Raw genomic sequence first — 72,089 nt, 5'->3', positions numbered from 1 at the left:
ATGGTCGCATCTGGCCCTGGACTTCGTCACTGGGTTGCCCGCTTCTGAGGGGAACACGGTCGTTCTGACTATCGTGGACAGATTCAGCAAGTTCGCCCACTTTGTGCCAATTGCCAAGCTTCCCTCTGCCTCGGAGACGTCCGAGATCCTGGTTAGGGAGGTTTTCAGGGTCCACGGTTTGCCCAGTGATATCGTTTCCGACCGTGGCCCTCAGTTTACCTCTGCTGTCTGGAAGTCCTTCTGTTTGGCCATTGGAGCTACAGTCAGTCTCACATCTGGTTTTCACCCCCCAATCCAATGGTCAGGCGGAGAGAGCCAACCAGAAGATGGAATCCACGCTACGCTGTCTGGTCTCTTCCAACCCCACCTCCTGGGTCTCAGTTGCCTTGGGTTGAGTATGCCCACAATACTCTCCCCTACATCTGCCACTGGGATGTCTCCCTTCCAGTGCCTGTATGGCTACCAACCTCCCCTGTTCCCTTCTCAGGAGAAGGAGCTCTCAGTGCCTTCTGTTCAGGCCCATATTCGTCGTTGCCACCGGACCTGGCATCGGGCCAGAAAGGCACTCCTTAGAGTTTCGGACCGGTATCAGCTCCAGGCGAATCATCGCCGGATCCCCGCTCCCACCTATACCATCGGAGATAGGGTTTGGTTGGCCACACGGGATCTTCCGTTACGGACTGAGTCTAGGAAGTTGTTACCGAAGTTCATTGGTCCGTTTGTGGTGGAGAAGGTGATCAATCCAGTGGCAGTTCGACTCAAACTACCGAGGACGCTCAGAGTCCATCCCACCTTTCATGTCTCCTGCCTCAAGCCTGTTTTCCTCAGTCCTCTGTTGCCTCCTCCGCCTCCCCCTCCTCCTCCTCGGATGATCGGAGGTGGTCCTGCCTACACGGTGCGACGCATCATGGATTCCAGACGGCGGGGCCGGGGTTTCCAGTATCTCGTGGACTGGGAGGGGTATGGTCCTGAAGAGAGGAGTTGGATTCCGCGGCGACAGATCCTAGATGCTGACCTCATCCGTGACTTCTACCGCCTCCATCCTGGCGCTCCGGGGAGTCCGCCCGGTGGCGTCTGGCCGGAGGGGGGTACTGTAACGATCCCGGCAGTCTGAGTCGGGTCCTGTCTGTGGACTAGTTTTTCTGTTCGTGATCTCCAGTTTCCCGAGGGTTCGGGAACGCTCCGGGGAGCTCTCTTGATTTCCGCACCTGCATCCCATCAGCAATCTGCACACCTGGTCCTGATCATCACCCTTCTTAGGCTCTGGCCTAACATCCATTCCCTGCCGGATCGTTAGCCATGAACAGTAGGTTTACCAGAGTATCAGTCTTAGAGCCTAGCGTTAGTTTTGTTGTTTTTGCACCTTGTTGGTTTGTTGCTTACTTACCCCCGTTTTGTTCCATCTGCAGTCACCCGTCCGGAACCTTCATCCAACCTCTGCCTGGTGGTCGGCGGCTGCCGACCCAGGATGGGATCAACCACTGCACCCCCAACAACTAATCAACGCCGCCCGCTCTGTTCCCTGGATTATTCAGCATCACTCTTGAATTTGTAATAAACACTCACCTTCGTTTCAACTTACCTTGTCCTGGTCTGCTTCTGGGTTCTGGCTTAGCAACTCGTGACAGTAACAATATTTGGAAAAAGTGAAGGGGTCAGAATATTTTCAGAATGTACTGTACGTATGTGTCATTAGGAGATCATTATTCTACAGTCCCCCAAAAGTGCAGGCAACAGGCATACCACACACACTGGTACACATTTTACCTACAGTGCCTTCAGAAAGTATTCATACTCCTTGACTTATTCCACATGTTGTGTTACAGCCTGAATAAAAAATTGATGAAATAAATAAAAACATCGCCTAATCTACACAGAATACCCCATAATGGCAAAGTGAAAACATGTTCAGAAATGTTTGCACATTTATTGAAAATGAAATACAGAAATATCTCATTTACATACAGTACCAGTCAAAGGTTTGGACACACCTACTCATTCAAGGTTTTTCTTTATTTTTACTATTTTATTTTATTTTATACAAAAAAAGTGTTAAACAAATAAAAATGTATTTTATATTTGAGATTCTTCAAAGTAGCCACTCTTTGCCTTGATGACAGCTTTGCACACTCTTGGCATTCACTCAACCAGCTTCACCTGGAACGCTTTTCCAACAGTCTTGAAGGAGTTCCCATATATGCTTAGCAATTGTTGGCTGCTTTTCCTTCACTCTGCCATCCGACTCATCCCAAACCATCTCAATTGGGTTGAGGTCGGGGGATTGTGGAGGCCAGGTCATCTGATGCTGCACTCCATCACTCTCCTTCTTGGTCAAATAGCCCTTACACAGCCTGGAGGTGAGTTGGGTCAAATGATAGTCCCACTAAGCCCAAACCAGATGGGATGGCGTATTGCTGCAGAATGCTGTGGTAGGGATGCTGGTTAAGTGTGCCTTGCATTCTAAGTAACTCTGGGTCTTCCTTTCCTGTGGTGGTCCTCATGAGAGCCAGTTTCATCATAGCGCTTGATGGTTTTTGTGACTGCACTTGAAGAAACTTTCAAAGTTCTTGAAATTTTCCGGATTGACTGACCTTCATGTCTTAAGGTAATGATGGACTGTTGTTTCTCTTTGTTTATTTGAGCTGTTCTTGGCATAATATGGACTTGGTCTTTTACCAAATAGGGCTATCTTCTCTATCCCATCCCTACCTTGTCACAACACAACTGATTGGCTCAAAATGAAGAAGGAAAGAAATTCCACAAATTAACTTTTAATAAGGCACACCTGTTAATTGCAATGCATTCCAGGTGACAACCTCATGAAGCTGGTTGAAAGAATGCCAAGAGTGTGCAAAGCTGTCATCAAGGCAAAGGGCGGCTATTTGAAGAATCTCAAATATAAAATATATTTTGATTTGTTTAACACATGATTACATGTGTAATTTCATATTTTTGATGTCTTCACTATTATTCTACAATGTAAAAAATTGTAAAATAAAGAAAAAACCTTGAATGAGTAGGTCTGTCCAAACTTTTGACTGGTAGTGTAAGTTTTCACTTCCCTTTGCTATGACAATTCAAATTGAGCTCAGGTGTATCCAATTTCGTTTGATCATCCTTGAGATGTCATTACAACTTGGAGTCCACCTGTGGCCAATTCAATTGTTTGGACATGATTTAGAAAGAAACACTTTTCTGACAAACTACTGAGTTCCTTTGCTGAGATGGGAGAACCTGCCAGAAGGATAACAGTCTCTACAGCGCTTCACCAATCTGGGCTTTATAGGAGAGTGGCCAAGTGGAAGCCACTCCTGAGAAAAAGTCACATGACAGCACGCCTGGAGTTTGCAAAAAGGCATGTGAACGACAGAGCATAACGCAAAAGATGATGTGGTCTGATGAGACAAAGAATGAACTCTTTGGCCTGAATGCAAATTGCTATGTCTGGAGAAAACCAGTCACAGCTCATCACATGTTGGTCCTCTGTAGCTCAGCTGGTAGAGCACGGCGCTTGTAACGCCAGGGTAGTGGGTTCGATCCCCGGGACCACCCATACACAAAAAATGTATGCATGCATGACTAAGTCGCTTTGGATAAAAGCGTCTGCTAAATGGCATTATAATTATAATAATCACCCGTCTAACACCATCCCTACCATGAAGCATAGTGCTGGCAGCATCATGCTATGGGGATGCTTTTCAGCGGCAGGGACTGGGAGACTGGTAATGGTAGAGGGAACAATGAATGGTGCCAAATACAGGCAAATCCTTGATGAGAACCTGCTTCAGAGTGCAAACAACCTTAAACTGGGGCAAAGATTTATGTTCCAACATGACAATGACCCCAAGCATACAGCCAAAGCAATGCTGGAATGGCTTCATAACAAGAATGTGAAAGTCCTTGAGTGGCCCTGCCAAGACCCAGACTAGAATTCCATTGAAAATCTGTGGAAATACTTAAATATTGCTGTTTCTCCATCTAACTTAAGAGCTTGAGAAAATTCGCAAGGAAGAATGGGAGAAACTTTCTGTATTTCATCATCAATACATTTAGCAATATTTTCTAAAACCTGTTTTCACTTTGTCATTATGGGGTAAATCCATTTAATCCATTTTGAATTCAGGCTGTAACAACACAATGTGGAATATGTCAAGCGGTATAAATACTTTCTGAGGGTACTGTAGGTCTTCTGTATTTATTCTGTCATTTGAATTATCCTTCATGTATGCCAACAGTGCTGTAGTTGGTACTTGGAGCTGAGGGAGAGAGGAAGCCATTGCGTGTCAGTGACAGGAAGGAACACACATTTTCCAGAAAGACACCCAGGAGACAGGCTACTGTATCCTACACAGGACTGTTTGTATTTGTATTTATTAAGGATCCCCATTAGCTGCTGTCAAGGCAGCAGCTACTCTTCCTGGGGTCCAGCAACATTAAGGCAGTTGCACTCTGGGTAAACGTCGCTCTCCACCTACTAGACCTTTAGGTCAGAAGGATAGCGAAACAGAGAGTGAGAGCGATACAGAGAGCGAGAGAGTGAGGAGAGAGATAGAGTAGCATCACATGCTATCCTCCTGACATCTCTGGCAGCAAGCTGTAGTGTGACCACACACACACACAGCTGGCAGTGTTATGGACCACACACTGGACACCTCGTGCTTCGATGAGATACCTGCACTTACAGGACTATGACTCAATGAGCCACCAAAACATACTCACACGGTCATAATCCCAATATAGTAGAGAGATAATCTCTCACACATCCACACACAGATATAGGCTCACTTTATCATTACTCATCGCAAATTAGTATACTGCTTCACAGACACGAACGTCCCCCATGACAAGTTTTGTAGACAAACGCATGTCCTAAAACTGTTCACACTGAGTGTTTGTCCTTCTGTTTGCTTTTTATGTGTGTGTTGGAGTGCACGCACACGCATACATGCTTTTCTCCATATGGATATCAAGCGTGCGTTTGTTGCATAATATGGCCTTTGGCCACGTTCCAGCTCGCATAATGAGAGACAAACACAGCAGACCAGATGATGTGCGACATTGTGGCTAAATTAGGAGGGACAAGTCGGTTTCTGCCTTGGGAGCTATGCCCCCCTACCCACTTATGACCATAAAAAAACAACTTTAAACCATATTCCATTGTCGTCTGGGAAACCCTGATGAACATTTTATATCAACGTTGCAGCAATTAACAAATCATTAAAGCTACGGGGCAAGAGAGCGTGACTCGATTCTTTACTCCTTTATTTCTTTAGCTAGATCTCGCACCACCAAATTACCTCATGGCGCCCTTCAAAGAAGTCAATATGTCTCCCCAAGTATTAATGGGCATGTTGTTGTGCTAGAAACGTTTGTTTTTAGTCGAGCACCGGACGTGTCATTCGAGTGAGTCGGACGTTCCCAAACTCAAGATATATACACTTCACTGCGAATGTGGTGCAGCTGCTGAAAGAGCTGCTCATCAAAGACTGGCTGGTGTAAAAGGCAGCTAGGAGATAGACAACACGCACCATCAATCAGGTTGCAGCAGTCGCTTCTCACCTTGTAACTTTTTCTATCAGCAAAATGTACCCATCTGCTGCAGTCAACCTTGCATCAACTGATGTATTTTTCCTGCTTATATTGCAGCTCTGGGGTGAAGCTAGGATCTTCTTCCCCTCCACCAATCCTAACCGTTACAGGGGGAAATGCAAAACTGACCCAAGATGTCTTGGGGCAACTTCACCCAATTGCATGGCATTGCAGGCCTACTCTAGTTTGATCCACCATCCTGACCGCTACACTCTTGTTTTGTTTCACTTCACCTCATCGTGAATCCATGTAGCGAAACACAATGTTCGCTCACAAGAGCAGGACGGTCGTACAAGGCTTACTCTGCACAGTGCAAGTTTAAAGAGGAAGCCGTGAAATTAGTCATTGACCTAAGGTCACATGGTAACCTATTCCAGCTGCCCGCAGGTACAAAATCCCATAACACCGCTTAGTCCATGATGGTGGAAGTTCCATGGTAACTTAAGTGTGCACTTGCAAGAGGTGATACCTGTTTTGCCATGGTTGCTATGGTTTTTCTTAAAGGCCCCCACCAGAGGGCAATGCCGCCCCTATATCGATGTAATTCCAGTCCTATAGCGCTAATTCTCGTTTAGGTTCCACCTCCGAAGAATGACGCAGGCTGCTAATATATGTTCACAAATTGGGGGTGGGAACATTGTGGTGATTTCCACGTAGAGTGGAGAAATAACAAGTAGGGCACTGACAGCTGTCAGTGTAGCTAGCTAGCATGCTAACCTTATCTAGCTAGCTAATGTAATCTGTTGTTGCTACACCGTATTCAAAAGATTAGCCAGCTGGGTATGGTTGGTTTTGGAGCTGGATTTCTCATAAGCATTTAGAGAAAACTTCGCCACAGATGGATAGGGGAAACAAGTAGGCATATCTTTAACTTTGCCATCGATTGTTACCTCCAAAGTTTTGGCATTTTCCATAAATTGTGGCCGTGAATCTGCCATAGAAATAGAAAGAATAAGATGAAGCTCTGGTAATATGGATAGCCGGACTATTGAACGGTTTGGACTAGAGACGTGTTTTTGTACAGTGTAATGGACATGGTGCAACCTTTGGTAGGCTGCTGGCAGGTTATTTGGCTGTGCTACAGCAATGCCAAGTCAACCCGTGCTCATGCCATGGTTCTCACAGCTAGGGGAAGTGAAATGGCTACAATGACTTTGTTCATGATTAATGCCGCAAATTATATATAACAACACCCGAGGGCATCGGACACAAAACGAAACACCAGTACAAATCTAACAGCACAAAATAGATCAACAAGATTTCTAGCTGCACCAATCAAAGCAAATCAAAGCAGTGGAGCGTGGTCAAAACCATTCATCTTGGGGCGACGAGGGGAGCGGGTTTCCAAAATGCAATCATATCACATGCAATTTTACCATTTATAAAATGGTCATCTGTTTTTTTTAAATACAGACTAGCTCAAATAAGTGAAATTTGACAAAATATCCAATGGATTAGGATCATTTGCTGGTACAAAAGTGGAGGTGCAAAAACATAAGTTTACACACACAATTTTATATTTGCTCCATGGTACAGGCGGCAAAGTGTAGGCTATTGCTCAGCCGCGACTCCCGAAAAGGAAGACCTTTGCATGTGTTTCTGATTAATAAACAATGCCATGCTGGTAGGTGGTAACATTAAAATAAAACCCAGTCCTGAAAAGAAACGTAGACTGAAAAGTATTAGCACATCATAACATAGGGGAAACACACAGCGTTGGCACAGAAAATATCAGAAGTTACCACTTAGGATTTTCCACTTCAACCCCAAATATATCATACTATGACTAAAACGATGACTTGACTTAAATCGTTGTGCAACATCATAGGTAAGCTATGGGCATCGTCTTTCTGCTGGAAAAAAGTGGTTTATTGTTTCTTGGTATAGTCTTCTGTATTAGTTATTGTTCTATCGTCATGCCCCTGTTGGAAAAAGGATATTTCACCTCAAGGTTTTTTTAATAAATAAAATGGTTTATTTATTGGCGCCCCAGGGTGCAGCCGGTAGGGGTTTGGGGTAGGTTAGGAGGCTCACGTTAATAAAACATCCGCTTCCCAGTCTTCTATTGTCGTACTGACGTTCCTCAATTGTTGGGAAACGGGCGACACAGGCCACTTCACTGATGAATAAGTAACCACGTCTTTTAACTGGTCTGAAGTTTTGGTTCGGCTTGAAGGCTCAGCGTTTTTCAGGGAAAACACACACACACACACACACAAAGGGTGTAGGAGCCTGGGGGACAGGTCTCCCCCCCAATGTTAGAAGTAGGTAAAATGGTCCCCCCCAAAAAAATAAATGAACAATCTGCAAGACTTATTTTGAAAAACAAGTCGTCAGAATCGTTGAGGGACTTTTATTTTGAAAAGGCCTCCGCTGCTGGAACTTGAGTCACTTCCCCCGCCCACATGACTGTTTGTTATCACTCTTGGTTGTTACAAGTACAAGCACTGTGCAGCACCACCATCATTACTCACCACACCAGGTAAAGTAATTGTTGTTGGCAATAGAGATTGAATAGGGAGTGAAAATTCATTCCTGTCCCATCTTGTCCTGTCATTTTTTTCCTGTACTGTCCTGATCCCGGAACAATTCTATAACTCCGGAACGTTCCTGTCTCTTCCCGATAAAAATCACTCCTGTCCCATGCTCATTTTTGCGCACAGAAATATGTAGGCTATTGTGTTTGTATAGAAAATAATTTCAGTAATGCGACTGTGATATGTGGTTGTCTTACATATTTTAGTTAAATGCACTGACTGTAGTCCTACATTTTCTGTGGATAAGAGCGTATTATAAGTTACTTAAATGTAGATCGATTAAGCCTGGAGGATGAGGACAGAGACCCCAGCAGGATGGTCTGCTCAGCACCAGCATAAAATTGTACCCTACTGCTGAGCACTGCGCACAAATGAACATTTAAAACATATTAACATTTACAACATGAACATAAAAAAATTATAACCTGAGCGGCAGTACTGCATAAATCGATCTATTTTTATTTCACTCTTCACCTCAGATGGCATGGGTTCATTTAAATACGCAAACAATTGGGCTTAATGGTAAAGTTGTTGGGAGTAGAGCAGCTATGCTGCTTTAGGCTGCTTGTCCCACTCTCGGGTTGGTAGCCTATTTGATTAATTTTTTTTACAAGATGTGTACTGGGTTCCTTCATTGTCAAAGACAACTACATCAAATTTAGTAAAAACATCGGTCTTTCCTTGGCTCTAATGTCAATTCTAGTGATGGGTCATTGGCTGCAACAAGACATCAGTTAGCCTACTGACGTATGTTGGCATCCGAGGTAGCCTGGTGACTGGCTACAACTGGAGCGAGGCGTGAGATTGAGCAGATAGAAGGGGGGGAAATGACTTTTTGTTTTTATATATATAGTTTTTTATTAAATAAAATATATTAGGCCTAGCTTACATAGTTGTTGTTTTTATTAAATGCTCCACACATTACATATTTCTGCCCAAAAAACTCAGTTTATTACTATTCCTATACTGCCCGTTCCTGTGGACTGTTGATCCTGTCCCGAACATGACTCTCATTCCTGACAGAATCCCACAGGACCCGCAGGAGTCCTGTTCCCGTCTCAACTTTGAGTTGGCAACAACAAAGTAAGTTTAAGTAAAATGTATGAATGTGAATAAACATTGATATGTTATAACAAATGTGAGCAACTATAAGCTTTCTCCTGGCAAGTAAGGTTCTTAGCAACTGTCTGCATGCCACCCACCTTTTGCCCTCAGAACAGCCTCAATTCGTAGGGGCATGGACTCTACAAGGTGTCAAAAGCGTTCCACAGGGATGCTGGCCCATGTTGACTCCAATGCTTCCCACAGTTATGTCAAGTTGGCTGGATGTCCTTTGGGTGGTGGACCATTCTTTATACACACGGGAAACTGTTGAGTGTGAAAAACACAGCAGTGTTGTAGTTCTTGACACAAACCGTTGCGCCTGGCACCTACTACAATACCCCATTCAGAGAATATTGAAACAATGCTGCAAATGTCGGAGAGACATACAGCAAGGTTTATACAAATCGCCGCTGTTGAAAACTAAATATTAGTCTTAAAGAAATGTGAGAAAATGTCTAGATGCTCTTTATTGTGGAGAACAAGTTTATAAATTGCCTGGCTGGGCTGATGAGACAGTGGATTGCGCAGTCAGATGGAACAGAGTAAATAAGCATTTTAACGTCATAGATTTAGCCGGTGGAAACTTGTGGAATAGACACCGGCTGGAATACAGTGCATTTGGAAAGTATTCAGACCCCTTGACCTTTTCCACGTTTTGTTACGTTACAGACTTATTCTAAAATGGATTAAATAAAAAAATTCCATAATCTACACACAATACCCCATAACGGCAAAGTAAAAAAACATTTTTTTGACATTTTTGCAAATGTATTAAAAATACAAAAATACAAATACCTTATTTACATAAGTATTCAGACCCTTTGCGATGAGACTCAAAATTGAGCTCAGGTGCCTCCTGTTTCCATTGATCACCCTTGAGATGTGTCTACAACTTGATTGGAGTCCACCTGTATGTTAAGTTGAAAATATTACGTGAAGTTTCAAACCATACAGTATGTAGAGCAGCAGTAGTAACAACCTGACAATGGGGAAGTGAGACAAATACCAGGAAATTAATCATACAATAGCTGAGAAAGTGTACAAAATGGTTGTTTAATTGAACATATCCACATTAACAGTCACACTGGTATTCAGTACAGTATGAATGGCCATGGCCCTAAAACTGATTGGACTGTACCAGATTAAGTGCCCCTCTACAAGGCACCCCTAAACCATGTAAATTAGCCCATTTGTAAATTAAGATTTGTATGTATCCTTTTCTTAAAAGTCACCCGAAATGAGCATTTAAAACCAGTTTTTCAACAACAAAAATCTGGGGGCATACTCCCGGTCCCCTATAGCAAAATGTGTCACCCCCAATATCAGAGTCGCTCCTACGCCCCTGGCACACACACACAGGCGTACAGAGGCACACAGTCAGAGACACATGCGCGCATGCACACAATCTAGACGGCTGGTCAGTTTGAAGGCTGTCCGGAGAGACAGGTTGACAATACCAGAATCAATGTTTAAACTGTTTCCTAATCAAGTCCTGAATATATTGGCGGTATTATATCAATGTTTAACAACAATCTGATCAAGTCAACAATGGGGAGGACAATCATCTTAGCCGGCTCATATTCCAGCGGCTGTATCATGCATTATTCATTATTTATAATTATTTCATTCATGGAAGGAGTCACCACTGTACATTTAAAAAAACATGACAGGGAAAACTATGCTCAGCTTAGCTAACATTATCCTCAGGTACTTCAGCTGAACAATTCTTTTTCAAAATGAAGAGCTTATTATGCAAAAAAATTATCTCAGAAAACACAAATTAACTGAATTGTAAGGTTAATTTATGAATACATTTTCTCGAGTTTAAGTTGTTGAGAGTAGGGAATGAATTGACCCAAGGTCTAGTCCAACGTTTCCCAAACTGTCCTCAGGACCTCAAGGGGTGCACGTTTGAGTTTTTTGCCCTAACACTACACAGCTGATTCAAATTATCAAAGCTTGATGATTAGTTGATTATTTGAGTTTGGGAAACCCTGGTCTAGACAGTAAAACTTCAAAGTTCTTTAATAGTGTTCCTTTGTGTTAGTCTGTGCACCATTAAGCACAATAGTAGGGTCTTATGTGACGCGACAAACAATTGACGCTATGCGAGAATTCTACAAATAAAACTGCAGTAAACAATTCAGTTTTCACTAAATGTCAAAATACATAATAAATCATTTGAAAACATGAATGTGGCAGTTGTTAACCATGTCTAAAAATCCCAATACTGTACGTTATATTTACGCAATATGAGTCCAAATGTAAAGCAAGTGCCGTGCTAAGAACATTAAATTATTTTAGTGAAACCCGCAAAACCGATGTGTTCATATTTCCTCTTGGTGGAAGGTATTCCTCTACCTACTAGAGTAAGATCGATGTAACATTGTATTGCCAAAAGTATGGGAAAGTCCTGAAATATAAGGTGAAACGTTTATTTTCGGCTCTGTCGTTGAATTTTTTAATCAGACTCACAAAAAACCTAGCAGGTTACAAAGTAGAGCATCGTAGCTTCGTTTTGATGTATGGGTTGTCAGGGATTGGTCTAAATTCACATTCCTACACCCTCATTTCCATGACGAGTGCTAGCTTGCTAGCTGTGTGGGAGTGCTTGACGCCGTTCGCTGAGGCAACGAGCGAGAGCACCGCTGTGCGGCATTGGCTGTATTGTGCCAAAGGCGATTTTTGTGATTGATGGTTTTATTCTTTCAAGTAAAAACTACAAGAATTCAGTGGCTAAAGCCCTACAATCGATAAAAACATAGCTAACTACCAGTGAATTGCAGGAAGCTCACTCAGTCTATTCTGAGCCTATGCTAATTATTTGCTGGAAACGGTGGAGTTTATCCTCCCATCACCAGAGTAACTCATCAACACCAAAAATAACATTACAATGTAACCCAACTCAGGTTACCTTAGAAGTATGCTACGTTATTAGAATAGTAGCCTTCTGTGTTACAGTTCAGACTTAGTGAGAAGTGTGTGTCTGTGTTAGGCTATGTGTGATATGGTGTGTGTTTGTGTGTGTGCTGTGTGAGGATGCTGAGAACTGTGTGTGTGTGTGTGTGTGTGTGGGTGGGGGGGGTGCAGTGTGTGTGCATGCAGGTGGCACAGGCACACGGTTGGGCATATTATTTGGCACTTTAGGCCTAATACAACATAACTGTGATATATACAGCCTAACAGTTACTAATTGGTAAATAGTAACCCTGCTTTTTGTTCATGATTATGTAATCCCAATTATATGTACTCTGTTACCACCCCTGGTGTGTGTGCGTGTGTTTGTTGGTGTGTGTCCGTGCACAGGCTGCACCTTACTAAGTGTAAACTCCCAGTTTTGCATAAAACATCAATATATGTTAACAATATGACCACCTTACTTTAAACTAATGGTTTAATATGCTGTATTTTCTTTGTTTCTACAGACTAATTAGCATATGAACTATCTAATTTGCATACAGTAGTATATTTTTTTAAATTCTAATTTCATAGAGCATGAAGATTTGTTAATAATATGACCACACTACTTTAAATTATTGATCTTAAATTACTGTAATTGTGCATGCTACCTTGCATATTAAGTGCCTCATTTGCACAATATATCATTTTCATTCCATAAATACAATTATAATTGAATTATCTCTGTGTTCTACATCAACCCTGAGAATTCCATAACAATATGACTACCCTGTCTTGAGATATATTTAGTTGGACAAAAAGTGTTGAATTTAAGAATCCAGACAGTTGATTTGGTGCCTTATGGACTAGGGATTAACATTGACCTGTCCGCAACCTTTTTGACCTTTTCTCAGCAATGGTCCTATCCTCATGAAATAAAGTGTTCGGTGATCCTGATAAGTTTGTCTATTACATGGAATACAAAGTATAACACCAAAACCATCGTTTCATTTTGTCCCCTAACAATAGGGAATCCCTTTTGGATGATAGCTTTCTAATTGATAAATTGCCTTGATGCATTGCCACAAATTAGACACAGTTTAGTACACAAAAGCTCAGTAAATATAATAATCAGTTAAATGCACAGAGGATAACTGTAAGTCGCTCTGGATAAGAGCGTCTGCTAAATGACTAAAATGTAAATGTAAATGAAACAAACCCTTTCCTCTTACCGGATTTCTCCCCCTCTTACTCTGCACTACATGCAGTAAATCCACCCATGGGGCATGATTTTATGACTAGGACCACCCACCCCCCAAGGCCAGGGTTATTGTCAAGGTTACCACTGGAACTTGCATGTGCAGTTTGCACGCAAGCAAGGGGTTGGGGACATGGAGGGCTGACACACACACACAGGCCTTCGTGCCTTTTGACAGAGAAAAGCAACAGAGTGCGGCAGAGGAGATTGTAGCACCTAAAAACAGCACTTCCTGTCTCAGTCTTTCACATCAACTTTGACTAGGGAGGGAAAGAACTGAGACCATAGGCAAAACTTGGACGACCGACCAACTCCACCACAAAATGACACCTAGAGCCCAAAACACACCATAATTCAGACTCTACCCTTCTTCCAAGTCAAGACTGTAGGATCTACAACTCATGGGACATCAATATTCACAGTCAAACTTGCTCAAAGCAATACATTGAAAGCCAAAGCCCAAAGACTATGTGAGGTGCTCTGATAAAAACTACTAAGTGTGAATTTTAGCATGCTCACTAAAGGAATTCAATGAGGTGTGGACTGACATGAGAATGATACTACCCAGACATTACACAAACACGCACAAACATTTTGAAAACAGTTCCCCTCCCCTTGTCTGGTTCTCTGTGCCCTGATGTGGGCAGGCTGTGGGTTAGGGGCAGGGCTTGGCAGGGGCATGCTGGTTGTCCAACTGCTGCCAACTAGATCCTTGCCAGCGTTGTCAGTAAATAATGCCACTTATGCCAGTATGTGTGGCAAGCCAAAAAACAGACGGACCAACTGCTGTATGATACCAACACCTGACCATCCTGACACCTAGCTTGGTGTGTGACGTGTTTGTGTGTGTGTGTGTGTGTGTGTGAGTGAATGACAAACAATTATAGGCAGCTATGAAGGTCATGCAAAGTTGTTAATTTAATTTACAGATCATACAATTCTAGGTCTAAATAAAGCCATAACACACAAAACGAACCTTCATGTGACTGACCAAACAGTCACCCATATTCCCTAGACTGTGTATAGAGAAAACAGTGGGAACACAAAAGCCTACTTCACCTGTCTTTGTTCTCTCTATCTAAACATGCAACACAAAATGATGTTCTACCACTTTTTGTAAAGTCCTGTGTTTGTTCTCTTTGGAGGCCAGGGACAGGTTTCCCAATAGCGATGGAACTTAGGTTTACGTGTGTTTTAACGATGCATCTTTCCTACAACGGCCGAAAATGTAACATGTGTTTCCCAAAACACCACGCAGAGAAAACAGACTAAGTGCGTCGTTGGAGCATGTGTCGATACTGAAAGAAAGGCATCGCTGCTCTCAGATCAGCTTTCTCAATTCACATCTTACCTTAACATTAAAATTATTTCACAATACTGACGATGGATCAGCTCCTAGAACGATATTACCACCTACGGATGCAAATATTGAGGTGGCTTATTCTAATGCTTACCCAATAAAAATGTACTAAATCACTGATTTTGTACATCATTGCGCACGTTAGGCTGCACATCATGAAATACACTTAGTGTAAAAAACATTAGGAACAGCTGCTCTTTCCATGACATAGATTGACCAGGTGAAAGCTATTATTCCTTATTGATGTCACCTGTTAAATCCACTTCGATCAGTGTAGATGAAGGGGAGGAGACTGGTTAAAGAAGGATTTTTAAGCCTTGAGACAATTGAGACATGGATTGTGTAGGTGTGCCATTCAGAGGGCGAATAAGAAAGACAAAGGATTTAAGTGCCTTTGAACGGGGTATGGTGGTAGGTGCCAGGCGCACCGGTTTGTGTCAAGAACTGCAACGCTGCTGTGTTTTTCACGCTCAACAGTTTCCCGTGTGTATCAAGAATGGTCCACCTCCCTTTTCATTCAGTTTCTCCCTTTTTCTCCAAAGGACTTGGACTCTGTGTGGGACCTCTAAAGGCAGTGGGGGACTATAAGTGTCTCCTGAGATCTGCCCTTATGCATCCCACTGGAACGGGGGCGAGAAAGAGGAGAGGAGGAGAGAGAATGAAGGGTCATTCCAGATTTCCATCGCTCTCGGAATCACCCCTCCTCGTCTGTGTGTGCACTTAAGAGTGGACAAAGGCAAGTGTACACTTGATAGCGGTATGGATAATGCCACAGTGCACACATTATACATGTACTACAGCTTGGAAAATGACACCAACCTTGATAAGACCAGTCTCTGTTTCCTAAAACATTGACTTTGGAGACCAAATTAGATTAGGCTAAACAAAACCACAGCAAAAGCTCAATCAAAAGCGAAACAGAGCATGGGACTGCAAGGATGTCTACCAGGCAGCAAACAATTGTTGTGTGTGTGTGTGTGCTACTTGAGGACATGACCGGGCATGTGAGCCTGAGCCCCGGTAGTCTTCGAGTTTGTGTGTGTGAGCTGGACATGAGTCACCAAGAAATTACTGTATGAGCTGTCTGCCCTCTGTGTGTGTGTGTGTGTGTGCGTGCATGTGTGTGGCCTGGAGTGGTTTGAGTGAGCGAGAAAGTGTGTATCTTAAGTATATTGTGTGTGTGTGTGTGTGTGTGTGTGTGTGTGTGTGTGTGTGGTGGCCCAGCAGTGACAAACCAACTTTCACATCTCCCAAGAGTTATCGTGCTCCAGGGAATTCCGTGAGCCAAGTCGCATCAGACAGAAAGCCACTGAGGAACTAAACAAGGAATTGGTGTTTGAAAAAGAAAAGAAAACAAAAGATTCTCCAGAATTGTCTGGGAAAAGATGTCTGTTCATAAGATCTACCTAACTAGTTTTATAAAGAGAGAAGCCCTTGTCTTCATCTTGAGTCATTCGACCACTTTCCCATTACCTAATTTGTTGACTCACGCTCTCCTGTGAGATCGATCTACCAATTGATTCATGCATTTGTTTATCAATAATAATTTCTTATTCAATCCCTTCATTCCTGGGGAACATTGACCTATCGGACACTGTTGATATTAAATTGGCATCTGCCGAGTGGCAAGGTTTAGTGCAGTGTTATTCAGCCAGCTCACATAGATTGAAACAGCCCTCAGCCCCCATTGGAATAAATGTATCAAACAAGCTTCTGTAATCACGTTTAGCTGTTTGCTTGACTGAATTAATTTGCCCGAGTGCTGGCTCAGAGGGGCACGTCAAGTAATACTGACACACACACACACACACACACACACACACACAGCAGAGCAATCTCTCCCCGTTTCGCTCCCGAGTTAATTGCCATCAGTCTGGGAGTCAATATCAGACACACACACTCCAGTCAACCGCACATGACAGTAGAGGATGCAAAAGCCAGAAACAAAGCCTTCAACAGAAAACCGTGGTAATGATGATGATGATGATGATGATGACGCTGAGGAGAGAAAGAGGATGATGTCTTGGCAGAAAAGGGGGGGTTACAGAGGGGAGTCGCAGTTACTCATCAATTAAGTCAGAATAGGAGGTATGTTATCAGTCTTAATAAGCTACAGTGCACACACCCCTTCCCCACTCCTTGAATTCCCTGGTAATCATAAAGTTGTTGGGGAATATATGTCATTATTGTGATATGATGCAGTGAATTTGATGGAGTTGATTGATTTCAGAATACAGCTTTCTTCACATTAGTCTATGCTTTACTCTATGTGCCTAATGTATCCTCTCTGTAGCACAACCTAAACATAGCCATCAGGAAAGTGTAAAGACCCCAGGATAAATTGTCTAATTGTTATATTTGGACTGCTATTATTATATACTTTTTTAGGGGGTGGATGAGCTTCAACATTGCAAATAGATACACACATATATACAGTGGGGAGAACAAGTATTTGATACACTGCCGATTTTGCAGGTTTTCCTACTTACAAAGCATGTAGAGGTCTGTAATTTTTATCATAGGTACACTTCAACTGTGAGAGACGGAATCTAAAACAAAAATCCAGAAAATCACATTGTATGATTTTAAAGTAATTAATTTGCATTTTATTGCATGACATAAGTATTTGATCATCTACCAACCAGTAATAATTCCAGCTCTCACAGACCTGTTAGTTTTTCTTGAAGAAGCCCTCCTGTTCTCCACTCATTACCTGTATTAACTGCACCTGTTTGAACTCGTTACCTGTATAAAAGACACCTGTCCACACACTCAATCAAACAGACTCCAACCTCTCCACAATGGCCAAGACCAGAGAGCTGTGTAAGGACATCAGGGATAAAAGTGTAGACCTGCACAAGGCTGGGATGGGCTACAGGACAATAGGCAAGCAGCTTGGTGTGAAGGCAACAACTGTTGGCACAATTATTAGAAAATTGAAGAAGTTCAAGATGACGGTCAATCACCCTCGGTCTGGGGCTCCATGCAAGATCTCACCTCGTGGGGCATCAATGATCATGAGGAAGGTGAGGGATCAGCCCAGAACTACACGGCAGGACCTGGTCAATGACCTGAAGAGAGCTGGGACCACAGTCTCAAAGAAAACCATTAGTAACAAACTATGCCGTCATGGATTAAAATCCTGCAGCGCACGCAAGGTCCCCCTGCTCAAGCCAGCGCATGTCCCGTCTGAAGTTTGCCAATGACCATCTGGATGATCCAGAGGAGGAATGGGAGAAGGTCATGTTGTCTGATGAGACAAAAATAGAGCTTTTTGGTCTAAACTCCACTCGCCGTGTTTGGAGGAAGAAGGATGAGTACAACCCCAAGAACACCATCCCAACTGTGAAGCATGGAGTTGGAAACATCATTCTTTGGGGATGATTCCAGGTGACTACCTCATGAAGTTGGTTGAGAGAATGCAAAGAGTGTGCAAAGCTGTCATCAAGGCAAAGGGTGGCTACTTTGAAGAATCTCAAATATAAAATATTTTGATTTGTTTAACACTTTTTGGGTTACTACATGATTCCATATGTGTTATTTCATAGTTTTGATGTCTTCACTATTATTCTGCAATGTAGAAAATAGTAACAATAAAGAAAAACCCTTGAATGAGTAGGTGTGTCCAAACTTTTGACTGGTACTGTATTTATAAAATAAATATGGGGGATTGGAAATTTGAGTCTACATATAGATTTTAAAACATATATATTTTCCTCTATTCTTTTCCCCTAACCCTACCACCCCTCCCCTAAATGGAGTAAACTAATGGACAACAACACTTAGGCTTCTACTTCCAACTTATACATAACAGTGCGTTTGGAAAGTATTCAGACACCTTCCCTTTTTCCACATTTTGTTACGTTACAGCCTTATTCTAAAATGGATTAAATAAATAGATGTCCTCAATCTACACACAATACCCCATAATGACAAAGTGAAAACAGTTCAAATTTTAGCACATTTATTAGAAATAAAAAAACAGATACCTTATTTACATAATTATTCAGTGCCTTTGCTATGAGCCTTAAATTGAGCTCAGGTGCATCCTGTTTCCATTGATCATCCTTGAGATGTTTTTAAAACTTGGAGTCCACCTGAGCTAAATTCAAAAAGACACACACTTGTTTATATAAGGTCCCACAGTTGACAGTGCATGTCAGATCAAAAACCAAGCCATGAGGTCGAAGAAATTGTCTGTAGAGCTCTGAGACAGGATTGGGTCGAGGCACAGATCTGGGGAAGGGTACCAAAACATTTCTGCAGCATTCAAGGTCCCCAAGAACACAGTGGCCTCCATCATTCTTAAATGGAAGAAGTTTGGAACCACCAAGACTCTTCCTAGAGCTGGCCGCCTGGCCAAACTGAGCAATCGGGGGAGAAGGGCCTTGGTCAGGGAGGTGACCAACAACCCGATGGTCACTCTGACAGAGCTCCAGAGTTCCTCTGTGGAGATGGGAGAACCTTCCAGAAGGACAACCATCTCTGCAGCAGTCCACCATCAGGCCTTTATGGTAAAGTGGCCAGAGGGAAGCCACTCCTCAGTAAAAGGCACATGACAGCCCACATGGAGTTTGCCAAAAGGCACCTAAAGGACTCTCAGACCATGATGAACAAGATTCTCTGGTCTGATGAAACCAAGATTGAACTCGTTGGTCTGAATGCCAAGCGTCATGTCTGGAGGAAACCTGGTACCATCCCTACGGTGAAGCATGGTGGTGGCAGTATCATGCTGTGGGGAGGTTTTTCAACAGCAGGGACTGGGAGACTAGTCAGGTTCGAGGAAAAGATGAATGGAGAAAAGTACAGAGAGTTCCTTGATGAAAACCTGCTCCAGAGTGCTCAGGACCTCAGACTGGGGTGAAGGTTCACATTCCAACAGGACAACGACCCTAAGCACACAGCCAAGACAACGCAGGAGTGGCTTTGGGACAAGTCTCTGAATGTCCTTGAGTGGCCCAACCAGAGCCCGGACTTGAACCCGATCAAACATCTCTGGAGAGACGTGAAAATAGCTGTGCAGCGAAAGGTGCTTCAATAAAGTACTGAGTAAAGGGTCTGAATACTTATGTAAATGTGATATGTACGTTTTTTATTTGTAATACATTTTGCAATGGGGTATTGTGTGTTGATTGATGAGGGGGGGAAAAAACAATTTTATCAATTTTAGATTAAGGCTGTAACGTAACAAAATGTGGACAAAGTGAAGGGGTCTGAATACTTTCCAAATGCATTGTAACTCACCACACCTTTCCAATCACAAAAACACACACCCCATCTTCCATCACAACCACACTCCCCCCACATATACACCCACACATACCCACATACTGTGACTTCTATGTCTTCTGTTTGCTGTGTGTTTATCTACCATGTTGACTCCTACCTAATTTCGGACTTTTGAGTACTTGTGTTCCAGTACCTTATATTATTTCAATAATTGTCCTTCTACTACTGTCTTTTATCTATTTATGAATACTATAAATAGAGAGTCGAATACTAATTATTTTTACAACATTCCCTATTTTGAATGGTATAGTGTATTTGTAGTAGTATTTGATTGTTTTCCTATTTCTATTATAATCCCTACCATGGATAGTATTGGGTGTTCCATTATTCGACTCCTCTATGGGAACTTTGCATTATTTAGAATAGCCATGGAGTAGTCTTGGAACAGTCAATGTACAGTTTATCGACTATGAGAGCTACACGTTTCCCTTTTAATCTATTCACTTTGAAGAGTGGGTACAGAACTTTGCACCGTTCTGCAATTTCCTTCGGGAACTGATAATTAATGCCTATTTTCATGCCAACGAGTCTTGCCCAGGCTTTAAAAAATTCTTTATCCTTAAAGAATGCAAAATTTGGCACTCGTATCGCTGTCCTCTCTGTCCGAAACGAAACGTGTTGGAGTTCGATCGACAGTATCACCTGGGATCTGTAGTGCTTTAACCAGGAAATCTTTTCTTGCATAGATCTAGTCTGTATTTCAAGTAAGGCTTCTCTCAGAAACATGTTTTCTTTTTTAAGTTCTTTAATGTCCGTTTCAATAGTATTGACTGTACCTTTTAGCTTGTTTGTTTCTTTCTCCATTGTCGCGGCTTTTTCGTCACTCATCTCGAGGCCTTGAACTCCTCTATATCTTTACTGACTAGTTCAAGTATGCCAAATTTATCATTTATCGACTTTAGCAAGTCGATTTCTACACTTACCGTTCCAGGTGGTGAAAAGCATAAATCATCTGTGTCAGTCGAGGAGTCTCGTTTTCTTTTGGGAATTGGTTCTCCATGCTTACTCTCCAACATGTTTTGGTGTTGACTGTGTTGGTTGTTTAATTTCTCTAGCCTTAAAATGTGTTTTGTTATCCAGATTGAATGTTATTGCCCACAAGTATATGAGTATGTGAAGTGAAGTGCTAATATTTAGTCAGATTTACAGATACAGTGGGGGAAAAAAGTATTTAGTCAGCCACAAATTGTGCAAGTTCCCCCTACTTAAAAAGATGAGAGAGGCCTGTAATTTTCATCATAGGTACACGTCAACTATGACAGACAAAATGAGAAAAACAAATCCAGAAAATCACATTGTAGGATTTTTTATGAATTTATTTGCAAATTATGGTGGAAAATAAGTATTTGGTCAACAACAAAAGTTTCTCAATACTTTGTTATATACCCTTTGTTGGCAATGACACAGGTCAAACGTTTTCTGTATGTCTTCACACACTGTTGCTGGTATTTTGGCCCATTCCTCCATGCAGATCTCCTCTAGAGCAGTGATGTTTTGGGGCTGTTGCTGGGCAACACGGACTTTCAACTCCCTCCAAAGATTTTCTATGGGGTTGAGATCTGGAGACTGGCTAGGCCACTCCAGGACCTTGAAATGCTTCTTACGAAGCCACTCCTTCGTTGCCCGGGCGGTGTGTTTGGGATCATTGTCATGCTGAAAGACCCAGCCACGTTTCATCTTCAATGCCCTTGCTGATGGAAGGAGGTTTTCACTCAAAATCTCACGATACATGGCCCCATTCATTCTTTCCTTTACACGGATCAGTCGTCCTGGTCCCTTTGCAGAAAAACAGCCCCAAAGCATGATGTTTCCACTCCCATGCTTCACAGTAGGTATGGTGTTCTTTGGATGCAACTCAGCATTCTTTGTCCTCCAAACACGACGAGTTGAGTTTTTACCAAAAAGTTCTATTTTGGTTTCATCTGACCATATGACATTCTCCCAATCCTCTTCTGGATCATCCAAATGCATTCTAGCAAACTTCAGACGGGCATGGACATGTACTGGCTTAAGCAGGGGGACACATCTGGCACTGCAGGATTTGAGTCCCTGGCGGCGTAGTGTGTTACTGATGGTAGGCTTTGTTACTTTGGTCCCAGCTCTCTGCAGGTCATTCACTAGGTCCCCCCGTGTGGTTCTGGGATTTTTGCTCACCGTTCTTGTGATCATTTTGACCCCACGGGGTGAGATCTTGCGTGGAGCCCCAGATCGAGGGAGATTATCAGTGGTCTTGTATGTCTTCCATTTCCTAATAATTGCTCCCACAGTTGATTTCTTAAAACCAAGCTGCATACCTATTGCAGATTCAGTCTTCCCAGCCTGGTGCAGGTCTACAATTTTGTTTCTGGTGTCCTTTGACAGCTCTTTGGTCTTGGCCATAGTGGAGTTTGGAGTGTGACTGTTTGAGGTTGTGGACATGTGTCTATTATACTAATAACAAGTTCAAACAGGTGCCATTAATACAGGTAACGAGTGGAGGACAGAGGAGCCTCTTAAAGAAGAAGTTACAGGTCTGTGAGAGCCAGAAATCTTGCTTGTTTGTAGGTGACCAAATACTTATTTTCCACCATAATTTGCAAATAAATTCATAAAAAATCCTACAATGTGATTTTCTGGATTTTTTTTCTCAATTTGTCTGTCATAGTTGACGTGTACCTATGATGAAAATTACAGGCCTCTCTCATCTTTTTAAGTGGGAGAACTTGCACAATTGGTGGCTGACTAAATAATTTCTTCCCCACTGTACAATATGTTTGGTTATGGAAAATATATTTAAAAGAGGTTTAGATGGTACAATGATTCTCTACACAATGACTGCTTGTTTTGTGACATAAACTGAAATTAGGCGAACCAGGAGATGGCGGAGCGATTTCTGCATAGTGCATCTTTAATCTTCATGTGCAGGGTCCTAACAGAATGAACAAATGACGACGCATCCAAAGCTCAGGGGCACACTGCACAAACCCAACACAGTGAAGGTGCACTTCCATTGTGGTGCTAATTGTTTGTACAGTGGCTTGCGAAAGTATTCACCCCCCTTGGCATTTTTCCTATTTTGTTGCCTTACAACCTGAAATTCAAATGGATTTTTGGGGGGTTTGTATCATTTGATTTACACAACATGCCTACCACTTTGAAACAAACAAGAAATAAGACAAAAAAACAGAAAACTTCAGCATGCATAACTATTCATCCCCCCAAAGTCAATACTTTGTAGAACCACATTTTGTAGCAATTACAGCTTAAAGTCTCTTGGGGTATGTCTCTATAAGCTTGGCACATCTAGCCACTGGGATTTTTGCCCATTCTTCAAGGCAAAACTGCTCCAGCTCCTTCAAGTTGGATGGGTTCCGCTGGTGTACAGCAATCTTTAAGTCATACAACAGATTCTCAATTGGATTGAGGTCTGGGCTTTGACTAGGCCATTCCAAGACATTTAAATGTTTCCCCTTAAACCACTTGAGTGTTGCTTTAGCAGTATGCTTAGGGTCATTGTCCTGCTGGAAGGTGAACCTCCGTCCCAGTCTCAAATCTCTGGAAGACTGAAACAGGTTTCCCTCAAGAATTTCCCTGTAATTCTTACCAGTTTCCCAGTCCCTGCCGATTAAAAACATCCCCACAGCATGATGCTGCCACCACCATGCTTCACTCTTTGGTATCTTTGTTGCCTCTCTGATTAATACCCTCCTTGCCTGGTCCGTGAGTTTTGGTGGGCGGCCCTCTCTTGGCAGGTTTGTTATGGTGCCATATTCTTTAAATTTTTTAATAATGGATTTAATGGTGCTCCGTGGGATGTTCAAAGTTTCTGATATTTATTTATAATCCAACCCTGATCTGTACTTCTCCACAACTTTGTCCCTGACCTAATTGGAGAGCTCCTTGGTCTTCATGGTGCCGCTTGCTTGGTGGTGCCCCTTGCTTAGTGGTGTTGCAGACTCTGGGGCCTTTCAGAACAGGTGTATATATACTGAGATCATGTGACACTTAGATTGCACACAGGGGGACTTTATTTACTAATTATGTGACTTCTGAAGGTAATTGGTTAAACCAGATATTATTTAGGGGTTTCATAGCAAAGGGGGTGAATACACATGCACGCACCACTTTTCCATTATTTATTTTTTATAATTTTTTTCAACAAGTAATTTTTTTCATTTCACTTCACCAATTTGGACTATTTTGTGTATGTCCATTACATGAAATCCAAATAAAAATCAATTTAAATTACAGGTTGTAATGCAACAAAATAGGAAATACGCCAAGGGGGATGAATACTTTTGCAAGGCACTGTATTGGCTCCTGAGAATAATGGTCTGCAGCTTTTCAAGGGGTCGATACCATCTGTGTGAAACCAACTAGAAATAGGCATGAGTCATGACCCTATCAAGTTTCTATCAAATGTCCAGGGAATTTGGCAGCTGCTCATAATAGGGAAAAACGGCTGAATTTCAGATCTACCATAGTAATCGATTGGGAATGTTTCCTCGTGACATTTTTGTAAGATTTGTTTAATCATTAATCATGACATCATGCATTGGAGTTCCCAACAACATTGTGAGAGGCAGTGGCTTTCAAGTTCCTCTTTACATGTATAGAGACTTAATCAAGTGACTTCTGTGCAGAATTGGGTGACTAATTACCACTATAGAGGAATATATCAATAGTTCTGATTTTGTTTGTGATATCCTCTGAGTGTTTATGCAACACTTGGCATGGACCAAAGGGGAGTGCAATGCTTCCAACACTATTGGGGCTCGATGAAAGACCTGTGTGTGAACTGTCAATACATACTGTATACCAGACAGCACTTTGAGGGACTCTGGCTGCGTTTACACAGGCAGCCCAATTCTGATCTTTTGCCCAATTATTGGCAAAAGATACGATCGGTCAAAATACCAATTAGTGGCAAATGATCAGAATTGGGCTGATAGCCTGTATAAACAGTAGCCTATCAGCCTAGGAACAGGCAAGTCTGCTTGCCCAACAACTTCAAAACACACAAAACAAAGCTCCATAAATGTTTAAACCAAGTGGAAAAGATCCATCCATTGCCTACATACAAAATGCACTGGCACCTGAAGCTTGAGGTTACATTTTTGCAAGTTCCTCACAAACATTGTATCAGAATTCACTATCTACAGCTACTTTGTTTCAATATTGCTGCCTGAGATGCGCACTTTGAGCAATCATCTGATTCATAATGTCAACACTATGTCCATACAATGGAAAGGATATCACAATTACTCTGCCCGCGCAGGCTGAGGAATATAAAAACGCATGTCTTGGGGGCCTTTAAAATGATGTATTTATCAACATAATCTGTTCAATGTAGGCAAAGGTTGCAAGGAAAACGCATGACAAAGGTAGAGGGGTCTGACACTGGTGCCACCCGGTGAAAACGTTAGACTATTCCTCATGGTCGATGGATAACAGGAAATTGAAATATCATACACCAACACCAGCTGTTTATTTCCAAACACAGTTACACGATATCAGACCGATATTGTGTAGTTCGTCTCCAATAGCAGACGAAATCTATCAAATCGCCTAAACACGCCCCCGCCTCGTGGTGTGATATAGCGGCTACTTTACCTTTGGAATTGCTGAATGCAGTGTACCAGGAGAGCGAAATGAGTCCGCATAGACCGAACAATACGACCGTTAGGAAGGTGCCATTTCGGAGCCTCATCTCCGGATCCCCGGGCTCATGTCCGAACCGGGAGTGCGGGGTATCTGGGCTCTCTCAGCTCGTTTGCGGAACTTCCAGTAGAGAAATGCCTCTTCACTCCTGGCAGTCAGAGCCGAGGCTGGGTTTGTTATTGCGCGGCGATCTGCTCTCGGGTTGACTACTCATTTGCACAAGCAGGGAGGGGTTGCCAGAAAAGTGTGTGTGGGGGGGGGTATTTTTTCTCTCTCGCCTATCCTCGAGTCAGTGCGGACGTAGTGGTTAAGAGGCATGCCATGTAGTGTTGCGACTCTGCTAGTGGGCGTTGGGAAATGTGTGAGGCAGCAGCTCCAGGTTGACTTTCATATCCCAGTCTTCATATTCATACTTCATATCATGAATCTTCATATTTCGCTCATGAATTGAATGTCATATGTGCCGAGGTAGCCTACAACTGCTTCTCCATATTCGGGGGGGGGGGGGCAAGAGGCCAAAATGTAATAGCCTTATCAACACACTTCGCTGACAAATGAGATATAGTGCTTTAAAGCTGCAATAACTTTTTGGGCGACCCGACCAAATTCACATAACAAATTCTATATAATGTGTTATAGATAGACGCTCTTATCTATAGCGACTTACAGTTAGTGAGTACAAACATTTTTATATATATATATATATATACTGGTCCCCCGTGGGAATCGAACCCACAACCCTGGCGTTGCAAGCGCCATGCTCTACCAACTGAGCTACACGTGCAGTATTTCTGTGCTTCCGTTCTTAAGTTTAGTTTTTGTGTCTTTTACTGTTGCACACCAGCTTCAAACACCTGATATTACAATATCTTTGGTTATAGAACATATATTTTACAGCGGTTTAGATGGTACAATGATTCTCTACGCTATACTTCCTTGTTTTGTTCCAAACTGATATTAGGAAATGGTGGAGCGATTTCTGCAGTGCATCTTTAAATTTAATTTGACTTCTGCTATAACATGGAAAGCAAAACAGGTGCCCAAATCCATATGAGTTATTTAGCCTACCTAGAACATTAGGCCCATAATAACAATCAAATCAGTTAAATGGGATTCTAACTACCACTTCCATTTTAGGCCCAGCAGGAGCAGTGCATCTCTCTCCCCACCTGACTGGAACACACCTGTTTTATAGGCTACACAAATTAGCAGTAGGGGCTGTAACACTGAGCTAGATGCTGGATGTTACATCCAGTATAGCATCCGGCTCAGAGTTACATCCAGCATCCGGCTCAGAGTTACATCCAGCATCCAGCTCAGCTGAGTAGCATCCAGCTAAGAGTTACATACCACATCCAGCTCAGCTGAGTAGCATCCAGCTCAGAGTTACATCCAGCATTCGGCTCAGAGTTACATCCCGCATCCGGCTCAGAGTTACATCCAGCATCCGGCTCTGAGTTACATCCAGCATCCAGCTCAGCTGAGTAACATCCAGCTCAGAGTTGTATCCGGCTCAGAGTTACATCCAGCATCCGGCTCAGAGTTACATCCAGCACAGAGTTACATCCAGCATCAGGCTCAGATTACATCCGGCTCAGAGTTACATCCAGCATCCGGATCAGAGTTACATCCAGCATCAGGCTCAGAGTTACATCCAGCATCTGGCTCAGAGTTCCATCCAGCATCCGGCTTAGCGTTACATCCAGCATCCAGCTGGAACCACCGGCATCCAGCTGTAACTCTGAGCTGGATGTAACACTTCAACATAAGAGTCCCTCGATTTATCATACCAAAATAAAACTCCTGCAATTTCCAATTTCAAAATAAAAGTCCCTCCATTTGTCATGCTAAAATAAGTTCTGCTATTTCCATTTCAAAATAAGAATCTGACGATTTGTCATGCCAAAATAAGTCCTGCAATTTCCAATTTCAAAATAATAGTACCTTGGTTTGTCATGTATGTATTTTTATGTATATTTTATTTCAGTTCAATACTAATATAAAAGTCCAGGATGGAATGTCATCAAATTAATCAGTCGACTAAAACTCGATTAAATAATGAATATTTAGGCTACCTCTAACTTCCATCATGTGCACAGTCAGGTAGCCTTGTCCAACTAGGCCTACTATCCTCTCATATACCTAAGCTGGCAACATTGATATTGAGGCATATTGTAACCAATGCCAGCCATAATTAACCATATGGCTACAGCTTAAATAATTTATAGCTCAGATTTTCTCCCCATCATAACCGTCAAGTGGGGTAAATAACAGTGGTTTCTTTAAAAGGGGAGAATTGTAACTTTCCCAAAATGGCAGAAGTATTACTGTAGTCCTAATATTCAACAAATAGCATTAGTTTTTCCAATGGGAAAAAGCAACTGTCACTCGCATTTGCGGACCGCGGTGCGAGATCGGCCACACAGATGAATGAATAACAGAGCACATGGGAAAATAGAGCTTCTGATGTGATCAAAGCAAAAATAGCCTACGTGAAAGTAAGAGTGAGAGTAAACATTATTGTTTCTAGTTGAAGTTAGTTACAAGCCTGGGGACCTGTGTTGGAGAGCCGGGCAGATCTGCTCAATCAAACTGTGTCAGTTATTGTTGATGAAATTAACACTGATTGTCTGAAATAAATTCCAGAAAGTTATTCCAGTCTCAGCCTCTTCCCTGGGTGAAACAGTGTGAGCTCACACCAGATCTAAGAACCTGTATCGTACTGTATTACTAGGCAGAGCTCCCCATGCTCTCACTTTAAACCTGGGGTGAGATAGTTCATCAACACACTTATCCCTCTACAGCTACACATACAGTCCCAGTCAAACGTTTGGACACACCTACTCATTCCAGGGTTTTTCTTTATTTTTACTATTTTCTAAATTGTAGAATAATAGTGAAGACATCAAAACTATGAGATAACACATATGGAATCATGTAGTAACCAAAAAAGTGTTAATCAAATCAAAATATATTTTATATTGAAATGCATTCCAGGTGACTACCTCATGAAGCTGGATGAGAGAATGCCAAGAGTGTGCAAAGCTGTCATCAAGGCAAAGGGTGGCTACTTTGAAGAATATAAAATATAACATATATTTTGATTTGTTTAACACTTTTTTGGTTACTACATGATTCCATACTATTATTCTACAATGTAAAAAATAGTAAAAATAAAGAAAAACCCTTGAATGAGTAGGTGTGTCCAAACTTTTGACTGGTACTGTACATACATACATATATATAGTGGCGCAGTGGTCTAAGGCACTGCATCGCAGTGCTAGCTGTGCCACTAGAGATCCTGGTTCGAATCCAGGCTCTGTCGTAGCCGGCCGTGACCGGGAGACCCATGGGGCGGCGCGCAATTGGCCCAGCGTCGTCCACGGTAGGGGAGGGAATGGCCGGCAGGGATGTAGCTCAGTTGATAGAGCATGGCGTTTGCAACGCCAGGGTTGTGGGTTCGATTCCCACAGGGGGTAGGAAAATAAATAAATAATGTAAGTCGCTCTGGATAAGAGCGTCTGCTAAATGACTAAAATGTAAAAATATATACAGTGCATTCGGAAAGTATTCAGACCCCTTCCCTTTTTCCACATTATCTTATGTTACAGTCTTATTCTAAAATGGATCAAATAAAATAAATATCCTCATCAATCTATACACAATACCCCATAATGACAAAGCAAAGATGGTTGTCCTTCTGGAAGGTTCTCCCATCTCCACAGAGGAACTCTGGAGCTCTGTCAGAGTGACTATCGGGTTCTTGGTCACCTCCCTGACCAAGGCCCTTCTCCCCCGATTGCTCAGTTTGGCCGGGCGGCCAGCTCTAGGAAGAGTTTTGGTGGTTCCAAACTTCTTCCATTTAAGAATGATGGAGGCCACTGTGTTTTTGGGTACCTTCAATGCTGCAGAAATGTGTTGGTACCCTTCCCCAGATCTGTGCCTCGACATGATCCTGTCTCAGAGCTCTACGGACAATTCCTTCGACCTCATGGCTTGGTTTTTGCTCTGACTGTGGGACCTTATATAGACAGGTGTGAGCATTTCCAAATCATGTCCAATCAATTGAATTGAACCCCAGATGGACTCCAATCAAGTTGTAGAAACATCTCAATCAATGGTAACAGGATGCACCTGAGCTCAATTTCGAGTCTCATAGCAAACGGTCTGAATACTTATGTAAAAAAGTCTGTTTTTTATTTTAAATAAATTAGCAAATATTTATAAAAACCTGTTTTCGCTTTGTCATTATGGGGTATTGTGTGTAGATTGATGAGGACATTTTTATTTATTTAATCAATTTGAGAATAAGGCTGTAATGTAACAACATTTGGAAAAAGGGAAGGGGTCTGAATACTTTCCGAATGCACTGTATACTTCTGCGAACCGAATGAATCAAACCAGCCCCTCTGGTTGGAACGTGTTAGCACCTCCCCGCCAATAACTATTTATTTACCTGTTTTGTATTTATTAATTTTTCTCACAAAAGTAGTGCACTGGGACTTTACTAGTTATGTATTAGCGGACCAATATAGGGATCTGTAGCGCGGGCAATTTTTATTTTTAACTCTTTTTTGTATTTTTTTACTTTCTTCCTATCGGCTAATGGCTAGACCTGCAATTCACACCTCCTGTGTAAATGGTGATAGTACTACTGTCAACTATTTAATGTTCAATTTTCAAAATGAGAAGAGTGCAATTTAAGAACAATAATAGGCAACTATCAAACAATACACGTTGTCTATCCACAATGTTGGCTAGGCCTAAATATTTTCGTTTTGATAAATGCTCCATTATAAAAATCATGAATAATGTCTGCAAAGCAAATGTGGTTATTCCAATGAGAAAGGATAAACACAAGACCTAAACATGCCTCATTTTGCACATTTGCCACACATTGCCAGGGAAAGGCTATGCAAAGGTTAAACGTACAAATGAAACATCTATGTGAGGGAACTTCTAACAATTCTCAGCAATATCCTCCAATTACAACAGGTCCCTGGCATTCAATAATATTATATGCGTGCCATGTAGTAGGCCTTTGGTTCGTGGAGAAATGCTATCATCTAGCGGTGAAAGTAGAACTTTACGCATGGCACATATACAGTCGTGCGTGCGTGCACCCCACCATTAATGATCAGAAGACATTTACTCACCATAGTCATAAACTAACCATGACAATAGATATATCATCAGCAGCAACATCATGATCATCATCTGCATAATCTAGTTCAATCATAGAACTAGGCAACATTTCAATATATTCACATTCATAGGCTATTCTTTTAGTTATGGGCATGGTCATTTGAGCATAATGGTAATAATAATAGATTCATTGGACAAATTGAGTGACAATGAATAAGACTTGTCAAAGCACAACACAATAGTCATACCGCAAATAACATAAATACATAATCTTGATGTCAGTAATCTAGAGATTTAATGGTTGAGATCCACGAATTATTATGACAACATAGTAATCGGCCCATACACAGATATCATCTAGTGTCTATATATGTTTCTAGAATCATCCTGCGCTTTCTATGGATTACCAAACGCGCGAAAACATGTCCACAGTTTGATAACGCGGCCATGGGACATGAGAATCAGGTGACGGAGAACCACCAAGAGGCAGGAAGTCAGGGTGAAACGAAAAGTGTCGCTCTTTCACGGTTGTCACTAGATACCACAGTCGAAACAGTCTAGGCTATATCATAAAAAATCATGAAAACAAAAATGTGCTTTTTGGTCTTAATTCAAGGTTAGGGTTGGACATACATTTCAATATATTCACATTCATAGGCTATTCTTAAAGTTATGGGCATGGTCATTTGAGCATAATGGTAATTATGATAGATTCATTGGACAAATTGAGTGACAATGAATAAGACTTGTCAAAGCACAACCCAAGTCATACCACAAATAACATAAATGAACAGTCGGCCCATAAACAGATTTGATCTAGGGTCTATATCTGTTTCTAGAAGCATCCTGCGCTTTCTATGGATTACCAAACGCGCGAAAAAAATGTCCACAGTTTGATAACGCGGTCATAGGACATGAGAATCAGGTGACGGAGCACCACCAAGAGGCAGGAAGTGAGGGTGAAACGAAAAGTGTTGCTCTTTCACGGTTGCCACTAGTTACCACAGTCGAAACAGTCTAGGCTATATCATAAATATTCATGAAAACAAAAATGTGTTTTTTGGTCTTAATTCAAGGTTAGGGTTAGACATAAGTTTAGGTTTAAATGAGATTTTAAGAAGAAAATTGTATAAATGGGCGGGGTTTAGCCATAACTAAAACGTTGTGTCTGTGGTAACTAGTAAGGACTATCTTTTTAATTATGCCTAAACCAAGTCTATTTCTACAATGTATCTTCTTAAAATACGATTTTAAACCTTAACCACACTGCTAACCTTATGCCTAACCCTCACCTTAAATGAAGACTGAAAAGCACATTTTTGTTTTCATTAATTTATACAATTTTGACTTTGTGGCTATGATAATTAGTGACAACCCCTCTGGCCAGTAGGCTAGTAGTGCGTGCGTGCACCCCACCATTTATGCTCAGATGACAATTACTCACCATAGTCGTAAAATAACCATGAGAATGGATATATCATCATCAGCAGCAGCAACATCATGATCATCATCTTCATCATCTAGTTCAATCATAGAACTTTGCAACATTTCAATATATTCACATTCATAGGCAATTCTTCTAGTTATGGGCATGGTCATTTGAGCATAATGGTAATAATGATAGATTCGTTGGACAACTTGAGTGACAATGAGTAAGACTTGTCAAAGCACAACACAAATCATACCACAAATAACATAAATGAACAGTCTAGATGTCAGTAATGCAGAGACTTAATGGTTGAGATCCACTAATTATTATGACAACATAGCCATTGGCCCATAAACAGATTTGATCTAGTGTCTAAATCTGTTTCTAGAAGCATCCTGCGCTTTCTACGGATTACCAAACGATCAACAAAAAAAATCCACAATTTGATAACGCGGTCATCGGACATGAGAATCAGGTGACGGAGCACCACCAAGAAGCAGGAAGTGAGGGTGACACGAAAAGTGTCTCTCTTTCACGGTTGTCACTAGTTACCACAGCCACAAAGTCAAAACTGTCAAGGCTATATCGTAAAGTATAATGAAAACAGGTTAGGCATAAGATTAGGGTTAAAATTAGATTTTAAGAAGATAGATTGTATAAATGGGCGTGGTTTATCCATAATTACAACTTTGTGGCTGTGGTAACTAGTAAATACCATATTTTTAATTATGGCTAAACCCCGTCTATTTCTACAATTTATCTTCTGAAAATATGATTTAAAACCTAACCCTAACATTAATCATACCGCTAACCTTTGCCTAACCTTCACTTTAAATTAAGACCAAAAAGCACAAAAAAAAAATGACTTTGTGGCTGTGGTCATTTCACCCAGCACACAGACACGCCACTTTGGTTGAATATGTTCTGAGCAATAAAGTGCATTGAAAAATTGCCTGATGCAACATATCACCTCGAAGGTGTAATGATCTATGATCATAGGCCTATATTTGATCATTTTCCTATTGGCTGGGCTATACTGCACAATGATGAATAGGCCTACATAAACCAATATAATTGTGTGTAGCCTAGATGCTTTTGGTAGATGTATTGAAAATAATAGTGATATATTATCCTATTAAACGTATATTATCTCATGTCTTGGTTTAATAATACTGCTAGTCAAAGTAGGCCAAATCAACGAACTTATTCTAAACACAACACAAGTCTAGGGCACATAGCTTTATAAGTAGGGCACAGTCATGGACTTTTTATTAGCCCAACTGCATATGAATTTACAATTTGGCTACATGCCTACAGTAATCTGGCTCTAGCTCTCTCACTTAAGCCAAATATATTCCTCACAATTTTATATGACTAAATAACAATAGAGTTGGTCCAGGCTATGGGAATCCAATATGGACTATTTTGACAGACTAAATCAAGACAGACTATAAATATCCGTAAACCCCCTCTTCAAATATCAAGTAGTAATCGAGGTCAATATGTTGAAAGTCCCGGCACAGATCCTCTACAAGTCTAATTAAATTATGGTCCGATGACGCTGACTCACTCTGCAACATGGTCTCATAGCATTTTGTATTATTCTGTAAGTAAATCCGGGACACCTCTTTTAGTATGATATGTTACGTTTCGTTTGGTATGTATTAATTTGTGGATGTCCATCATCCATTTCATATGATATGTTACGAATTACAATTCATACGAAATGTTATGAATTACAATTCTTACAATATGTTATAAATTGAAATTCATACAATACGTTACGAATTTGCAAATTTACAATATGTTACGAATTTGAATAACATATGATATGTTACGAATTCCAATTTGTTGTCCCTAACGTTAGCTAGGTGGCTAACTCTAGCTAGCACTAGGGGTTTGGGGTAAATGTTAGGAGTTAAGTTAAAGGGTTAAGGTTAGGGGAAGGGTTAGCTAAAAGGGTTAGTGTTAGGGTTCAAGTTAGGGGAAGGGTTAGCTAACATGCTCAGTAGTTGTCAAGTAGCAAAAAAGTAGTAAGTAGTTGCTAATGAGCTAAAATTGTCCTTGATGGGATTCGAACACCCAACCTTTGGGTTGCTAGAAGTTCCCGTTATACAACCAACCACCCACTCTGTTTCTCAAATGACTGCCTCGCCTGGTTCACCAACTACTTCTCAGATAGAGTTCAATGTGTCAAATCAGAGGGCCTGTTGTCTGGACCTATGGCAGTCTCTATGGGGGTGCCACAGGGTTCAATTCTTGGGCTGACTCTTTTCTCCGTGTATATCAATGATGTCGCTCTTGCTGCTGGTGACTCTCAGATCCACCTCTACGCAGACGACACCATTTTGTATACATCTGGCCCTTCATTTGGACACTGTGTTAACAAACCTCCAAACGAGCTTCAATGCCATACAACACTCCTTCAGTAGCCTCCAACTGCTCTTAAACATTAGTAAAACTAAATGCATGCTCTTCAATCGAACGCTGCTGGCACCCGCCCACCCGACTAGAATCACTACTCTCGACGGGTCTGACCTAGAGTATGTGGACAACTACAAATACCTAGGTGTCTGGTTAGACTGTAAACTCTCCTTCCAGACTCACATTAAGAATCTCCAATCCAAAGTTACATCTAGAATCGGCTTCCTATTTCGCAACAAAGCCTCCTTCACTTATGCTGCCAAACATGCCCTCGTAAAACGGACTAGCCTACCAATCCTTGACCTTGGCGAAGTCATTTACAAAATAGCCTCCAACACTCTACTCAGCAAATTGGATGTTGTTTATCACAGTGCCATCAGTTTTGTCACCAAAGCCCCATATACTACCCACCACTGTGACCTGTACGCTCTTGTTGGCTGGTCCTCACTACATATTCGTCGCCAAACCCACTGGCTCCAGGCCATCTATAAATCACTGCTAGGCAAATCCCCGCCTTATTTTAGCACATTGGTCACCATAGTAACACCCACCCGTAGTATGCGCTCCAGCAGGTATATCTCACTAGTCATCCCCAAAGCCAACACCTCCTTTGGCCGCCATTTCTTCCAGTTCTCTGCTGCCAATGACTGGAACGAATTGTAAAAATCTCTGAAGCTGGAGACTCTTATCTCCCTCACTAACTTTAAACATCAGTTGTCAGAGCACCTTACCGATCACTGCACCTGTACACAGCCCATCTGAAATTAGCCCACCCAACTACCTCATCCCCATATTGTTATTTATTTTGCTCATTTGCACCCCAGTATCTCTATTTGCACATCATCTCTTGCACATCTATCATTCCAGTGTTAATACTAATTGTAATTATTTTGCACTATAGCCTATTTATTGCCTTACCTCCATAACTTGCTACATTTGCACACACTGTATATATATTTTATGTTGTATTTTTGACTTTATGTTTTGTTTTACCCCATATGTAACTCTGTGTTGATGTTTTTATCGCACTGCTTTGCTTTATCTTGGCCAGGTCGCAGTTGTAAATGAGAACTTGTTCTCAACTGGCTTACCTGGTGAAATAAAGGTGAAATAAAAATAAATAAATAAACTCTATCTTCTGTAAATATATAAAATGTAACATATCATAGCAATTAGAGTATCCCAGATGTACATTTACTATGTTACGTCTAGTCTATGAGAACAATATGCTCGCGGGGAATTCCCGTATGGAAAGTGCCTTGTCATACCTCCGCCTTCCATTTTACACTTTGGCGTCCGCGTCCCACCCATTTGTTTACATTACCTTGTCTTTTGAGCACAATAACAGAAGGAGCAGAGAGCTTTGTCATTTAGGACAGTGGACTTCCCCCCGAAGCCGCGCCAAACCCTCGTGATTGGCTAGACCGATGCATAAATATTACACAAGACGTCGCCATTAGGTTCATAGGCGGAACTGTACTCAGAAAAGCAAGACGCACTGACAGCTAGCTATCTTACAGTGGAGCGGGCCTTTAACATTTTAACTGCGCCACAAATATTTTAGAGCGAAAATTGGGCTGAAAGTAAGTCGTGAGAAGACTCGACCATGTCTATGACCGTGAAAGCCTATCTCCTTGGGAAGGAACACATACCGAAAGAAATTCGTCGCTTTGCTGTCGACCAAGATGTTTCAACGAGTTTTGAGTATCTGAATCGAAAGGTTGTTGATGTTTTCTCAACACTGCGAAATGTCCCTTACCAAATGTTTTACAAAGGTAAGCCTATACTGTCAGTGTTTCATTATAGGCCTATGTTGCTGTGTTTTCGATGGTGTTATTGTCATAAATTTTTCCTGGTGGTAATTTTGCTGTAATATTCCATAACATCGCGCCCGACAACGTAATGCACTATTACAGTAAAGTTAGTGCGCACTTTACTACCTAGCCTACTTGAGTAGGACAATAAACTGATTCATGTCGAGTCATAGGCCTAGACTAAAGTGCGTCAAGAAGTTGATAAGTGAAATAAGCAGCTGACTGAAAGCTTCAATAACAGGAGTGAGCTTGACCAATACCATAATAGATCTCAAGATGACAATTTGTCACTAGATAAATCCGATAGAGCTGGTACACAGGTCATTATTAAAGTCTACATTTGACATTGCATTTCATAGTGAATGTCAGATAGAAATAGAGTGAGCAGCAAATAGGCCCTATTTCATGTATGTCATGCAATGATGTAGATATATATATAAAAAATAATCCGTTACCAATTATAGTCTTCAATAGCCTGTACCTGTTCTACTACATTTCTCCGAGCTCGCCCTACCTGTAGGCCTACCATCTGTTCATAGTGGACAAAATATCCCATAGATATGGGTCTCTTGTGGTAACTTAGCAACAGATGGCATTAACACAGAAGAAAAAAAAACTAATACAATTCTGTAAGAGCGCTCCTCCCAATAAGCTTACTTAACCCAAGTAGGGTATCAAAGTTGACCTATTTCATACAGTAGTATTATTGACTGGTACCACATCACAAAATTGATGTTTTCCATATTGGGCATCAAGGTTGGGGTCAATTCCATTCCAACAGTCAAACCAGGAAGTTAATTATTTTTCAATATTGAAAAAATTGGGGATTTTCAATAACTGAACTGGAAATCGACAATCGTGTTGGTCTGAGCACAACACATTTGTAACAAAAATATTCCCTTAACTAACCTTTGTTTCAAATAAAAAAAGCCACTGAGGATAAGCTGTGGACAGATGTCCTTACTAGTGAACTCTCACTGCTATTATCTAATAATCTGTTCTAGATAAGGAGCTGACAGCAAACAATGGCTTGTGAAACAAGTGAGGAGATCAGTGTGACAATGTATTGTCTTTTTTGTTTACCATGTACCCAGACGAGGACGATGACATGATCGCCTTCTCCACCGACGATGAGCTCATCATGGGCCTCACCTGCATCAAGGACGACACCTTCCGCCTCTTCATCAAGGGTGAATCTTTTGTGATCAGATGGTACATTTTGAAATATAATATATAAAGATGAATCAATCTGGTATTAATGTGTAATGCATTGTCATCATTACCACTATCATAATGACATAGCATTCTCATTGTTACAGACACATTGTAGTTATTAATACCTACCCGCATATCCTTTTTTTCTTTCCCTTACAGAGAAGAAGGAGCACAGGCGCGAGTTCCCTGCTTTTGCCTTCCCGGGCGGTGTCCCTCCTTTCACCTTCCCCCCTCACCCTGGAGCGCCCCATATGGGACCTCCTCCACCCCATGGCCCACCACCCCATGGTCACGGCCCCCACGGGCCCCCCATTGTGCACCCCAACGTTACCTGTGATGAATGCGAGGGCCCGGTGACGGGGACCCGTTTCAAGTGCACCGTGTGCCCCAACCACGACCTATGCTCCCCGTGCCAGGCCAAGGGGCTCCACAAAGAGCACGTCCTCCTGCCCATCTGGCATCCCTTCAACAACACATTCGAGGTGAGACACATATGTTTTAATAGGTTTGTCTTGTTTTAAGGTGGATATACTTGCATATACACATATCTGAGCAATTTAAAACATCACTGAAAGTGTTTTCTTAGTCCAGAAACAAAAACGGGACTATCTATGTGTGGTTAGGGAGAGAAAAATGGCCTCTATAGTTTGATCTTGTTCTTCTACACAGTGGTTCCCTCGTGGGAAGTGGATGCGGAAGATGAGGCACTGCATGTGGGCTCAGGCCCAAAGCCAGGCCCAGCCTGGTCCCTCTGTGTCCCAGCCAGGCCAGGCGGCCCCCGAGGACAGTCAGCCCTCCTCTGATGCCTCATCTGCTTCCTCCCAGCAGTCCCAGGCCAATATGGATTACCTGAAGAACATTGGAGAAGGGGTGGCAGCCATGCTTAGCCCACTGGGTAAGACCAAGCGAAAAGTGCCATATAATAATTTCATCATTATTATCAATCCATTGTTTGAAATATACGGACTACTCTAAATTTGAATGCACTGAAATTGCTTACTTACCTCTCCATGTTGCCTGCAGGTATCGATGTGGATATTGACGTGGAGCACGAGGGGAAGAGGACCAAGGTGATGACCCCCAACCCGACCCCACCTGGGTCAGGAGGCTACCCCAGTGCTATGAGTGACAACGGGACAGGGGGGTCAGAGGGAGCAGGGGCTAAAGAGGGAGACATGGAGGTGGACGAGCTGAGCAGCCTGGGGAGCGCCAGTGGTTTGGCTAAGGTATGACACGCACTGCTTTTATAGCTTAGTTATTTGATAATCAAAGTATACTTTATTATCAGACTAAAAAGTCAATGTTTCATTCTAATGAATGATAATTAATCACAAGTAATGGGGAAGAATAAAATGGCATCTCTCCGAGATGGTATGTGTTGTTAAATTATGTATCTCTCTCTGTGCAGGGTGGTGACGAGGAATGGACTCACCTGACCTCCAAGGAGGTGGACCCCTCTACAGGAGAGCTCCAGTCTCTCAGGGTGGGCGAGGAGGACTCACTGGAAGCCCTAGGGTCCATCACCCCTCCCCAGGGTCCCTCACAGGAACCACAGAAGTCCCTCACTCTCGCTGAGGCCGCAGCCTACCCCCACTTGCCTCAAGGTACGATACAGTTTGAGAATTCTCATATCCTCCATCACTAGTATTGTGGTGATTGCTTATCCTCCTTGCTAGTAGTAACCACTTCAGTCAGTGGTAGTTATAGCCCTCATCACTAGCGGTAGTTGTGACTTCAGTTAGTGGTAGTTATATCCCCAGTTAGTGATGGGCATCATAGTTGTTACTTTAGCTCGTGGTTCTTATATCCCTGATTTACTACTAGTACAGTAGTAGTGACTAGTAGAAGTTACTTACATCAGAGATTGACCTTCCACTGTGTCCAGATGCAGACCCACGCCTGGTGGAGTCCCTGTCCCAGATGCTGTCCATGGGCTTCACAGACGAGGGTGGCTGGCTCACCCGTCTCCTCCACACCAAGGACTGCGACGTCGGGGCCGCCCTGGACACCATCCACTACTCCAAACCACCCCAGAAGTAAAGGGGCCCAAACACAGAACCCTGAGGCACACCACTCTTACATCCCCCAATCATAGCCACGTCACCAATACTGCCTTCTCTTCTGTCCCTCTAATCTAATTCACACCTCTCTGGCAATTTAGTAGCTCAAGCAATAAGTCTATTAGCTCTGAATATGTAATGGTGAAAATCTCTTGCTATTTTAAGATATATCTATCGTACTGACAATTAAGTATAAAGGATTTACTAGTCAGGTATTTATCTTAATGATAATTATGACGTTTCTATAACCTTTAACTCTTAAATGTGGTGTTGTTTAACTAAGCGTTAACAGATACATGGGTTCATTTGAAATTGGATTGAAAAAAGCAGTACAAATGTTAACCAACATAGTATCATAGAATATTAACTCAAGAGCAAGTACCATGCAAGTTGCTGATTAATCAAGTAACGGTTCTTACTTATCATTTAGTGTTATTATTGCCAGACAAATAAATGGTGTCGTGTTCATTATCAGTGTCAACAGAATCAGGTGAAGGGTGTGAATCACTGAAAACATTTCTCCCCTGTCGAAACTAAATAAAAGACTTCTGCAAAGAAACTGTATTGTCATTGGATTTTCATACTGTCTCATTAAATACATAGTTTAATCATTTGATCTTTATTGCAACCATTAACTATTAGACAAAATCCAGAGATTAATTAGTTGAAAATCTTCATTACAAAACATTCAGACTTGTTTACAGAGTAGACTACTAGGCCACTTAGTATTTAGATGTACTTCTGCATTTACAAAAAAAAAAAAGCAACCATTACATGACTTTTAAAATGTGTCATCAAAGTCGTCATCCGTGTAGAACAGGGTCACCAGAGAGAGGTCGGGGCATGGGCGCTTGGTGGGCGGGGGCTGATGACAGACTGGTGCTTCGCTCTCAGGTAATGCCATATGGGCAGGACCTCCTTCGCTATTGGCTGCCTCCCCAAATCCACAATGAGTGATAGTTGACTTCAGCCTATCAAATGTCTTCCCTGTGCGCTGCCCCAGAAAACCACTATCCCCACCCAATATGGAAATACCACTACAGCCCAGTTGTCCTATAGGGGCTTTTGTATAGTTCTGGTGTTTGATCACCACATTTGAGAACATTGAACCAGTGGTTTGGAACTCATCCATCTGCATTGTACTCCCACTCCAGTTGGTCTCATCTTCCTCAGGAGGGGCAGAAGTTAGAAACTGGGCCCATTTGGAGGTCTGTGACACCGCAGTACCCGAGGATCCAGAAGGTTGTGAGGTCCTCGCTGTATTGGCTCTGTAGGGGGCTGAGGTTGAAGAGGGTTTGCTGCTGGTAGTTGAGGGTGGTTCAATTACAGTAGGGGGTTTGCTGTAAGCTGGGACTGGTGGTCTGCAGGGAGCTGACTGTTTGGGAGACCATTGTACAGACGCCAATGAGCTGGGGTGTCTGTTGTGTTGTGGCGGCTGTGGTAAAAAGCGAACCAGAGAAAGCATATTAGTACATACAAGGAACAGACTGCTTGGACATGTGCTAGTATGAATTAGCATTAGCTGCTTACATTAGCCGACTTCCCTTTCGTCCTCCAGCCTTGTGTAGGAGGCATGGTGTCCTCTTCTCCACTGTGATATCCACTCCCCTCATTCTCTCCTCTACCTCGCTTCCTCTTTCTGTTGGGCCACATTAATAATCCATGCTGTCACAAATACCTATGCTCAGTCTAAACAGAGATGCTGTGGTATAGAGAAGGGTTAGAAGGTTTTTTACAGAAAATAAACAATCACATTAAAGTGGACTGAATAGTCAACTTCGACAATGATAAGTGGTGCAGTTGATTACTCAGGTATGGTTTTGGATCAGTGTTTAGAATGGTGGCCAATTGATCCTCAGATGACCCTGTCTGATGACACAGGTGTGACATGTAGGCCACTGTTTAGGCACAAACATAACAAAATAATTAGCCTGCATGAGTCATGGGCATACCTGACATGTATGTTGCCTTGGAGATGCTTTCTGTCCATGTAAACATTCTCCTCTTCCTCAGCCTCTTCTTGGCCCGCCCCTTCGTCGCTCGTCTGCAGGTATTTACTCCAGCGACTCCCATTAGCCTCTTCTGCCTACAGGAATACAATTATTCATTTACCGGTCGTTTGAATGGTAAAAAATGTTGTTTTCTTATGATATTCAATGGACAACATGAGTTATTGGTTAGGGCTGCTGCCCTAAACTAAGTATGGGAATGCAAGGCATGTTCAGTTTGTACCCGACTGCCTGTGCCTACATTCAATTGACTGTCAAATACATGTGTGTGTGTCCAAAACAAGTGATGAGCAGTAACAATGGTGTGAACTCACATTCTGGTCACAACACTCCTGAGCTTTGTCTACCACCTCTTCTTCAGCCACATCGTCCACCTCCTCCCTATCACAAAGAATAAAGAAAGAGACATAGCATGATATAGTTCATTTAGGCACACATTTTACATCTCACCTGGAAATTAAGCTAGGGGAAAGTGACATACAGGGCATATGTGAATCCAAGTCTTCTCACACCACACAACACCCAAACAGGATTGAGTGCATAAAGATAAATACATTCCACAGTAATATTATTTAGACTGCCATTTCTGCCTTGGCCTATTTAAATTCAGTAATGCAAATCATAGGAAATGGAATGCTCGGTACTCTGCTTGCTTCCTGGCAGGGTGGAGTAGACAGTGGTGAGAGTGACATTTAAATAACAGTAGCGTTACCATCGTGACCAGGCTTTCTGGTCCTGCTCTTCAAGTATCTCTCCACGCCTGGCATTGAGCTTCTGAACATGACGTCTGCAATCCACTCCAGAGCCACGCCCAAACACCTGGAAAGGTTACACAACAAACACATTGGCCATGTTCGAGAGCATCAAAACCGTGAATTATCATGGGTAAATTGTGACTGACTGACTTACAAATAATAATTAGTCATTATTTATATATCAGTCTGTCGGCTGCGATATCGAACAACCCATTATTATTATTTTTTGTTTACAAATACTTTACTTGTTTGTCAAATGTGTGGTTCGAACAAATCATTAGCTGTCTTACCTTGATGACCGACTGCTTTTCCCCACACAGCTTGCAGTTCCATTTTTTGCTCTTTTTAACCTGCAATCAAGCGAGCAAATATTATGTTTACACATGCAACGCAAGTTTGAAGATAGCTAGCTAAGTTAACAGGTTAGCAACATTGCTAACTAGAATGTTTACTCCTTCTACAACTAGCAAACTTAAGTTACCTGTTGCACTTGGTAGGTTTGGCAAGAACAGCATCTTAAGACATGAAACTCCTGAACCATGTTCCTTGTTTTAGTTGTAGTAGCTAACTAAAAACGATTAGTTTGAGATGCTATTTTCCCGGGATTGTTTTTGAAAAACGATCGAATGCGGAAACAGGAAACGTGACGTCATGCGTCAGCTACCACAGAAGCAGAAGACAATCAAATATCTTGAGCGCCCTCAGCCGTTGGCTAAGTGCAGAGTAATTCAATGGGCTCAAGCATGAAGATACAGTACTACAGTGAGGGGGAAAAGTATTTGATCCCCTGCTGATTTTGTACGTTTGCCCACTGACAAAGAACTGATCAGTCTATAATTTTAATGGTAGGTTTATTTGAACAGTGAGAGACAGAATAACAACAAAAAAATCCAGAAAAACGCATGTCAAAAATGTTATAAATTGATTTGCATTTTAATAATAATAATAATATTTGAATGAGGGAAATAAGTATTTGACCCCCTCTCAATCAGAAAGATTTCTGGCTCCCAGGTGTCTTTTATACAGGTAACGAACTGAGATTAGGAGCACACTCTTAAAGGGAGTGCTCCTAATCTCAGCTTGTTACCTGTATAATAATTAGTCATGTAACAGACACTCTTATCTAGAGTGACTTACAGGAGCAATTAGGGTTAAGTGCCTTGCTCAAGGGCACAGACAGATTTTTTTCACCTAGTCGGCTCGGGGATTAGAACCAGCAACCTTTCAGTTACTGGCACAACGCTCTTAACCACTAAGCTACCTGTCCACAGAAGCAATCAATCAATCAGATTCCAAACTCTCCACCATGGCCAAGACCAAAGAGCTCTCCAAGGATGTCAGGGACAAGATTGTAGACCTACACAAGGCTGGAATGGGCTACAAGACCATCGCCAAGCAGCTTGGTGAGAAGGTGACAAAAGTTGGTGTGATTATTCGCAAATGGAAGAAACACAAAATAACTGTCAATCTCCCTCGGCCTGGGGCTCCATGCAAGATCTGATCTCGTGGAGTTGCAATGATCATGAGAACAGTGAGGAATCAGCCCAGAACTACACGGGAGGATCTTGTCAATGATCTCAAGGCAGCTGGGACCATAGTCACCAAGAAAACAATTGGTAACACACTACGCCGTGAAGGACTGAAATCCTGCAGCGCCCGCAAGGTCCCCCTGCTCAAGAAAGCACATATACATGCTCATCTGAAGTTTGCCAATTAACATCTGAATGATTCAGAGGAGAACTGGGTGAAAGTGTTGTGGTCAGATGAGACCAAAATGGTGCTATTTGGCATCAACACAACTCGCCGTGTTTGGAGGAGGAGGAATGCTGCCTATGACCCCAAGAACACCATCCCCACCGTCAAACATGGAGGTGGAAACATTATGCTTTGGGGGTGTTTTTCTGCTAAGGGGACAGGACAACTTCACCGCATCAAAGGGACGATGGACGGGGCCATGTACCGTCAAATCTTGGGTGAGAACCTCCTTCCCTCAGCCAGGGCATTGAAAATGGGTCGTGGATGGGTATTCCAGCATGACAATGACCCAAAACACACAGCCAAGGCAACAAAGGAGTGGCTCAAGAATAAGCACATTAAGGTCCTGGAGTGGCCTAGCCAGTCTCCAGACCTTAATCCCATAGAAAATCTGCGGAGGGAGCTGAAGGTTTGAGTTGCTAAACGTCAGCCTCGAAACCTTAATGACTTGGAGAAGATCTGCAAAGAGGAGTGGAACAAAATCCCTCCTGAGATGTGTGCAAACCTGGTGGCCAACTACAAGAAACGTCTGACCTCTGTGATTGCCAACAAGGGTTTTGCCACCAAGTACTAAGTCATGTTTTGCAGAGGGGTAAAATACTTATTTCCCTCATTAAAATGCAAATCAATTTATAACATTTTTGACATGTGTTTTTGTTGTTATTCTGTCCCTCACTGTTGAAATAAACCTACCATTAAAATTATAGACTGATCATTTCTTTGTCAGTGGGCAAACGTACAAAATCAGCAGGGGATCAAATACTTTTTCCCCCCTCACTGTATGTTGTTCAATTAAGCAATAAGGCCCTTAGCGGTGGCATATGGCCAATATACCACAAACCCCCGAGGTGCCTTATTGCTATTATAAACTGGTTACCAACGTAATTAGAGCAGTAAAAATAAATGTTGCCATACCCATGGTCTAAGGTCTGATATACAACAGCTGTCAGCCAATCAGCATTCAGGGCTCAAAACACCCAGTTTATAATGTAAAATAATTCACTTGTAAGGAGAAATTGGATTAAGAGTGGCCAATCTTCTGTCTGCAGATCTAAAAACAAACAACTATTAAAAATACCCAAAGGTTGTAAGCCTGTTCTATTAAATAAAACCACCAAGTTATTTCATTCATTATTTTAATTTATTACACAATATAGTACAGTACTGATCAAATACAATTTAAAATGCAAGTTTGTGAATAAACACATATGTTACATGGATACAGTGATGATATTATAGCTATAGATGGATAAACAGACTTGTAACAGCCACATAGGCTATCCCAGAACCCAAAAAGATCCAAAACTGCTTCCTCATTCTTTGTTTTCACATTTAGCAAGTCGTCTGCAAGGTAAACACGTACAATTTGTCATTTTTCATTAGATATAAGAAACATAGGCAGATGAAAAGCAAAAAATATACAAAAAAGTGAGACAGGTTGTGTGTGCCAACATAACATAATCTACATACAATTTGATTAACTGGGACTGGGGCTTAGTGCAAATAACACTGTAATAAATTTAACTTGGGGTATAAAACTATTATCTTACAAAGTGCCAATAAACTTGGTATGTAACGCTGCAAACAAATTCATTGGTCAATGCTGGACTGTTGTGTTTGGTTATACACAAAGGGCCAGCCAGACAACCTTTTAAGTCTGGTTTTAGTGTCATAGAAGAACAGTTCAGAGACCAGTATTGAGCAGCGCCAGCACATTTCTCCACTGATTTCAGACCTGTCTGGATAACAATAATGGAAACTAAAACTGTGAGGACCCTATAGCCTTGTCTAACAATCCTTAACTCCTACTTCTCTAGTGTTTTTCAAATCAGAAGTTCTGAAGGAACTAGATAGGTGTGAGCAATATGACAGATAATCCCTGAATCTCATCAGCACTGGAGCTACCATATTGCTTACATCTGTCCAGTTTCTTCTGAAGTAGGGGAGCCGAATGGTTTAAAGACAATGGGTTCTTAAAGATACTTTTTCTGGCCAAACATAAAAAATAGCTGTTGATGAAAGTGGACATGAAGAATTCTGTAGAATTGCAAAATATCTATGTTTGTGACCAATATGGGTGTGTAGTCAATCAAAATACTGTGTATGAAGCTTATCTCTGTTAAAACTAGGTTATGAATATTCAGGAGGAGAGTAACACTGTTTTCCCAATACCTTCATAACATGAGACCAATTTGAGGCTATATTATTATCAAGAAACAACATTAATACATTTAAAAGCTTTGAACGATAGAAGATAATTCGGAAATGATTTGCAGTAATTTACAGCTTGGGACTCCTATTGGTGTGAAGGAAAAGCATTACATGGCGTTTTAGCAAGTGTTTGAGACTGACATTTCATGGGAATCTGTTAAAATAGTATTTGCTTGCAGGAAATGTTTACTTACTGCTATTCTGAAATGACAGAAGCGGTGCATTGCAGGTGTAACCATCGACCACTTACAGGTGGTCTATTTAACTCCGTCACGAATACAAATATAAAACTAACTCACAGCTAGGCCTAGTAACTGTAATGGAAAAACTATAGTACAATATTCGAGGTCATTTGATGAATGACAGATAGTGCCCAGAGTGTCTGCTTTGAACTAGGGGAATAGAGATACTGCCTTGTTTGATATGCAGGTCAAATTCAAGAAGGGCATTCAATTAAAACAATGCGGTTTGTTGTGATGCTCCAACTCTGCAGATAGCCTCACTGAGGTCCCTCCCCAAAATGCCAACACTACAGTATCCCTGTGTATATGCCAACCTACCATTACAAAAACAGTACCAATCAGGTCCTAGTAAGATATGACAGGCAGGCGAGTCACTCAATGAGAGAAGCTCCATGCATATCTGAAGGTTGCAGATTAATTGACAGTCAGTGGCGGAGAGAGGATTCTCCAAAACCACACCAATGTGTTACCATGATGAGTTGTACTATAAAAGAGTACACACCCAGAGGTAGTTTAAATAACCGACTGCTGAAATGGGACTAATAAAGCAAGTACTGGCCAGAGAAACGGCTGGTAACGCAGACGTTCTGCCAACGTTCTCTCTAAAAAAAAAACTACACAAAAAAAAAACAATCTTCTTCTGAAATCTAAAATCTAGTTTAGTCTTTTTTTTAAGGCAAGGCTTTCTTTCTTTAGTTTGAGATGGCTGTGGATTTCACAGACACACAAACGTATATATGTCTCATATGTCTTGTACATGTCTCATATAGGTCTTCTAGTTAAAGGCTTTAATCCACAGCTTAGACTGTGGTCCGCAGTGTGCAGAGAAGCAACAAAGGACACAGGGATAGTTACATGAATACAGTTGAGTACTAACACGTATAACTCTGATATCCTGCACCAATGTTCCTCTGCACAACATCCCATCCTTGGATTAGCCACTTCGTTTCAAGGGCAAGTTTCCCAGACCAATATTAAGCTTAGTCCTGGACTAGAAAGCATGCGAAATGGAGAACCTCTACTGAAAGTGATTTTTAGTCTAGGAACAGGCTTAGGTTGAATCTGGTTCTGGATAACCAGCCCTAAATGTTTAGGGTTATGTGGCTTTTATCCAAGGTAGGAACCGTTGGGCAGACAACGCTTACAGACTGAATACTTTGTTTCAATATATATATTTCCTATAACACACACACACACACACACACACACACACACACACACACACACACACACACACACACACACACACACACACACACACACACACACACACACACACACACACACACACACACACACACACACACACACACACACACACACACACACACACATCTGGTTCTGTAAAAGGATGACAATCACAACAGAGATACAGGTCTAGAGCTCCCTGTGAAATGGGAGTGAGACAAGACAGGACGGCAACTCGAGTTGGACAGTGATGGGTTTCCCCTACGGTTGAGAAATGACAGCGAGTGTTGAGTTCTGGATAGGTCCACTCAGGTCGAGAGCTGGGCCAACTCGTGGTCGCTTGACGAGCTCACCTGCCTCTCCACCCTCCTTTGCATTTTACAGGCGGCCATCCTTGCCTGAATGTCTCCCTTCTTCTCAAAGTAGTCCACCAGGGGCAGCTCGGTGAGCATCGACGCCAGCACCTGCTCGAAGGTGATGGACCAATCGCCGTCCAGCGTGCTGCCTCGCCGCTGCTGGTCGCCGGCACAGCCAATCAGGACTGTGTCGTCGGCGATATCCTCGTACTGCAGCGAACCCGTGCTCACCATGGAGTAGGACGAGACCGACGTGTCATCCTTCACTTCTTCGTCCGACGTCTGCTGGGGCGGTGTTTCCTGCTGGGCCTCCGCCAAGGCCTTACAGACCAGGGACTGTCCTGAGCTGCTTTCCCCATTCGACTCCTCTTTTTCGGGCTGGGGCAGTTCAGCGGCGGGGGTGGGAGCCTGGGTGTTGGTGGCGTCAGTTGATTTCTTGGCGCCGTTGTTGGTGAACTTCTTGCCCACCTCTCCGATGCGCAGCAGCAGGCTGGCCACAGTGGCGATGGCGTGGTAGAGTTCCTGCTCCAGTGGGTCCTCGCTGAACATGTTGTACAGGGTCTTACACAGCTCTATGAACTGCTCCTGTAGGGGACACACACACACACAGGGGATCTCACAGAAATGGCTTCTCCAAGTGTGCATGAGTGGTCAAGTTATGGTCATCTCTCAGTACTGTGGTATGTACCTGGTTCATCCTAGGAAGGTCTTTAATGGTCTCAATCTTGGGCTCCTTCTCCTTGGCCCACATCCTCAGGTAATACTTATAGTCCTTCACCTCTGAAACAGACATCACAATTTTATACTGGCTACGTAAAGCAATACCGCTTGAATCCTGCAGAGGGCAGGACAAGGAAGAATATCAATACTGCATAAAGGTAATTAACATGCAGAGTGAGGCTCACCTTTCTTCTCCTCTGCATCTCCGCTTCCCAACGCTTCCCCAGCCTCTTTAACCTCCTCTCCTGCAGACAGAGACAACCACCACCATCATCATGTCCACAAAACCACTACTCAGACCATCCACACCAGTGTACACACTACAGAGTGACAGGTAATAAAGTGGGTTATCTAGACAGAGATTGGAAGGGGGGGGTAGTCTTTCCAGTGTAGGGTGATTACAGTTAGTTTGATTTTTGTGTTAGTTTGTGAGACATCCACTTCACAGAAGATGAGGTGAGTCAACTAGCCCACAGATACTAGGAGGGTAACAGGCAGGGATGGAAATTCCTAGCTCTGAGATGCAGGTACCACAGCTGGTCAGATAAGGGGAAAGAGATGTGATGTCATTCACACCAGAACATACCAAAGAGAGCCCAGAATGGACTGTACCAAGTGGACAGGGAGAGGAAATGAGGGGGGGTCTCCACTCTGTATTAAGTTGTGTAATCTGCTGGTATGATTGTGTGCTCTGTCACATGGGGAGGTTATTAACAGGTTAGAGAGTGTCCTCTATGGACTACAACTAATAATTGTTTCAGAAATTGGCAGATTATTGGAATATTAGATTGACTATTCCGCCTGAAGACAGCGTGGCCACCATTTTGTTGATCAAACGTGTCTTCGTGACACAGAGAGTCACAGAGAGACAAACCTGAGGTCACTTCCTGCACCAGGAAGTCCAGATCAGACAGGAAGGGAGATTCTGGAGCGTTGAGAAGAAAACGAAACGAGATGGGGAGAGCAAGAGATTATAGAAATGAGAGAGAAATAAAAGAGAGAGAAAGAGCAATATAGAGAGATCAAGACAGAAAGCAAGTGAGGGAGGGAGGAGAGGAAACAGATCCAACAATACCATGATGATGAGAACACACATTCTATCAGTTAAATCAAGTAGTAGAAATCTGTTTTCCATGCACACACACACATGCAAGGGAGCAGGACTGTAGGAACCACACATTGCCTCAAGTAGAAAATCTCACCAACATGTCAAATATCACATTTACATTGTGAGCAAACTACAGTATGAGAGATGGTTACCAAGTGTGTGTGTGTGTGTGTATTCCCTCCTATAGAAATATAAGAGTGTATTCTCTACGCATAAGTCAACAGCAATGTGTGTGTGTGTGTGTGTGTGTGTGTGTGTGTGTACCCTGTTGAGTGTCATCGTCAGTGAAGAACTGTGTAGCCTCTAGTGCTGACTCAGCCTCCTCTGGACACAATGCTGTAAGAGAAAGAAGAAGCATGTTAGCACTAGCATGTATTATTATAATAAAATACACATTGTCACTCATTCCCACACCACACACATTTTCTCCAAAACTGCTCAATTGATCCCTCTCTGAAACACTATGGTAACACACCCACATTGATGACGTTGTCCCTACAGTGACTGTACGTACTAAGATTGAATCCTACTACACCGGCTCCGACGCTCGTCAGATGTGGCAGAGCTTGCAAACTATTACAGACTACAAAAGGGAAGCCCAGCTGCAAGCTGCCCAGTGACACAAGTCTACCAGACGAGCTAAACGACTTCTATGGGCTCTTCGAGGCAAGCAACACTGAAGCATGCAAGAGAGCACAAGCTCTTCCGGACGACTGTGTGATCACGCTCGCCGTAGCCGATGTGAGTAAGACCTTTAAACAGGTCAACATTCACAAGGCCGCAGACTGATTACCAGGACATGTACTCCGAGCATGCGCTGACCAACAGGCAAGTGTCTTCATTGACATTTTCAACCTTTCCCTGGCCGAGTCTGTAATACCAACATATTTCAAGCAGACCACCATAGTCCCTGTGCCCAAGAACACTAAGGTAACCTGCCTAAATGACTACCGACCCGTAGCACTCACGTCTATAGCCATGAAGTTCTTTGAAAGGCTGGTCATGGCTCACAACACCATTATCCCAGAAACCCTAGACCCACACCAATTTGCATACCGCCCCAACAGATGACACAATCTCTATTGCACTCAACACTGCCCTTTCCCACCTGGACAAAAGGAACACCTACTTGAGAATGCTGTTCATTGACTACAGTTCAGCATTCAACACCATAGTGCCCTCAAAGCTCATCACTTAAATAAGGACCCTGGGACTAAACACCTCCCTCTGCAATGGGATCCTGGACTTCCTGACGTGCTGCCCCCAGGTGGTAAGGGTAGGCAACAACACATCTGCCACGCTGATCCTCAACACAGGGGCCCCTCAGGGGTGCGTGCTTAGTCCCCTCCTGTACTCCCTGTTCACCCACGACTGCGTGGCAAAGCACGAGTCCAACACCATCATTAAGTTCGCAGACAACACAACGGTGGTAGGCCTGATCGCCGACAACGATGAGACAGCCTATAGGGAGGAGGTCAGAGACCTGGCAGTGTGGTGCCAGGACAACAACCTCTCCCTCAACGTGATCAAGACAAAGGAGATGATCGTGGACTACAGGAAAAGGAGGGCCAAGCACACCCCATTCTCATCGACGGGGCTGTAGAGGAGCAGGTTGAGAGCTTCAAGTTCCTTGGCTTCCACATCACCAAGACAGTCATGAAGAGGGCACGACAACGCCTATTCCCCCTCAGGAGACTGAAAAGATTTGGCATGGGTCCACAGATCCTCAAAAAATTATACAGCTGCACCATCGAGAGCATCCTGACTGGTTGAATCACCGCATGGTTTGGCAACTGCTCGGCCTCCGACCACAATGCGCTACAGAGGGAGTGCGTATGGCCCAGTACATCACTGGGGCCAAGCTTCCTGCCATCTAGGACCTCTATACCAGGCGGTGTCAGAGGAAGGCCCTAAAAATTGCTAAAGACTCCAGCCACCCTAGTCAAAGACTGTTCTCTCTGCTACCGCACAGCAAGCGGTACCGGAGCACCAAGTCTAGGTCCAAAAGGCTTCTTAACAGCTTCTACTCCCAAGCCATAAGACTGCTGACAGTTAATCAAATGGCTACACAGACTATTTGCACTTTAGTCTATTTAGTAAATATTTTTCTGAACTGTTTTCTTTCTGAAAACTGCATCGTTGGTTAAGGGCTTGTAAGTAAGAATTTCACGGTAAGGTATTCGGTATTCGGCATGTGACAAATAACATTTGATTTGAGAGAGACAATTCTTCTCTTATGCGCATACATGGTGTCTGTCGCTTTACAAACACACCACCCAAAACACAGGGTCACAAGAGTGTGTGCTTGCTGGCTGACTGCAGGCTCACTTCCTCTGCATTTGTTGATTCAATAGAACTCTGTTTCTTAGTGAAAAGTGTATGAAGCCAAATAGTGAGAAGTCAGAATGGGAGTGTCAATATCCTGCAGTATTGTCTGCAATGAGTTTATCATAAGAGTTGTGTTTTTCCCCTGCTTACCTGGCGGCAGGTGAAGTTTATACAGTAACTTCAGTTTCTCTGTCATGTCTCCGTGGTACATCCCACCTGATGGGAGACATATGGTTGGTCAGTTACATAATTGGCAGCAGAGGTGGGATCCATGCTAATTAATAATAATAATAATAATAATAATAATAATCAACCAGTCAAATTAGGCACTGGGACGTATCCTTCTACAAACTAGCACATAATTGGTCTCGAAACTCAAAACCAGCTGCACCCCCCTCCCCCCCGACAGCCAAAACATCAATGTTGTTACCCATGTCAGTTACTATCTTCAACAGCAGCAAGTTGCAATTCCTTAATTCAAATCTCCAAACTCACTCAGGCCTGTGACAAACTCTTTGAAGTTGATGAGGCCGTCCTTGTTGCTGTCCAACAGGCGGAAGTGGCGAGCGGCCAGCGTGGCGGTGTGCGTGCCACACAGCCAGGTGCCCAGGGCCCCGAACAGCTGGCAGAACTGTCCCAGGTCGATGCGGTACTGCTCCAGGTAGGGCAGGCTGGGGTCGTGGCGCTCCGCCGCCGTGCTGCTGGCCCCCCAGTAGCAGCTCATGATGTGCTTGGCCTGCCATGTGGAAAGGGAGTGGGATGCAGGTCAGAGGTGGTATTAGCTGATTGAAACATTGAATGGATGGTCCAATGGTGCTTGACAGTTGAGGGACTTGAGTTAACGGCTTGATAATGATGGCTTATGTTGGAGGCTTTCAGGTTTACACTTGTTTGGAGCAGGAGCCACAACTTGTTTTGTTCTCAGTCTATTGATAATGGCTCGCTTGGTTGGACAACACCTAACGTGTGACAGCTGTGTGACCTGTTATCATCACCACAACCATGACCAACATGGCACAACAAACAACTATTATTTACCACCCAACACACTAAGTTGCCACACCTGTGTTTAGAACATTGCTAACAGAGAAAACTTGATGAATAAAATGTTCAAGACCAGTGTTAGGTAATGGTGTAAAAAGCCACAGGGGCGGTAATAATTATGCCGATTTCTCACCTTGAAGAAAACATAGAGTTCCTCTAGCTCCTCGATGCTAAAGGCTGAGTCGGTCATGATGGCCCTCACCTGTGGACAGACACACAGCTTTACACCAGACAGAGAAATACCTCTGGCTATGGCACATTGGACCAAGTAGGCACTGTAAGACTCCTGCATGGACATGTTTTTGTTCCAACCTTAACATCCCCTATTCAATACATCTGATATCGACAGTAGATCATTATTAAGCGAAGGTTGGAATGAAGAGTAATCTCAATGCTATGAAATTAATTTGTCAACATCAAACTACAACCATCAACGCAACGAGACAAAGAAACCAATGTCACCAAGCGCTTCAATCACGGTCACTTCTTTGACATATGAACTCACCACGCTCCTCTTCGCGGTGTCCTCCAGCGATTGGATAACCTTTAACCTCTGCTGGAACCTCATCTGCTCGATGACATCAGCACGCAGACTTCCAAACTTCTGCTCAGGGACACAGAAACAGAGGGAAAAGGCAGGTGTTAGAGAAGTTAAATAGCTTTCAATAGAGTCGGTTACAAATGTATCCCAAAGTCACTGATTTGTAGAATCTACATCAATCTCTCCTTGTTCTATGCGATTCAGTAAACAAGCGAATTGTCTTCAAGAACTAAGAATGGAATTCATTTTCAGTGAAAAAGTAATTTGGCTCTACTAGTCATGCTGGGAGCACTTGTCTTACGTCATAGGATGACTTGATGAGCTGAAACACGTCAATCTCAGGCGGTGGTTCATCACCACTGGTCAACAGGGCGTGGAGGTGGGGAATGGGAGGAGACACAGTCTGCTTGTTCACAACATTGTCCAGGTACCTGAGAGAGAGAAAAAGAGGGAACAACCAATATTTCTCAGTCCAGCGCAATATGGCAAATCCCTCACTCACCGTCCCAGTATGGTCATGGCCTCTCCCTCGTCGGTGCAGACTAGCAAATGGCCCCTCCCTGCCCTCCTTCCATCTGTTTCTCCCACCCCCCCACTCACCGTCCCAGTATGGTCATGGCCTCTCCCTCGTCGGTGCAGACTAGCAAATGGCCCCTCCCTGCCCTCCTTCCATCTGTTTCTCCCACCCCCCCACTCACCGTCCCAGTATGGTCATGGCCTCTCCCTCGTCGGTGCAGACTAGCAAATGGCCACTCCCTGCCCTCCTTCCATCTGTTTCTCCCACCCCCCCACTTACCGTCCCAGTATGGTCATGGCCTCTCCCTCGTCGGTGCAACCCAGCAGCGTGTCCATGTTGGCGTGCAGCACGGCCAGCGCCACCTGGAAGATGACCTTGATGCCCTCGTAGAAGAAGCAGTCGACCAGGAGCACGGCGCTGTCGAAGGGCATGACGCTGAGGAACAGCGTGAGGAACCAGGAGAGGGAGATGGTGGAGATGACGCCCAGCTCCTGCATGTGCTCGTAGAGGAGGGGGAGGCACTCACGAGTCAGCTCCTCAAATACGCCCTGGTCGACGAGAGCACCTGGGGGAGGGGGATAATTAAAAAGACATCCATACATTCCAAACCTATGCATCAAGGTTGGGGTCAATTCATTTTAGGAAGAGAAGTACAATTTAATTCATGCAATGAAAAGTCCTTTTCAAAACTGAATCGACCCCAGCCCATACCAACTACTGAGTTATCACTCTTAGAGCCTTCAGAAATCATTCTATTTCTATGGTAATTAGTGGCTTTGCTTTTCTATTGCCAGTCTAGCCGTCACTCACCCACAACCCTTGTGTTGTAGTAGTCAGGCAGCATCCTCTCACACAGAGCCACCAACAGCCAGAAGGCCTCCTCCTCTGTACAGTACAGCAGCAGCACCGACGTCACAATGTTCATCGCCTGGAGAGGACAGGCGTCGATCATTATGTACAACTCTTCTGCTTGTGCAGCATCACAAACATCATTTCCTGTCTTACTGAATTTGTAGTTGCAAGTTTTATTAGTTGTATGTACGGGATACGCATGGTATACATCGTCCAATGAAATGCTTACTTGCAGGTTCTTTCTCGACAATATAACGACAATAAGAAATAATAAAAGATAAGAATACGAAAATAAAATGAATGGCAATAGAATAGAAAAGATTTTAGCATCAGTATAATACAGGAAGGCACAATTTAAAGTCCAAAATGTACACGTGTTTTGGGGAAGGGGGGGGAAGTGTAGACATTGAGCAGTATAATAAGAGTCTGGTAGCAGCAGTTGTGATGTGTGTATGTGTGTGTATATATCTCTATCTCTGTGTGGTTGTGTGCATGAGTGCTATGGTGAGGAGAATCAGAGCAGGTGGTCAGTCCAGTTTGTGTTCAGCAGTCTGATTGCTTGTAGATAGAAACTGTCTCTAAGTCTGTTGGCATCAGACCTCATTGCTCCGATACTGTCTGCTCGACTTTAGAATGAACAACAAGACAAACTGAAGAGAAGGACGAATCAGAGACAAAAACAGGCAGACATAATAGCCTTACAGTAAAGAATAGACCACCAGACTACAGTAGTTTCCTTGCAAGGTTTCCGCTAGCTGGTAATAGGCGGCTTTTGGCTGATAAAAAAATTAGAAAATAAAATTGGCGCCGGCTAATTGTCCCGGAGAAGACGAAAAAATCCCATTGTGAAATAATGCTTTTTCGCCTATTCATTGACGGAAATACCAGTTGATGTAATTACATTTGACTGGTCATGCTTATCCGTCTGTAGGTACATTTGCAAAATTTAGTGGAATTAAATTGGTGCGTGTACAGTATATTCGTTATGCATCTTATTTATCACACATGTACAGCATACAGAGCCGTTGAGCAGAAAATCTGTCAGACAGCGCGAGCGCTGCTGCTACAACATATCAAACAATGAGCTGGACACAGTATGCATTTTAAAACATATACTTACCGTAATTTTTGGACTATAAGCCGCGCCTTTTTCCCCATTTTTCGACCCTGCGGTTTATATAACGGTGCGGCTAATCTATGGATTTTTACAGCTAACGGCCACTAGAAGACCTCCTAAATCTATGGATTTTACAGGTTACAGTCCACCAACTTTAACTCTATGGGCTCTATGACCGGTCCGCGCCCCCCACCTTTAAGCGGCGGGCTCCAGCAGGAAAAGCTGGAGGCCGGAAAAGAGTGAGACAGGTAGCGCGCAAAAGTAAAAGTGGAACCTAGAGTGGTACGAGAGACAGAACGAGAGACAGAACGAGAGCAAGACAGACAGACATTACGAGAGCGAGACAGTTTGTCTCTTTCCCGGCAATCCCCTCTGTGCACGAACCCTTACGTATGGTAATTAAACATTAAAACACCTGCGGCTTATAGTCCAGTGCGGCTTATATATGTACACATCATTCAATATCATTCAATTTAGCTGCTGCGGCTTATACTCCGGTACGCCTTATAGTGCGGAAAATACGGTAATTGTTTGGAACCTGAACGTTTTAACCTTGCTTCAAAGTAGCCTAGTCAAAATCAGACCATATCAGTGGAGGCAATTCTTTTATATTAAACTTTATTTCGTCGTCCAGTAGCCAAAGGCACAATCCTAGTCATATTAGCAGCCCGTGCTAGTTGTTGCATATTAGATCTCCCCGCTTTCTACATTTCTAACGGATAATTTCATCTCTGTCATATGAAACCACTGGCATGTGCCTTTTTACACCGCTATTAGCATTATGGAACAAACATTCGCGCGTAGTCTACTGCCTTGTGCGTATTGCTACGCTTATAAATGTGAAGAAATAAAAGTTTATCAACATTTTAAGCTAAACGTTCTGATCTGTTGCATCAGACTCATTGATTTTTTTATTTTTTATTTTTTTTTATGTAGCCTAGGCCTACAGGTTGTATGAATTTGGGATCCATCGTCCCACAACTGTCCCAAAGTCTGTTTGGAATAGGCTGTTTCTTTCCCGACAAGCTGACCAATAGAATAGGTTAACTTTTATGGGGGATATTAGATTGACATTAGCTAGTGATTTTGCTATTCGTTACGCGTATTGTTGGCTGAGGAAAAGTAAATGTGGACAGTTATTCTAACATCTTCGAAGTGCACATCAGAATTCGGTAAGAACTGCACATCGTTGCATCCTCGTCTTGCATGTCCTGTTAATATGAATGACCATAATCTAAATGTGATTTCTGTAATTCTGAGCACCGTGGGTGGACGCCTTAATCAGATTACTCACCCAACACATATGGGTCCAGTACATTTCTGAAATGTCCTGTAAATAAATAAAAAAATCCAGTGCCACATTTTACTAATGGAAAGCCTGTTTCCCTGTCTCATTTCATTCAATCACTATTTCCAGGGAATGCTTAGGACACTAGGCCTTAGTTCCAATCTCATTATCAGCTTGAAGCTTTTCATGTTTCACAGTCAACTCAAACAGTCAGTCTGTTTCAGATGGCATTTTCCAGGAATTTAATTCCACTTTAGCCTTACATTGAGTTCTTTCAACTACTTCAAAGCATCCAACTCAATTGGCCACTATCTGGAACCAATTGTACATTACAGAGAAGTTTCTAAATATAACAGATAGGCCTAAGTAACAAACTGTAAAAGTGTAAGAAATCTCATAACGTCTCACAGCCAATGACCATGTTTATTGGTTTTAACGTTTAACAACAAAAAGGAACCTAACAAGTTGCCAACATCACCAGGCAAGCTCCATCCTGGAACCCACAAGGAAAACGGAAGAGGGGGGCACCCAAGAAACACCTGACAGCGGGAGCTTGAAGCAGACACCAAAAGATCTGGCATAAGATGGAACAAGACTGAGTGTGATGGAGAGTCGTCGATGGCCTATGATACTCCCTGGAGAGCGATGAGCCTAAGTAAGTAACGTAAACAAGTTGGCATACCTGGCAGTATCCTATGCCAGGGTTGCGGCAGGCGTAGGCGGTGAGGACCCTGCGGAGGGCAGCGATGCCCATCTCATTCTGGAAGGCGTGGTGCTCGGGCATGGAGCGATGCAGGTCCCTCTCGATCTCCTCTGTGGCCAGGGTACAGCGGCCCATGGCCTGCTCCACCAGCTCAGCATAGTAGCCAGGGTGGGTGGCCATCTCATTCTGAGCTCCTGGAGAGGGGATGGATGGTAGTAAAAGGGTTAATTCAATGGATTATAAGGCAGATTCAGTCAATATGGATGTCAGTCAGCAAATGATCTAATGTTTAGATCCTTTTGATTCTACCCATTGTATAACTGGTAGTTTCTTGTATCAACAACAACATGGGCTAACTTTACATATTTTCTAGAAAACACAAAGCTGACGGATTCCTGAAAACAGACTAGTCATTGACTCTCACTCCAGATATCATTGCAGGACACAATCCTGGTCATTGAGCCCTGTTTATTAAGTGCTCATCATTTTACAAAGAGGACACAGCCAAAGTATGAAAACACATCCACATAGCAACACAATCTAAGGGCTCAGTTTCTAGGTTGTCATTATTGCGTAACCCTTGCTTAGCTAGGCCGCATGACTCAGGAATATAGTTGGTCAGCTGATCCCAGATGAGTCAGACAGGAATGACGGAGGGGAGGGGTCAGCTTGGTGACGTCGCACCACGAGGCAACAACAACACTTCCCTAGTCACCATGGCAACAGAGACACAAACACACTACCTTCAGGTCACAAGGTAGGAGTGAGTGCTTTCCTCGAGACCAACAGAATGCTGATGTACACTATATATACACTATATATCGGCTATTTCAGCCACACCCATTGCTGACAGGTGTATAAAATTGAGAACACAGCCATGCAATCCCCATAGACAAACATTGGCAGTAGAAAGGCCTTACTGAAGAGCTCAGTGACTTTCAAAGTGGTACCGTCATAGGATGCCACCTTTCCAACAAGTCAGCTGGTCAAAATTCTGCCCTGATAGAGCTGCCCCGGTCAACTGTAAGTGCTGCTATTGTGAAGTGGAAATGTCTAGGAGCTCAGCTTCGAAGTGGTAGGCCACACAAGCGCACAGAATGGGACCGCAGAATCCTGTTGCGTGTGGCGCGTAAAAATTGCCCTCGGTTGCAACACTCACTACCGAGTTCCAAACTGCCTCTGGAAGCAAAGTACTGCACAAGAACTGTTCGTTTGGAGCTTCATGAAATGGGTTTCCATGGCCGAGCAGCCGCACACAAGCCTAAGATCACCATGTGCAATGCCAAGCATCGGCTGGAGTGGTGTAAAGTAGGGTTGGCCGATACTACGATATAAATCAACGATGTTTAAAAGACATCATCGATGGCAACGACATTGTGATGTGACACAATAGTTATATATATATATATATATATATATATATTTTTTTTTTACAGACGATAGTTTAACCTATTTGAACATGACTGACACCGCCGGAGTCGGGCAGCGCAAAACAGTGCAGCTCACAGCCGAGGGACACGCCGAATGACCTTCCTATTCGCCATAGCCTTTTTCTATAAATATGTAGGTAGACTTATCCTACTATTAACATAATGCAAGAGTAGGCCTACAAAGATTATAGATGGAGCGGAGTGTGCCAAAAGATGCGCAAAATGTCAGGTAACATTTATCTCGCTCACCTCTCCAATGTCGGATGATCATGGGCCTTTTGCAGCGGACACTACGATCTCTGGCTTGTTTTAAAAGCTTAAAATTCCCTTTTTGTCCCAATCCCCATTTTATTTGAATGTCACTTGTTGGTCTAAGCATATCTTTCATGATCAACTTTCAAATGAATCTAGGAGGCCAGTAACAGAGTTCTATCTCAGAAAGTTGTGTTTGCGAATAGCCTAAATAAAAACATGATATGGTAATCATGAGAGAGAGAGAGAGAACCGACAATTGCAAGACAGAATAATAGAATGAGAAGTTTAAACAACCCGTATAAGTTTCTGGCCTCCACCTGACCAAAGCTTTAGGAGAAACAAATTGTGTGCCACCGGAAAATCCTTGCAAACCAAACAGCCAATAATATAGGCCTACACTAGGCTACTGTCAATAAAATGTGCAGTAAATGTTAATTGTTAAACTTCTAAACAGATATTTAGATTATTGTGGAAGTGTTTATTCCTATCCTTGAATTGTGCAAGGGGCATTACATAAGCTCCCACAGCAGCAATTTCGATAAGCAGTAACAAAAAAATAAATGTTGCCTATTAAAAAATAACACACATTTGAATAGGCTACAAATTACAAAATAAATAAAGTAAACAAAATAAGTACAAAATTAACCAAATAAGTTTAAGGTGTGATTCATCACTCCAGAGAACACGTTTCCACTGCTCCAGAGTCCAATGGCAGCGAGCTTTACACTAGGGTTGGGCGATGTCTGGAATGACACATCGTCCCATCCAAACATTGTCGAGATACGATTGTATCATCTATTTTTATTTTACTTGGGGCTGCGCTGCGTTGCAATGCAGTAAACGATCTGTAATGCAGCCTGTGTCATGCACAAACCACCGATTTTAAAGTCTATTCATTAGACTACAATGTGGAAATCATCTTACCAATATTGTATTTTCTTGTGTGCAAATAAATAAATATCAACCAATGTGGTACCGATAATTTTGAATGGTGATTTGGAACCAAATGTTGTAGGCTACAGTGTGATACGAGACCCTTTCAATGGTGATTTCGGACAATTTCCACTGATAGAGTGTGCATGTTCACAATAGAAGACATCACTGAGCAGTCTTCTTGGGAGAACTAAGCAAACAGTCACACTCAGTGCGCAACAGTGGGCCAGCGCAGAGCTCACATCCTACCTTCTCTACGATGTAATCGGAGGAGATGATGACCCACTGGCATCGTGGAGAGGGAATGAGGGTCGCTTTCCGCTCTTGGCCAACATCGCCCTCAAATACCTCTGAATCTGTGCAAAAAGCGTTCCGTCTGAACGTGTTTTCAGTAGGCAAAATTGTTACCCCACTCCGTAGTCTATTAAAGCCAGAAAAGGTGAACATGCTTGTGTTTCTTGCCAGAAACCTTAAGGTAGGTTAATATAACGAAAACAAAAATAGTCTGAATGGTTCTTCATTGCACTTTTTATTTGTTTAATTTTTAAAGCCTGTATTCACAGATGCATCTTATTCAAAATAAATGTAGCCTAGGCTAGAATATTCTGCTCGTCGAACATCTCATTCCAAAATCATGGGCATTAATATGGAGTTGGTCCACACTTTGCTGCTATAACAGCCTCCACTCTTCTGGAAAGGCTTTCCACTAGATGTTGGAACATTGCTGCGGGGACTTGCTTCCATTCAGCCACAAGAGCGTTAGTGAGGTCGGGCACTGATGTTGGGCGATTAGGCCTGGCTCGCAGTCGGCGTTCCAATTAATCCCAAAGGTGTCTGATGGGGTTGAGGTAAGGGCTCTGTGCAGGCTCCTTAAGTTCTTCCATACCGATCTCGACAAACCATTTCTGTATGGACCTTGCTTTGTGCACAGGGGCATTGTCATGCTGAAACAGGAAAGGGCTTTCCCTAAACTGTTGCAACAAAGTTGGAAGCACAGAATCGTCTAGAATGTCATTGTATGCTGTAGGGTTAAGATTTCCCTTCACTGGAACTATGGGGCCTAGCCCAAACCATGAAAAACAGCCCCAGACCATTATTCCTCCTCCACCAAACTTTACTGTTGGCATCCGTCAAACCCAGATTCGTCTGTCGGACTGCCAGATGGTGAAGCGTGATTCATCACTCCACAGAACGTGTTTCCACTGCTCCAGAGTCCAATTGCGGCGAGCTTTACACCACTCCAGCCGACACTTGGCATTGCACATGGTGATCTTAGGCTTGTGTGCAGCTGCTCGGCCATAGAAACCCATTTCATGAAGCTCCTGACAAACAGTTATTGTGCTGACGTTGCTTCCAGCGGCAGTTTGGAACTTGGTAGTGAGTCTTGCAAACGAGGACAGATGATTTTTACGTGCTACGAACTAACTAGTTGGAAAGGTGGCATCCTATGACAGTGCCACATTGAAAATCACTGTGCTCTTCAGTAAGGCCATTCTACTGCCAATGTCTGTCTATGGAGATTGCATGGCTGTGTGCTCGATTTTATACACCTGTCAGAAACAGGTGTGGCTGAAATAGCCGAATCCAATCATTTGAAGGGGTGTCCACATACTTTTGTATATATAGTGTATATTCAACCTTCAAATGCTGCCATTCAAAATCATCATGTTTGAAGAAACCTTATAGGCTATTATTGCATGTATTTGTTTCTATTTGGTAAATGATCTACCTGACCTTTACAATCTACAATTCTGTTGACTTCACAGTACAGGCCTATTGGCTTTCTGCTAGCTCCACCTAAACCAAACTTTAACCCTCAAAGCTAGTCTGTAGGTGCTTAGTGGTGTCTTTGAGAACTGGTACAAGAACAGAAACCATTTGGAGGGAAGAGTTCCTCTGCAATGATACCTACTTGTGGTTGTGGTTGGTGGTTTGAAACCCCACAGAGGTGCTGCCAAAAACAGCCCAAAGACATAGTGCATCTGTGCTAGAGTAGGAGTGGCCTAGTGGTTGGAACCATGGGCCACATATAGACTACACAGCCAAAGCAGAAGTTTAGGAACGTATCGTGACTTCCATCACAAAAACTGAGTGCAATGACTGCATATTGGGATGCTCCAGTTAAGACATTTGCTAAATGGAGCATGGTTTCTATGTGGGCTAACCCAAAACCTGCCATGAAAAGCATTTACTCTTTGGGGAGATATAGGCTGAGAAAGTTCTAGAAATTAAATTGTAGAAAACAAGATGTCTACCTGAGAAGAGCAGCCATAGCTCCCCTCGGAGGCTCTCAGGGATCCCGTTGAGCACCAGCTCTCTGGTCTTCGAGGTACGGTACATACACACCCCCCTGCCAAACTCAAAGAAGTGGATGTTCCACGACTCCTCTTTCATCTTCTCCTTGGTCTGAGAAGGAGAAAGAAATAGAAGGGGGGGGGGTCAGTATATCAGTATGACCCCTCCCCAAAAAAGACATCAAGCTAAAGGTCTGTTATAACAATATAATGACATTGGTGATCAATGACCAGAATGCTGTAAGGCCATGGTGTCCATGTTCCTTTGGCACCATGAGCAAAGCAAACAGAGTCAAAGAGCTACTACTAAGACAACGATTTACAATCCTTGAGTTTGGGAACCTAAAGCAGAGCTAGCTAGATAGATGAACAGATGGTGGCCTTCAAGTGTCAAATTTCAAGCTTGCCTATGCATACACTTGGCTAAGATAACATTTCCTCTCATGTAATGTTAACCATGATAGGACCAGAACCATAGATACGGCATACATTAGCCTACATTCTAAAGCATCAAACATAGAGACCACACTGAAATAATAAAACCCTATAAAAAACGGGTAGGATATTCTAAGAGCATAAGACAGTCTAAGCCGTTGACGTGGGTCTGGGAGTGGGGTTGGACTTACAGCTTTGGGTCCGTGGTCCTCTGGGTCGTCCTTCTGGTAGATGCGGAGCAGGCCCTGTGTGGCTGTTGGCAGGCTGGGGCTGTAGTGACGACCCTGGGACGGTTCCCCTGCTGCACCCGTGGGTGTGGGGAGGCTGGAGGAGAGAGGGGTGGTACTGGGGCTGGGAGAACCCTGGGGAGAAAGAGGAGATAGTGGATTTAAAGGGGTATTATGAGCTAAAACATAACAGCTGGATTTCCTGTCATGCAAAAAAAATAAGTAAGGTGGGAGAGAATATAAGGACATTTCGATATACAGTTTGTAATAAACGAATGCATTCAAAGAAGTCATTTGGCCAAAAGCATGACCGTGAATGAGTGGTTATATCATATTAATGTCATCTAGAAAGTAGCGGAAAGATTACAGAATACATCAAAAAGCCATATTATGTATCACAATCTCGTTCATAGAGTCGCAAAAATCACAGTAACTTTCCACAAATTCCCAGGCTTTCCAGAAATCACAGTTGGAACATTCACAGAATCAGGAGTGAATAAGCAGGAAATCTGGAATCTTCCTACCAGGGTTTCAGGAAATTTGGGGAAAGTTATCAGAATTTTGCAACCCTACTCTTTCACGACAGAGTGTGACTGACAGTTCAAAGGGCCCACCCAAACAGCACACATCCCCTCTGATTGACTCACTGAATAGCTACTGAGGGCCAGCGGGTGGCTGTCGCTCCACAGCTTGTCGGGTGTGCGCTGCAGGAAGTCGGAGATGCGCTGGACCAGGAAGTCACGGTCTTTGAGGTTGGCGAAGAGGAAGGTCATCTTGTTCTTGGTGCTGATGGACACGGGGCAGGGCAAGACGCTGCTGCTGTCTGCCTTCTCCACAATGGACACCTAGAGAGAAGGAGGGAGGAGAAAGATGGGGAGAGAGAGAGAAAGGGGAGGGGAGAGTGCTTTGTTTAGTTACTTATAGATCTAATGTACAACTTTAAGAACATTAGGCACATCCCACGAGGGTATGTTATGTCACCCGTGAAAAAAGAAAGACGGATAGACAGGGTGAGAAAGTGAGAGTGAAAAAGATTGCCAGAAAGAAAACGCGAGAAAGAGGGAGACAGGATAAAGGGAAAGAGAGAGAGAGACAGAGAGGCAGGATATAGGGAAAGAGAGAGACAGAGAGGCAGGATATAGGGAAAGAGAGAGAGAGACAGGATATAGGGAAAGAGAGAGGCAGGATATAGGGAAAGAGACAGACAGAGAGGCAGGATATAGGGAAAGAGACAGACAGAGAGGCAGGATATAGGGAAAGAGACAGACAGAGAGGCAGGATATAGGGAAAGAGACAGACAGAGAGGCAGGATATAGGGAAAGAGACAGACAGAGAGGCAGGATATAGGGAAAGAGACAGACAGAGAGGCAGGATATAGGGAAAGAGACAGAGAGAGAGACAGGATGCCGGAAACGAAAGAAAAGGGCATGCTTGTGTTGTGTGTGTGTGTAGGTACCTCTCTGAGGGGGATGATGAGTTGACAGAGGTCCTCCTCACGGCTGCAGAAGCAGATGTAGTTGTTGGAGACAAACAGCTGGCCCACGATGTGCATCTTGGCGAAGGGCGTCCACAGCGTGCAGTCTGTGTGTCCGTCCAGGCGCTCGTCCGGGGTCAGGCGGAACAGCGCCCTGTAGCGCTCGTTCTTGGCCCGTGCGTCCAGGTCCCTGAAGTTGATATCCAATAGTGAGACAGGAGAGGAGTAAATTAGCATAGCATGAACAAGTACAGATAAGGTAAATATGTACACATGAAAAAAAATAATGTCTTCAAAGTTATGTATCGGTGAGATGCAGAATATTGAGGACCATTATTATGAAATCTGGTGTGTTAGGAGGAACAATACACACCCTGCTGCCTTTCAGGACCTGAAATGCCTACCCCTGTTCTCTGGAGGTTGAACAAGCAAGTTCTTGGAAGAACCCTCCATTTCAGTGAAAACATCAATTATGGTCAGAAAAAGAATGAAATTCCTGACTCATCTCTCTTGAACCTTGAAACCTCGTACCTCTTGAGTGCCGAGACGTTCTTGAGCGTCTTGCACGCCTTGGGCAGCGAGCGGTCGGCGGCGAAGCCCTCGTTGTCCAGCAGCTGGCGCATGGCGATGGTGGCCAGCTGCTCCATGAGCTTGAAGGTGTCGTTGATGTTGAGGAACATGGAGAAGTAGTGCTCTGTGTGCCGCGTGCTCACCCGCACGCTCTCCGGGAACACCAGCGTGGCGTTCTTCTCAAGACGGGTCACCTCCGTCCACTGCACCACCAGAGTCACTATAAGGGGAGAGGGGGTACGGGAGGAGAGAGAAAGGAAGACAGAGAGAGGGATAAGAGGGAGAGAGATAGAAGGTGTACAGTAGAGAGGAAGAAAGAGGTAGATTTCATAGAATTCCATTTGAGAGAATTCAATTTGCTGGGGGTAGCTGCTGAAGTGGGGCTACCTCAACACACGCACAAACACAACACTGTATGTCCTTTCACACACTCTCTCTAAGCCCCCATTCTCTTAAGATCACTGCCCATTTCATTCATTCTCAGACGCATGCTCACACACATCCTATGCATGTCGGGCGGGCGAGCACACACACACACTCACCTTCTTTCCCCAGGAGGAAGGAGTAGAAGCAGAGGTGGTTGACGCTGAGGTAGACCCAGCCCTGGCGGGGCACACGGCCTTTCCAGTAGCTACACGAGTAGTAGTTGACCAGCTTCTCCTCGCCGGGCATGCCAAACAGCTTTCTCATCTTCTGCTCGGCCTCGCGGAACTTGCCAGAGTCCTCGTCCTCCTGGGCCGCTTTGCTCTTGTTCTCCTCTGCGATGATGCCCTAGATAGAAAGAGTGGAAGAAGAGGGAGTTCAGATTCTGTGCCAATGTGCATGAACACATCACTTAGAATGACATTTTCCAGATCGTGTGGATTTCAGTCAATGTGACAATGACGCATAGATCTGCTCTTAATAGAGGAACTGAGTCAGCAGCTTACATAACACGGGAGCAACAATTAAGACATAGACTAACCCAAGGTTTGACCATAGAATTGGAATGTGTTCTAATTCTATGAGGTTGAACTATGCTTTGTGGCAGCAGTGCCTACCGAGATCTTCCCCTTGACGAAGGTGGTGATGTCTTCGTCATTGTCGAAGATGGAGAGCGTCTGGAGCAGGTTGGTCTCCAGCCACTCCCAGTGCTCTGTGATCTCCTTCCGGGAGGAGCCTGGGAAAACACAGTATTTCCCCACATCAAGGAGAGGTCTCTTTAGACCTGATGATAATGGATCGCATTTATATAGGCCTAGTGCTTTTTATCGTTTTATTTAAATAAGCTAGCTTCAAAACAGTTTGGCTATCCCAGAATATTCAGAGGTGTCGTGGCATGGTTTTGTACCCACCACACGCGATGCTCCAGAAGATCTGGGAGTCCCCTGTCTGGTGCAGGATCCTATAGGGAGCCACTCTGGCACTGGAGTCCAGGACCACATCCATGGTGCCCACCAACAACCCTAAAGAAAAACAGCACAACAAATTAGGCATGAATCCCAATTGGAGACTACAGGTCAACCATGCAAAATATTAAAATAGCTGGCTGGAGGAGTCCTAACTTTGCATGGGTGACTTTTAATCTACTTTCTGGGTTAACAAAGGTTATTTGGCCTAGATATGAACTGACATCCATTTTATTTAGGTTGCGTGAGGAAGTCCAATGCCTGTTGAGGCCCAATGTCAGATAATACAGACATGCATTGAAACTCACGTGTGTGTACGCACGCGCACACACCTCAAGAATTTCTACATGATGTACTATTTCATTGCCTACATTTTACTGTCGTACGTGGCGGGTTATTTACTGTAGGCTAGTCTAAGACCTGGCGTATGTTCCTAGAACTCGTCAGCAAAAGCAGTCATCCAGATAGAAAGCCAACACAGCTGCAGTGGTGCTGTAGCCTTTAGACAAGGACTTGAGGGAGAGATATCTGAATTAAAGGGAAACATCATAAATCCTTGTGAATGAAAGGCCACTTGTGTTGAGTCACCTAAAATGAGACTTGACTATCTAATTCAGTACAAATCTAACTAAATGATGAGTGTTGGACTAGATAGCTTCCTAGCCTAAAGAGTTATTTAATATGAAATAGTTTTTCCATTACATGCCATTGTTATTCCCTTTATTACGGGAGACAGCTAACGTTACCTACAGTTGAAGTCGGAAGTTTACATACACCTTAGCCAAATACATTTAAACTCAGTTTTTCACAATTCCTGACATTTAATCCTAGTAAAAATTCCCCGTCTTAGGTCAGTTAGGATCACCACTTTATTTTAAGAATGTGAAATGTCAGTATAATAGTAGAGAGAATGAATTATTTCAGCTTTTATTTCATTCATCACATTCCCAGTGGGTCAGAAGTTTATATACACTCAATTAGTATTTGGTAGCGTTGCCTTTAAGTTGTTTAACTTGGGTCAAACGTTTTGGGTAGCCTTCCCACAATGAATTGGGTGGATTTTGCCCCATTCCTCCTGACAGAGCTGGTGTAACTGAGTCAGGTTTGTAGGCCTCCTTGCTCGCACACGCTTTTTCAGTTCTGCCCACACACTTTCTATAGGATTGAGGTCAGGGCTTTGTGATGGCCACTCCAATACCTTGACTTTGTTGTCCTTAAGCCATTTTGCCACAACTTTGGAAGTATGTTTGGGGTCAATGTCCATTTGGAAGACCCATTTGCGACCAAGCTTTAACTTCCTGACTGATGTCTTGAGATGTTGCTTCAATATATCCACATAATTTTCCTTACTCATGATGCCATCTATTTTGTGAAGTGCAACAGTCCCTCCTGCAGTAAAGTACCCCCACAGCATGATGCTGCCACCCCCATGCTTCACGGTTGGGATGGTGTTCTTCGGCTTGCAAGCCACCCCCTTTTTCCTCCAAACATAACGATGGTCATTATGGCCAAAAAGTTATATTTTTGTTTCATCAGACCAGAGGACATTTCTCCAAAAAGTACGATCTTTGTCCCCATGTGCAGTTGCAAACCGTAGTCTGGCTTTTTTATGGCGGTTTTGGAGCAGTGGCTTCTTCCTTGCTGAGCGGCCTTTCAGGTTATGTCGATATAGGACTCGTTTTACTATGGATATACAGTGGGGGAAAAAGTATTTAGTCAGCCACCAATTGTGCAAGTTCTCCCACTTAAAAATATGAGAGAGGCCTGTAATTTTCATCATAGGTACACGTCAACTATGACAGACAAAATGAGAAAAAAAAATCCAGAAAATCACATTGTAGGATTTTTAATGAATTTATTTGCAAATTATGGTGGAAAATAAGTATTTGGTCAATAACAAAAGTTTCTCAATACTTTGTTATATACCCTTTGTTGGCAATGACACAGGTCACATTTTTTCTGTAAGTCTTCACAAGGTTTTCACACACTGTTGCTGGTATTTTGGCCCATTCCTCCATGCAGATCTCCACTAGAGCAGTGATGTTTTGGGGCTGTCACTGGGCAACACGGACTTTCAACTCCCTCCAAAGATTTTCTATGGGGTTGAGATCTGGAGACTGGCTAGGCCACTCCAGGACCTTGAAATGCTTCTTACGAAGCCACTCCTTCGTTGCCCGGGCGGTGTGTTTGGGATCATTGTCATGCTGAAAGACCCAGCCACGTTTCATCTTCAATGCCCTTGCTGATGGAAGGAGGTTTTCACTCAAAATCTCACGATACATTGCCCCATTCATTCTTTCCTTTACACGGATCAGTCATCCTGATCCCGTTGCAGAAAAACAGCCCCAAAGCATGATGTTTCCACCCCCATGCTTCACAGTAGGTTTGGTGTTCTTTGGATGCAACTCAGCATTCTTTGTCCTCCAAACACGACGAGTTGAGTTTTTACCAAAAAGTTATATTTAGGTTTCATCTGACATTCTCCCAATCCTCTTCTGGATCATCCAAATGCACTCTAGCAAACCTCAGACGGGCCTGGACATGTACTGGCTTAAGCAGGGGGACACATCTGGCACTGCAGGATTTGAGTCCCTGGCGGCGTAGTGTGTTACTGATGGTAGGCTTTGTTACTTTGGTCCCAGCTCTCTGCAGGTCATTCACTAGGTCCCCCCGTGTGGTTCTGTGATTTTTGCTCACCGTTCTTATGATCATTTTGACCCCACGGGGTGAGATCTTGCGTGGAGCCCCAGATCGAGGGAGATTATCAGTGGTCTTGTATGTCTTCCATTTCCTAATAATTGCTCCCACAGTTGATTTCTTCAAACCAAGCTGCTTACCTATTGCAGATTCAGTCTTCCCAGCCTGGTGCAGGTCTACAATTTTGTTTCTGGTGTCCTTTGACAGCTCTTTGGTCTTGGCCATAGTGGAGTTTGGAGTGTGACTGTTTGAGGTTGTGGACAGGTGTCTTTTATACTGATAACAAGTTCAAACAGGTGCCATTAATACAGGTAACGAGTTACAGGTCTGTGAGAGCCAGAAATCTTGCTTGTTTGTAGGTGACCAAATACTTATTTACTGAAAAAAACGAGGTTGAATCATGTCAGTGATCTTCAGTTTGAAAAGTCGAAGTTCTAGAAAGAGGCCTGAGTTGGACACAAAGAATAGATAGATGAGGGAAGTGGTAGACAACATTCTGCCGGGGTGAGGTCATGTGAGGTGCTGATTGTACTGAGATTGTGACAGACGGTTAAATGGTGTCCCTTGAGAAGGCAAGAACAAGACCTATGTCAGTAGAAGTGCAGTATTATCGACAATACTTGGAATATGGAGGAGGAATGGTGGGAAAAAGAGGTAGAGGAGGCCTAAGAGAGAGAGGGAGGAAGAGCGTGTGCTTTAGTCGGTTAAAAATTGCGGGGAAAGGAAGATGGTTTGTTAAAGAAGAAAGTAGAAAGTGTAAGCAAAGTGAGCTGAAGACAGGAGGAGAAATGGACGTGTATGAGGGCGAAGTATCGGAGGTGGTAGGTGTGGTGAAGTTCTCGGATCTCGAGGCTTGCACCGAGTGTCAGGAAAAAGATGAGTCTGTGACAGTAGGGGTGAAGTTTTTGGAAAAAGTGGACCGTTGCCTTTTGGCTGAGTTCCAAGTTCTCATGAATGCAGCAATAGTCTACTCGCTGTGTAACGTTACTGTTTAGCGATGCATGTGAGAAAATGCACATACTTCTACCGCGTTCAAAACAACTAGGAACTCAAAAATCTCCAAGTTCAGACATCTGTGCGTTCATGACAACTGGGAACTCTGGGAAAAAAAGGGGCTCCGACTGGGAAAAATGGTTTTCCACCTCGGAAACAATGCTAACGTTAGCTAGTTAGCTCCACTTTTTCCACGTCAACACAACAGCTAGCCTGTGCGCTAGGTAGCATGCTAACACCCAAGCCTGCTAGTTAGCTATACTAAAGCCCTCATTACTAATGCAAGACATTAGCCAACACAAATTACATTTTTCAGAAAGCAGTTACACCAAAAAATTTAATTTCATAGTTACCAGTGATGCCCCCTCCTTTGCCATGGCCCTTTCTCCGCTGGAGAATGAAGAAGGGGTTCGCCCTTTCGCTCACCCACAGAGCGTTAGCAAGCAATACCTCCTCCGGAGTTATCCACATTTTGAATTACCTTTTTCCAAATGACGCACTTATTAGGCTGCACCGTGTACGTTAACAGACTTTACACAGGCCTGTTTTGCAGACGTGTTGCCTGCTGTTTTGAGTTCATGTCCACAGGCAGTCCGTCTGCGCAGCTGTCTGCTCTGTTGTGTCTCCGAAACTGGTCGCTTCCTACATGCTCGAAAACACGCCCACTGTACGTTGCGTCGCTGCATGACGTGATCACTGTCGCTGCAATAATTTTGATCAAAATGCACATCCCTGTAGGCCTACATAGATTACACGTTTAAAACAACTGGGAACTCGGAAAAAGTCAGTGATCTCCAGGTCGGAAAGTCGAAGCTCTAGAAACAGGTTGGATGACTGTTCCCAGTTGGAGCTTGTTATTTTCCGAGTTGTCAGTTGTTTTGAACGCTCAGAAGTCGG

The 72,089-nt window shown here is 43.2% G+C and overlaps 4 protein-coding genes across 6 annotated transcripts in view; 1 reads left to right on the top strand and 3 right to left on the bottom strand.

Annotated features, from left to right (window-relative positions):
- Positions 1-25,927, bottom strand: part of mgat4b (alpha-1,3-mannosyl-glycoprotein 4-beta-N-acetylglucosaminyltransferase B) — a 230,308-nt gene extending 204,381 nt beyond the window's left edge. For both annotated transcript variants that reach the window (XM_041840998.2, XM_041841007.2), the window contains exon 1: positions 25,628-25,927. In XM_041840998.2, coding sequence (XP_041696932.1) covers positions 25,628-25,724 — 97 coding nt within the window. In that variant the 5' untranslated portion in view covers positions 25,725-25,927. The remainder of the gene's footprint in view (positions 1-25,627) is intronic.
- A 10,091-nt stretch (positions 25,928-36,018) lies between these two features.
- Positions 36,019-40,321, top strand: sqstm1 (sequestosome 1). Its single transcript, XM_041841019.1, has 7 exons — positions 36,019-36,448; positions 37,582-37,677; positions 37,862-38,184; positions 38,372-38,597; positions 38,726-38,928; positions 39,111-39,306; positions 39,588-40,321. Exons 1-7 carry the CDS (start codon positions 36,280-36,282, stop codon positions 39,740-39,742), a joined length of 1,368 nt encoding a protein of 455 aa, XP_041696953.1. The 5' UTR covers positions 36,019-36,279; the 3' UTR covers positions 39,743-40,321.
- Positions 40,322-40,396: 75 nt separating this feature from the next.
- LOC121537046 (MRN complex interacting protein) lies at positions 40,397-43,152 on the bottom strand. Its single transcript, XM_041844793.2, has 7 exons — positions 43,008-43,152; positions 42,817-42,876; positions 42,484-42,590; positions 42,086-42,152; positions 41,715-41,848; positions 41,293-41,401; positions 40,397-41,197 (listed from the first exon to the last, which is right to left on the bottom strand). The coding sequence occupies exons 1-7, from the start codon at positions 43,065-43,067 to the stop codon at positions 40,544-40,546; spliced, it is 1,191 nt and encodes a 396-aa protein (XP_041700727.1). The 5' UTR covers positions 43,068-43,152; the 3' UTR covers positions 40,397-40,543.
- A 4,850-nt stretch (positions 43,153-48,002) lies between these two features.
- LOC121534359 (TBC1 domain family member 9B) lies at positions 48,003-71,828 on the bottom strand. Of its 2 annotated transcripts, XM_041841026.1 has the most exons (22): positions 71,546-71,828; positions 67,449-67,559; positions 67,155-67,273; positions 66,657-66,885; positions 66,076-66,334; positions 65,527-65,734; positions 64,718-64,915; positions 64,035-64,205; positions 63,370-63,520; positions 58,476-58,690; positions 55,347-55,464; positions 54,816-55,101; positions 54,321-54,450; positions 53,984-54,082; positions 53,612-53,680; positions 52,930-53,170; positions 52,585-52,650; positions 50,371-50,442; positions 49,873-49,923; positions 49,184-49,243; positions 48,967-49,058; positions 48,003-48,863 (listed from the first exon to the last, which is right to left on the bottom strand). In XM_041841026.1, the coding sequence occupies exons 1-22, from the start codon at positions 71,661-71,663 to the stop codon at positions 48,231-48,233; spliced, it is 3,696 nt and encodes a 1,231-aa protein (XP_041696960.1). In that variant the 5' UTR covers positions 71,664-71,828; the 3' UTR covers positions 48,003-48,230. The 2 variants fall into 2 exon arrangements, with proteins under 2 accessions (XP_041696960.1, XP_041696961.1); XM_041841027.1 differs by lacking the exon at positions 49,873-49,923.
- Positions 71,829-72,089: the final 261 nt, after the last annotated feature.

Source organism: Coregonus clupeaformis, chromosome 2, assembly GCF_020615455.1.
Source record: "Coregonus clupeaformis isolate EN_2021a chromosome 2, ASM2061545v1, whole genome shotgun sequence".
In the NCBI taxonomy this organism is placed as follows: Eukaryota; Metazoa; Chordata; class Actinopteri; order Salmoniformes; family Salmonidae; genus Coregonus; species Coregonus clupeaformis.
This window is presented reverse-complemented; position numbering and strand designations above follow the sequence as displayed.

Coding starts and splice junctions, on each gene's coding strand:
- LOC121537046 (XM_041844793.2), bottom strand. CDS start 43,067: ATGGTTCAGGAGTTTCATGTCTTAAGATGCTGTTCTTGCCAAACCTAC. Junction 42,153..42,483: donor CAGAAAGCCTGGTCACGATG/GTAACGCTACTG, acceptor TCTTTGTGATAG/GGAGGAGGTGGACGATGTGG. Junction 41,402..41,714: donor CAAGGCAACATACATGTCAG/GTATGCCCATGA, acceptor GTGGCCCAACAG/AAAGAGGAAGCGAGGTAGAG.
- sqstm1 (XM_041841019.1), top strand. CDS start 36,280: ATGTCTATGACCGTGAAAGCCTATCTCCTTGGGAAGGAACACATACCG. Junction 36,449..37,581: donor TTACCAAATGTTTTACAAAG/GTAAGCCTATAC, acceptor CCATGTACCCAG/ACGAGGACGATGACATGATC. Junction 38,598..38,725: donor AGCCATGCTTAGCCCACTGG/GTAAGACCAAGC, acceptor TGTTGCCTGCAG/GTATCGATGTGGATATTGAC.
- LOC121534359 (XM_041841026.1), bottom strand. CDS start 71,663: ATGTGGATAACTCCGGAGGAGGTATTGCTTGCTAACGCTCTGTGGGTG. Junction 58,691..63,369: donor GCTATGGCTGCTCTTCTCAG/GTAGACATCTTG, acceptor TCCCCTCTCCAG/GAGCTCAGAATGAGATGGCC. Junction 52,651..52,929: donor AGAGTTTGTCACAGGCCTGA/GTGAGTTTGGAG, acceptor GTCTCCCATCAG/GTGGGATGTACCACGGAGAC.